This window comes from Nymphaea colorata, chromosome 9, assembly GCF_008831285.2.
Source record: "Nymphaea colorata isolate Beijing-Zhang1983 chromosome 9, ASM883128v2, whole genome shotgun sequence".
Lineage (NCBI taxonomy): Eukaryota > Viridiplantae > Streptophyta > Magnoliopsida > Nymphaeales > Nymphaeaceae > Nymphaea > Nymphaea colorata.
The window spans coordinates 23,551,263-23,620,429 of NC_045146.1; the positions used below are offsets into that span (position 1 = coordinate 23,551,263).

The 69,167-nt window shown below is 40.2% G+C and overlaps 8 protein-coding genes across 12 annotated transcripts in view; 5 read left to right on the top strand and 3 right to left on the bottom strand.

The window, feature by feature from the left end:
- Window positions 1-858: 858 nt before the first annotated feature.
- LOC116260936 (protein SHI RELATED SEQUENCE 1-like) lies at window positions 859-3,104 on the top strand. Of its 2 annotated transcripts, none has more exons than XM_031639476.2 (2): window positions 859-1,836; window positions 2,567-3,104. In XM_031639476.2, exons 1-2 carry the CDS (start codon window positions 1,578-1,580, stop codon window positions 2,851-2,853), a joined length of 546 nt encoding a protein of 181 aa, XP_031495336.1. In that variant the 5' UTR covers window positions 859-1,577; the 3' UTR covers window positions 2,854-3,104. The 2 variants fall into 2 exon arrangements, with proteins under 2 accessions (XP_031495336.1, XP_031495335.1); XM_031639475.2 differs by having other exon boundaries at window positions 864-1,836; window positions 2,552-3,104.
- An 8,723-nt stretch (window positions 3,105-11,827) lies between these two features.
- LOC116260696 (transcription termination factor MTERF15, mitochondrial) lies at window positions 11,828-14,150 on the top strand. Its single transcript, XM_031639132.1, has one exon. The coding sequence runs from the start codon at window positions 11,828-11,830 to the stop codon at window positions 13,445-13,447; it is 1,620 nt and encodes a 539-aa protein (XP_031494992.1). The 3' UTR covers window positions 13,448-14,150.
- A 4,490-nt stretch (window positions 14,151-18,640) lies between these two features.
- Window positions 18,641-20,435, bottom strand: LOC116260825 (fasciclin-like arabinogalactan protein 7). 3 transcript variants are annotated; one of them, XM_031639340.2, is made up of 2 exons: window positions 20,277-20,435; window positions 18,641-19,588 (listed from the first exon to the last, which is right to left on the bottom strand). In XM_031639340.2, exon 2 carries the CDS (start codon window positions 19,576-19,578, stop codon window positions 18,802-18,804), a length of 777 nt encoding a protein of 258 aa, XP_031495200.1. In that variant the 5' UTR covers window positions 19,579-19,588; window positions 20,277-20,435; the 3' UTR covers window positions 18,641-18,801. The 3 variants fall into 3 exon arrangements, with proteins under 3 accessions (XP_031495200.1, XP_031495199.1, XP_031495198.1); XM_031639339.2 differs by having other exon boundaries at window positions 20,204-20,435; XM_031639338.2 differs by lacking the exon at window positions 20,277-20,435 and adding an exon at window positions 19,977-20,187.
- A 6,256-nt stretch (window positions 20,436-26,691) lies between these two features.
- LOC116261578 (uncharacterized) lies at window positions 26,692-29,151 on the bottom strand. The gene is made up of 2 exons (XM_031640407.2): window positions 28,416-29,151; window positions 26,692-27,778 (listed from the first exon to the last, which is right to left on the bottom strand). Exons 1-2 carry the CDS (start codon window positions 29,127-29,129, stop codon window positions 27,014-27,016), a joined length of 1,479 nt encoding a protein of 492 aa, XP_031496267.1. The 5' UTR covers window positions 29,130-29,151; the 3' UTR covers window positions 26,692-27,013.
- A 3,176-nt stretch (window positions 29,152-32,327) lies between these two features.
- Window positions 32,328-38,739, bottom strand: LOC116261178 (protein HIGH CHLOROPHYLL FLUORESCENCE PHENOTYPE 244, chloroplastic). The gene is made up of 8 exons (XM_031639809.2): window positions 38,465-38,739; window positions 37,469-37,704; window positions 36,272-36,370; window positions 35,092-35,286; window positions 34,357-34,449; window positions 34,141-34,236; window positions 33,348-33,488; window positions 32,328-32,683 (listed from the first exon to the last, which is right to left on the bottom strand). The coding sequence occupies exons 1-8, from the start codon at window positions 38,622-38,624 to the stop codon at window positions 32,507-32,509; spliced, it is 1,197 nt and encodes a 398-aa protein (XP_031495669.1). The 5' UTR covers window positions 38,625-38,739; the 3' UTR covers window positions 32,328-32,506.
- Window positions 38,740-41,760: 3,021 nt separating this feature from the next.
- Window positions 41,761-52,489, top strand: LOC116261461 (uncharacterized). 2 transcript variants are annotated; one of them, XM_031640232.2, is made up of 11 exons: window positions 41,761-42,455; window positions 44,036-44,127; window positions 44,426-44,619; window positions 45,476-45,515; window positions 45,899-45,980; window positions 47,207-47,284; window positions 47,412-47,537; window positions 48,364-48,485; window positions 49,545-49,584; window positions 51,923-52,102; window positions 52,214-52,489. In XM_031640232.2, the coding sequence occupies exons 1-11, from the start codon at window positions 42,157-42,159 to the stop codon at window positions 52,389-52,391; spliced, it is 1,431 nt and encodes a 476-aa protein (XP_031496092.1). In that variant the 5' UTR covers window positions 41,761-42,156; the 3' UTR covers window positions 52,392-52,489. The 2 variants fall into 2 exon arrangements, with proteins under 2 accessions (XP_031496092.1, XP_031496093.1); XM_031640233.2 differs by having other exon boundaries at window positions 41,768-42,455; window positions 52,028-52,102.
- A 3,793-nt stretch (window positions 52,490-56,282) lies between these two features.
- Window positions 56,283-65,947, top strand: LOC116261460 (O-fucosyltransferase 16). Its single transcript, XM_031640231.2, has 10 exons — window positions 56,283-56,616; window positions 56,700-56,774; window positions 56,874-56,967; window positions 61,513-61,589; window positions 63,545-63,633; window positions 63,745-63,931; window positions 64,336-64,517; window positions 64,686-64,788; window positions 64,867-65,198; window positions 65,294-65,947. Exons 1-10 carry the CDS (start codon window positions 56,440-56,442, stop codon window positions 65,742-65,744), a joined length of 1,767 nt encoding a protein of 588 aa, XP_031496091.1. The 5' UTR covers window positions 56,283-56,439; the 3' UTR covers window positions 65,745-65,947.
- Window positions 65,948-67,394: 1,447 nt separating this feature from the next.
- LOC116261544 (uncharacterized) overlaps window positions 67,395-69,167 on the top strand; it is a 12,796-nt gene continuing 11,023 nt past the window's right edge. The window contains exon 1 of the mRNA XM_031640361.2: window positions 67,395-67,865. Within this exon, the coding sequence (XP_031496221.1) occupies window positions 67,638-67,865 (228 nt within the window). The 5' untranslated portion in view covers window positions 67,395-67,637. The remainder of the gene's footprint in view (window positions 67,866-69,167) is intronic.

Here is a 69,167-nt window from a genome sequence, read left to right on the forward strand (position 1 = left end):
TACCAAGTGCTTGCCAATGATGAGATTCTTTTTCTTTTAACTACGGAGGAAAAAGTCACGGAAAAACGGGAGCAGGCTGTTTTGTTTGAGCGGAAATCATAAGGTTTGCACGAACAATTAAAGAAGAGAAAAGAGGCAGGAATAAAGATTCAAAAAAAAAAAAAAACAAAGAAGAAAGAAATTGATCAAAAATCGGAAACAAAATGAGACGTGCATAAGAAAATCGAAGGGGAAAAGAAAAAGTTTGGTTTTCCGTCATTTCAACCAAAAGTAGAGCAGTTCGCTAAAAGAAATACCATGTAGCGTGAATCAAGGGCAAAACCATGGAAAATTTTTCAGTACGTGGGGTCAAAAGTACGTTAGGCACTTCGAGCCCAACATGACGATGCTGCCACCGAACACAACCCGAAATTCCCAACGCCAAGACTCACGCCCGAAGGGTATTTGCGTAATCGAACCATGGCAGGGGTAGTAACGCCCTACTGGTGAAAAAAAAAAATTAGTGCGATACCAACGTCAGTACGGTTATCCTTCGCCGATCTCAAAAAAGCACTTAAAATGACGAAACCGGGCGCCGCTTCGTCCCGGAAATTACGAAAACGTCACTGTCCCGAAGGGGGGGGGCGTCGATCCGTTTAGAGATCCCGTTTGCTTGCGGCCTGAAAAACGCAAACGCAAAATAAGGCGAGGCGGTCTTTGTGTTTTGTAATGTATGAATATGATGAGAACAAGAACAACTCAAGTGTGCTTCGAGGGGGAAAGGAAAAAACGCGTTTTCTGTTCATGGTTATCTTTGAGGAAGGGTGTTCTTTTCTTTTTCTTTCTTTTTTATATCACATGAACGTTGGTGGATTTGGAAGGAGCGAGCAAAGAGAGAGAAAGCGGGTTTTCCGGCGACAGGACGAATGAGAAAAAGGTGGTGGGGTGACACGTGGAGAGACTAGGCCCCTCGGATCTCCCATGAGAGAACTATCATGAAACGAGATTCAAGATTGGCAAGAGAGAGAAAGAGTGATACGATCTCACTCCGTCTCAATCAGGGAGGGAAAAGGGAGTGGGTGTATGTAAGACAGTGGAAGAGAGAGGGAGTTTTCCTATCTTTGCTTTTTGTGGAGTTCAGAGAGACTTAAATTGGGAGTGCAGAGAATTGCTCTTTAGATGGGCGGCGCTGCAGGACTGCGAAAAATTCCGTGATTTAATGCTCCCCAAAAAACTCCACAGAGAGGAAGAGAGAGAGAGAGAGAGAGAGACCCATCATAGAATTTAGGGTTCTTTTCCAAACTCCCACCTTGCTCAATTCTCCTGGGTTTTTGAGGGTTCTGGTTGTGGGAGTGGTAGGGTTCTTGGTATGAGTAAAAGATAAAGAGATAACAGAGAATAGACGCAGGGAAAAAGAAAGAGAGAGAGAGAGAGGAGAGGAGAGGAAGAGATGAGGAGGAAAGAGTACTACTATGTAGGGAGAGCAGGCCAACCGAAGAGAGAGGGATGGGGAGAGAATTGAGCTCTCCACCAACGCCTTCTGATCCCTCTTGTCCATGGCAGGGAGCTCCTGAGAGGAAAGAAGACAGGTGGGAATCATGGTGAATACTTGTCAGGACTGCGGGAACCAAGCCAAGAAGGACTGCGCCCACATGCGATGCCGGACGTGCTGCAAGAGCCGAGGCTTCCAATGCCAGACCCACGTCAAAAGTACTTGGGTGCCTGCCGCCAAGCGCAGGGAGAGGCAGCAGCAGCTCGCCGCCGCCGCAGCCGCTGCTCAACAGCATCGCCACCACCACCACCATCAGCAGCGCCAACACCAGCAGCTCATCGATAAGCCACGGAGGCTCACACCAGGTACTCCACAAAAGCTCGGATAGAAAAAAAAATAAAGGGAGGAGCCAAAAATCCTGGGTACCTAGCTTGGATCTATTGCGTGATTCTCACGAATTTGATGGCTTCTCTTTTAGTCCCATCCCAACTTTGGGGTTTTCGTCCTTGTCCAGTTGCATAAGATGGCTTCTCCATTCTCTTCTCCTTCTGCTTCTCTCTCTCAGTTTCTTCCCTTCTAATATGGCTTTTTCTTGAGGCCTTCTGACATGGGTTTTCATTCTTTTTCAGGTTTTCTTTTCCTTTTTTTTTTTTTTTTTCTTACACGGGTTTCCATTTCTTCTTGGGGAGGGCCTAGCTCCATAGTTCATAATATTATTCAACTATTCACTCACATTCTAATATTAGTCTTCCAATGCAGCCCTTTTTTTTCCGATTCTTTTTTTTTTCTGCTTCCTTCACCTGGGGTTTCGTTTTTCCTTCGAGTTTTACGAAATGGTCTTGATTATTTTTTTATATTTTGGCCCATGATTGTCAAAATTGTTTGGCTTGCCTCAGCGTATGATATCTGTTCATCGTTTGCACATCCTCTTTCCTTTCCAGTCCCGATCTATAATATCTTTTGGTTTTCTTTTCCTTCTTTTTCTTGTTGAGCATGGATTGATGCCAAAATTGTTGTGGGTTTTAATATCTGGTGGGTGGTGGGTGACTTTCTCTCTCTTTGTACTTTGGTTACATGAAGGGAGTTTGCCTGCAGAGGTGAGCGCTCCTGCTGTGTTCAGGTGCGTGAGAGTGAGTGCAATGGAGGAGGGGGAGGATCAGTTTGCATATCAGACGGCTGTGAGCATCGGCGGCCATGTCTTCAAGGGTATCCTCTATGATCAAGGTCCAGATGCCGATACGCATTACCATCAGATGGGTTCTATAGAGAACATTGTTAACACCACCACTTCTACGACCGCCGTTATTGATCCTTCATCCCTGTACCCACATCCCCTTAATGTTTTCATGGCAGGTACGCAAGACCCTCACCACAGATTCTGAGATGAACCTGTCTTGGAAATTACCTTTCCTTTATCTTGCATCTGCCATATTCCAAACCCTCAAAATCTCTTATTTCAGAACTCTCTCTCTCTCTCTCGCTCTCGGTGAGAATGTACAACATGTGGTTGTTGGCAAGACAAAACTTGTCTGGAGAAGAGGTAGCGAACGCTTGCTTGCAGAGATTGAGTAGTGCAGTCATTCCCATTTCCAACTCTACAAGTTAAAAGATTATCAATATCGTTCTTTCTTTCTTTCTTTCTTCCTTCCATTCTCATCTTACGTCATTTACTGCAAACTGAACTAACGACTACATTCCAACTAGTCTTTTGCGTTTTTTGATGTCTGCGATTCGCTTGAGTGCTTTTTTCCATTTCCATCTTGTTGAGAATTGGAAGAGTTAATTGCATTGGCAGCAGTTGATGCGGGATATCAACTAATCGCAGGCTCTGTTTGCTCTTTTCGGCACCAAGAAAAAATGATGCATTAATCATGATAAGCACAGCCGTTCTGATTCTGATTCTGTTAAACAAGCGAAATAAAGGAATTAGCTCAAATGGGTTGCCTTAAATGGTTCTGGATTTCTAAGCCCCTAATAATAGTACCTTCTTCGTGGAGTATATATCAAATAATAGCAGTCTGCGTTTGTCTGTATGAGAGAGAGAGCATCTGTGTGTGTGTGTGCACGCACACACTTGCGTTCATGCATGCATGTGAACTTCACGTGTTCATATTTAACCTTTATTATATGCATATTTTTCAACAAGTGAAATGTTTTGTCTCAAAATTTTAGGTATTTTCGAAAAGGTTGTTTTATTTAATAATCTATGCACTTTGTGCTTGTGTGTTTGTCAGGTCGTGTATGTTTTGTCGTGTACAGGGAATGCAAGTAATCTCTATTCATGTACGTTCTTCAACATCAAATTCACATATTTCATCACAGAAGCATTGGCATCAATGTGCAGGCTCACATGTCGCGGCCGCTGACAATGCAAGACCCACATGCATGGATTCAAGACCTTATTGCAAAAGAATAAGCGAGCAAAAGAAAAAGAAGAAACATGACGTACATAACTTATATAATCTAAACAAAGAATATTGACAATTGGTGGAAAACCATAGAACATGTATAGTATGCTATCGACATTCACGTACATTTTGCCCACGCCGTCTTCCACTTCTTCCACCATTAAAACATTGCATACTCTCTCTCTTTCCCAAGAAAAAGAGATTTTTCTATAATTCAATATGCCAATTAAACAAAAGCTACAGACTAATGGAACTTACCTAGTCGGGTCCTCTTCTTACCAATAAAAAAGCCTACTCTCTCTCTCTCTCTCTCTAAAAATGCATAATTTGATTTTCCAATTAGAATATGCATACAGACGAACATAGAAATCTGTGTATGATAATATCTAGATTCCGTTTGATGTTTTCCATTTATGAGCTTAATTATATAAACCCGCAAGCGAACCAAAGAAAACCATGCCCGAGGCACGAAAGTGCTCGATTGGCAGAACTTTTACAGATATCAATGATTGATATCCCTCATTAGCATGACTGTCTATCTCGAGGACAATGCCATGGCTTTCGACTCGCTGGTTTCTTGGTTGTCTAACTTACCAGCGGGAGTTTTGTTTTGTTCTTTTTCCTTCAAACCAAATTTTATTCTTGTTCAACAAGCCATCTCAAATTGCACCTCATGATCCTATCTTCTTTTGATGGCGCTATATATTACCTGTTTCGTTCACAGGCAACAGCCGACTGTTAGATTTCCCGGTAGGTGTATAGATCTTATATAGCATCTACATGTCCATATCACAACTCATGTAAATTGCCCCTTCTTCACATACCAGAATTTTATGTGAACATGGTTGCCGGCCTTGTCTTTTCCTCTTATATATCACTAAGTGCATGGTGCCTTTCACTTGATATCGTTGAGCTTTAATTTCTTTTGTGGGAAGGCGAGGCTTACTGAAGGAGCTTCATGAAACTGAAGCATTTATAAAGCTATATGTTACAGCTCTATCTCCCTTAAGGAGAAGACCAACAATGAACAAGAAAGGAAGGAAAAGAAAACAGGAATTCTTGATGGCATTCTTTCAATTGTAAGTTGATGAGTTGATGCAACCCGAAGGAACAGGATCACGGCTTGTGATATGCAGCTTCCATTTTCTCTCGTTTGTCTATACTGACGGTGAAATGAACGCTCGGTTAGCTTATTATTTCTGAAAGGAACTTAAAATGTTCCAACCTTCTTTCCTTAATGGTCTTTTCTTCCTTAATGATATTGCCATGATCCGGAGCACGGGTTATAGCCTGTTCGTGAGAAATGTTTACGAAAGGAAATTACTTTTTGAATTGTTTTGCTCCCGTCGTCAGATCTGAGTTCCCAAAGAGAAGTCCCGCAGAAAGATTTAGATCAAGGCAATGATATTCTTCTGTCATGCACATACTTTGCCACAATGGACGTACGCATCTATTGTATACGGCATGAAACAAGAGAAGATACTATTTATTTATCCGTGGATCGATAGGCAAAAGATATCCGAGATTCTGAAGGTCGATGTGTCATTCTAAACTCGCCACATTATATATTGAAGACGACAGACTATATGCTGGGTGTACAGAATGCACCTAGAGCTGGTATTTAAACAAGCAAACGTGTAGTTTCTGAACTCTATACATGCTCATCATCAGAACAAGCTTTGGTTAATTAAGCAGCCTGTTAAAAGATACATTTGAACTAATGACCCCCCATTAACTTGGTTACATTCACAAATCGTCCCGATCACTCCTTAGTTAAGAGTCTTAAAAGTTCAGAATTCCCTGATCCAATATGAAAACTCACAAATTATGGCAGTGGGGAGTCTTTACTTCGAAAGGTGCTGAGAAAAACTGGCAGTGTCTGGAAACAATGGGACCAGCGTATAGTGGAGAATTTAATCTTCATGATCACAACCAGTGTGAATTAAGTGAATTAATTTTCCGCGCCAAACTTATAAAAAGGTAGCAAATGATATGCATCGATAAGGAAAGAACTTCATAGAAAAGGAAGCTCATTGTCATGAACCAGGAAAAGGAACATGTTCAAAAGATAGCGAAAGTGAGCCGCTTGCATACATAACTTCCATTAATCTAAATCAAAGAATCGCTTATGATGGCAACGTCTCATATTTCTCTTAAAGTTCGGTGGGGGGATGGTGCAATGAATGAATGTGCAGAAGGAATGAAGTCGTTTGTTTGCATGGTTCAGTTTTCTGAGCATGGACCTTGACACCTAATTCTTAATGGCGCCTGAACTGCGTAGCCGTGACTGGTTGCTTTCACTCTTTTATGTCATTCTATGGCTTCTTCTCTCTTGGGATCCCGCTTTATCTTGAAATAACGACTTCACCATCTATTCCTCGTCGCGTCATTTTCCGGAAAAGACGAGACCCTCTTTGCTTCTCTTCTCATTTATCTGCAGGCATGGTCTAACTGATTAAAATATATATCTATCTAGATTCATGGAAGAAGAGCCTGTGATGCATGCGGACGAAGGATTCACGTTGAGGAGATTGTAAATTTGTTTCTTTCGAGATGAATGCGCAGTACGTCGGTGGCTGTATCTGTACTCGAAGAACTTCCTTTCTTTCCTCTTTTCTTTGCCATTGAAGAGAGAATTAATGCAGAGCATTATGAGATGTTCATGGAGCCACTTACGTGAACAGATCCATGGCAGGTTTCTCACAGAGGGCTTAATTCAGTAGACACAAACAGAACACTCTCTCTGTCCCTGCCTCTCTCTTTCTCTCATTGTAGTTTTGCCTTTAATGTGGTGCATGCCAGAGAAAGAAGCGGTGGATGGACGTGGACACGAGATGCCCTGACAGGGAAAAGAACTGAAGAGTTTCAATGCCATTACCCGGTCGACCCACGTTCAGATTGCTATTCCAGTAGCAGCAGGTTTGTCTGCAACTTGCTTCTGCTGGTGCTGTTCAATGGCCTTTCTGGGCCAGAAATACTTTGAGTTCTAGCTACCAAGGAAAGAGACCACAGGGAAGAGGTGGGCGACCCAAGATTGGGAATGCATACATTATTGATCCTCGATATCCGCCGGATAAAGTTTGCATTTTTTATGAGGCTACCGTCAGGTCAGTTTAACTTTACCGACAGTTATTTCCTCAATATTTATCTAGACAACTATTTATCTAGAGTCAGAAGCAAAGTTGATGTTCATTGCCAAGGTTGCATTTGAACATGATGATCGATGAAAGATCCAATATTTTTGGGTTAAGTAAATTTAGTTCGGTACTTATTTATTAAATAAACAATGACAAAACTGGATTCATCCTCGCAATCTGCTAAGTTAGAAAGCTAGAAATCACGCATTCAATTATTGAAACTAAGAACAAATTTATTAGATCCCCAAGAAAAGTTTTAGAAGAAATCATAGCTACACATGTCTTCCCCATAATGACGAGAGATGTACATCTAACTACCGAATGAAGAGAGGGTCTAGGGAGATGATCACCATCTAATTCACTGAGATCATATATACATATACTTTGCTTATGATATACATGCAGTGTTCAAAAACTAAGCGACAAAACAATCTTGTGAAGCCTGATATATGCATTATGCATATCCCAGTACATGTAGAAAGCCAAAAACTTCGCTAGGGAACGTGAGGCTTGTCTTATATGTAGGTTCATTACCAGCCGATATCTTCGAGTCATGTGACATTAGAGATATTGGCGTACTATACTATTCCAATCCTAACGTACGAATTGTATCACAGGTCGTTCCCATGTAACACTGCGACCATACTGCTGTTCGTGTGCGACGTATATAATTGCACAGTTTTTGTGCAAGAGTACGCTTCGGTTTCAGATCTGACTTAGTTGGATTCTGTATTTTATTTTGTTCCAATTGGATTAGATGTCTGATTCTGGAAAATGTGATCTTCTTGAACTAACTAACTTATACATACATGCCAGTGCCAGGGCTCAGTTTGAACTTCGATCGGCCAGGGAACAGATTTAATTTTATTTCGTCGTTTTTAGTTCTGGTTAGGTCCTTCATCCGGCAAGCGATGTTGTTAAGGAATTTAAATCGTCAAATATTATGTTTGTCATTACGTATTTAGAAGAAGAATGTATTCTGAATCAATAAGCAAATTCAGATATTTTGGTCAACAAGATTAAGAATAATTGTACAGTTAAAACTATTTTGGTATTTTCTACAGTTATTCATTAATTGTACCAGCTGATTCAACTAATTTACTGTGGGGAAAGCTGGAGATCTTTTGTCATCAAGATTTAAGAGGGTGCTTGATAACATCAGATTTGAGATCCTCAAGATTTGACGACTGTGGATTTTAATATCACTACCCGCAATGCAAAGAAGTAAAATAAGGGTCATAAACATGGACCTTATATGTCTGATATAAGATCCTTAGTTTGATGAAGTAAGGATTTTAAGCGTGAACCTTTTGCTATATCAATAAAAACATACCATGTCAGATCCACATCAGATGCATGGATTTCAAATTTGAGACTATCAAAGAAATGTTCATTTCTTAATCTAGGAATACACATAAGCGCGCTTAAGGCAAAATCTAACGTATGTTTTTGCATCAACCAACTTAGATCCTAACAAACATAGTTATTACTTCTGATTCAAAAGGGAGTTAGCCCCAGCAAGGCGCTCCCAGGCCGGACCTACTACGCCATCTTACTGTTAGTCTTACAAGTGCATGCCCTCGTCACAATACCATCAGATCTAGAGATGGAGAGATGCCGACGGCCGGCTTTTCACTTTCTCCTCTTTTTTCTTGTAAACTTTTTCACGCACGGCCGTTCATCACGGTGGTGAACAGGATCCAAGGCCGTTGGATTAATTTTCTGTGCTGAGATTCCTTGGACCTGATCCGGCGCGTGAAAAGGCATCTTTTCAAATAATATACATGTGTATAAAGCTTGACAAGATTGAATGAATATAATTCATAGCGCCTTTTATTAGCATCAATTATGATGCTAGATTCCATAGTAATTCGTATTCAGAGGAAGGGTGGTCCTAACATGGTTGATTCCAGCAGGTTGTAAATTTTTTCTGCAACCTATCTATGCGTAGACCATTAGCTTGTGTCTCATGCTACTTTTAATCTGATAAAAAGTGTTTGCTGCGACGCCCTAGTGCGATTCATGATCTCATATAGGTGGGGATGACTGCAATTGGGTCCAATCTGGAGTGGGCATTTTGTTATTTTTTGGCTGTATTGGATCCGATTTTGACCCAACTTCCAATGCACTTAACTGCCTCGGATCTGAATTATTTTGATCCGTAGTTCTAGACGTGTGCCTTGCCATAAATTCCTTCTGAGCATGGGAGACAAAAACTTCCAGAGAATTGAAGTTGGAGGAATTGTGTCAGCAATTTTAGTAATGAGGGTATTGATGCAGTGTGGCAGATTCTTGATCGAAGAGCCAGAAGTTGCAAGGCACAGGTTTGGAATGCAGAACATAAAATGTTCGTCTTCCCAACCTGGTAGCAAGAACTATATTGATCTAATAGCTAGAACAAAGGAAACAAACGCAGAGTTCGGGCGGTGACTGAAACTCTGCATGCAGCTAGTACCATGAAACCAGCTACGGTCTGTATATGTTTTAGCTCCGGCAGAAAACTAGAGCGAGAGAATTCTCTGTTCATATTTTATTGGTCTGATTCGGGTTTTAGATCTTCTTTTTTTTTTTTTGTGAAATTATGCAGGAAAGCAAAAAATGTTCTGCCTATATCTATCGAGGAAACATCATTATACACATAAATTACGCACACGTTTATAAGTAGCACTATGCACCGATCACCTTCAGTATTGAACTGAGACTTCTTTGACATGCGGAGTCAGAAAAATTCGCTGGAATGACACTTGTTTGAAACTATTTGATGGTGAGGTACTTTTATATATATGTATAAGAATAAATATTTAAGATTTTTATTTAAAAATAAAGAACTTTTAACAGATTGGTCTAAACAACTGACCACACCAATCACAATGTGGCCATGCCACTGGGTCTAGGTCCGATCTCTTTGCATAAGAGAGCATACATTGTTTCCCGTAAAGGGTGGGATGACATCGTAAATCCCATGATTGGTGGGATTGTGGCGCATCGGAGGGTGATAGGTGATTAGACTCCATTTTGAAATCCCGTGACATTAATTTTTGGGTATTAGGCGATTAGACTCTATTTTAAAATCTCATGACATTAATTTTGGGGTAATAGGTGATTAAACTCTATTTTAAAATCCCGTGACATTAATTTTCTGTGCTGCAAGTTGAAGCACAGCGAAACTTTCACTTCGAGGCACCGAAAGGGATGTAGGGATTCCTCCTCCTCACCAGGTCATGAATTCAACGAATGGTAGGGTCACCTTTTTACTAATCTGGCATAATAACTATGACATATAACGAAGAGTAGAGTAGCAGCCACTACATAATTGTGTTCACTACATCCCTACATGTTCTTATACGCTATCGTCATGAGCATCTTAGAATAAGTTCTCGTCTATCAAAAGATGATACAATGTGACGTGTGCGTTGATCTCTGCATTGGCATTGCGAGTCTTAGTAATTCCTCAAGCGATGTTAAAGAATGAAGAGGGCTCGAGTACCTTTATACATATTGAAGTAAGTGTGCGACATAGAAATAGAAACATAGGAACGTGATTCGAACTAGGACTTCCTCTCTTTCCTCATTTGACATCATGAAAGTGTGATTTCATAACCGACGAAGAATAGTTATTCGTGACGTGTGATACGGCTCACGTACTTAACACTTTAAAAGATGTACATATCGAAAGCAATAACCAGTAGATTCAAACAACTGATCCATACATGTTATGCCAAGCGTCGACATGTTACGTGTGATAATATATACATACATGAATAACCAGGTATATACTCGTTCCAAGAAAGAAGATCGATTCAACAAAGAAAAATCACTGGCATAACAAGTAATGTATATAGGAAAAGATGTGAACGCATCTATTTCTCACGCATCATGCATTTATGGCAACATTTGGGCACCAACACTGTATGTATTAGCTCTAGTAGTTTCATACATTAACTAAACATTGTTGAAGATGACATTCAACAACTGAGAATATTCTTCATCTATGTTAAGTTTTCGTTTTTTATTTGTTTGACGAGATAGGTCCTTGGAGAGGTGTTGTCGACGAAAAAACGGCTTGCTGCATTTAGCATTTCTACGAAAGAAAGATGGAGTTGCATCACAAAATCTATGGATTGAGCGGTGAGCGTGATATAGTTTCACCGCCTTCATTCTGAAGCATACCATCTCACATCTCTTCCGTGTTATTAGTGGCCTTTTGAATCATAAAAAAAACTCTCAGCTCAAATAAAGCAAGTCACGGGTTTATTATTGTACACAATAATAAGTGTGACACTTGAGTTATAAGGTATATTATGTGATAACTCAAGTTGCAAAGCAGCCCTCAAACCAAACCTATAGACAAAATAAAAAAAAATAGCTTTGACTTTTGAAAATCGTGCCAGGGATGTCAAAAGATCACATTTGAATTGGATATCTACTTTGTGAATATTCTTGTATTCAAATTTAAATTGAAATTTGACAAATAAAAGTCAACCCAAATTTGAATTCAAAATATGATTTATAATTTAAATCTGATTTTACGTTCATATTCCAATTCAAATTTTAAATCAAATTTGACTGGTTTTGAGAGCATTAGATATATATAATATTTGTTTATAAGTAAATTCAAATCTTATCTACTCAAATCTAAATGTGAGCGAATGTCATTTCTTAAATCTGAATTCAATTAAATATCTTAATTAAATATTAAATTATTTTTTCATATATTTTTTTTGGTTCAAATCGGTATTTATTCAATTCTATTCGACTTCCCTTCCCATTAAAAATCTAAAAAAAAAAAAAAAGGTTTTCGTTTTAGAATAATGGGCTCGGAATCGAGAAAATTTCCCCGTGTCCCACGGACCCAGTTGCTTGCTGGCCCCCAAGCAGTGACTGCGAGCGGGTCTGCCTTGATCCAGCAGCGGCAAGTTCGCCAGGGTGCTGGACCGCTTTCCAGCGCCATGCGAGTCGGAGGGGCTCTGCTGCGCACGCTCCAGCACCGCCTCCGGTCATCGTCTTCCTCCTTCCTCCCGCAACTCCCGCCCCCTTCCTTCCTCCCTCTGTTTCGTACTACCGCTACCTCTGCCAGGCGAACTCCTCACGTGCCGGCAGCCCCTGCTTTCCCGGTCGCGGACCTCCTTGTGAGGTCAGGCTTTCCGGCGGAGTTCCTCGCCGATTTCACGGCAAAGAACCCTTATGTCCTATCTCTCGATCCCTCCGGGTGCGAGAAATGCGTGTCGAAACTGTTCTCGTTTGGCTTGTCCCGCGAATCGCTCGCTTCGGTCCTCTTCTCGAATCCTGGGGTTTTGGAACCGCGGCGTTTGGGCAAGATCGAGGCCGTGTTTGCTGTGGTGGAGGACTTCGACAATTCCTCTGCCATCATGCGGAAGGTTTTGGAGTTCTCAGGAAGACTCTCGATGGAACCTTGCGACGTACGCGAGAACATCGGCTTCCTTCGCTCTTGTGGGATCAGCGAGTTCCTGATTCCGCATCTTCTTGAGGAATCGCCATGGTTGGTTTTCCTGGACCGACGGTTGGAGTTGGAGCCAAGCGCGGGGATTATGAGGGACGTGGGAATGCGAAGCGAGACTATAACCAGGATTTTGATCGATTTCCCTCAATTATTCAAATTGGGGGCAAGGCAGATTGCGTCAAGGGTCAATTATTTGAAGGGTATTGGATTTAGAGCTGAGGAAATTGATTCTATTGTTGGCGATTTTCCAGCGATTCTGAAATTTGGGGTGGAGGATCGGTTGAAGCCTCTAATTTCGGAGATGAGGGATTTGGGTTTTGGTTTTCTCGAGATTAAGAAGGCAGCCATCGAAGATCCACGAATTTTCCAGATTGAAGCTGGGGGAGAATTGAGTAGGTGCGTGAATTTGTTGAAAAAATTGAAATGTAGATTGCCAATCAAGGAGAAGATTCTTGACAATGGCGTGCTGAGAGCTAGCGTTGAGGTGAAATTGAGAATTGATTGCCTTTGCCGAAGTGGGCTGAGCCACAGAGATGCGTTCAAGTTGTTGTGGAGAGAGCCTAGGATTATCATTTATGATTTAGAAGATGTACAGAAAAAGATTAATTTTCTGACGGACGAAATTGGGGACCCGATCAGCCTCCTGGTCGAAGTTCCGGAGTATTTGGGTGTTAATCTTGAGAGGCAGATTATTCCTAGATACAAGGTCGTTCAGTGGCTGAGGTCACATGGTGGGCTTGGCATTGAGGTGGGATTGAAAGATCTAGTGAAGTCTAGCAGGCACAAGTTTTACAATTTCTTTGTCAAACCGTATCCGGAATGCGAAAGGATCTTTGGGAAAATGAACAGGGAGGCGGTTCCGAGGAGCAGGCCGGCGGTTGAACTATCCCAATTGCTTAAGCCTCAAAAGTATAAGGAATGTGAGAAGGACTCTGAAAACATAAAGATGTTTATGAAATCTTTGGTTTAGTTCTCTCTGGAAGATTCTTAAGGGAGTTCGATCAGTTTTCTCACAGTAGCACTTCCACCTTCACATCTGTAGGGCCATGAGATGGTAAGATAATTCAAAGGTAAGATGAGATAGTCATGGGGACTTGAGAGCAAGGAAACGAGAAAAGGCAGAAGAAGAAAAAGGAGGAGCGATGTCAATTTGGAGTTATGGTGGTTGGAGCAAATGTAGTTCACTCATTATGATGTTATGTACAGATAAATATAGTTCCTCCTGGATTGAAGCGATGCTCGATCTAGCTTATCATAATGAGCCGGAGAGCAGTTAACCTATGCTTAATGAAGTCAGCCTTAATCAGCGACATCCTTCTAATTTCAAAGTTGACATTCTCGGATTCGTTGACTGATGCCGAACTGCAGACCTGTCTAATGCTTCCAGTTACATATTCTGAACAGCATGTTTCTTAAATTCTCGACGTGGTTGGGTTCATGACCTTTTATCGAAGCAATTTCTGAAGGAACCAAGTAATGGGGGCTTCTAGTGGAGGTCTGTATGGTGGGGAAGGTCAGAAAGAGCGAGCGAGAGAGAGAGAGAGGCCCCTCTTGAAGGCTCGGGGCTTGTATTTTCAGATGTACTGACTGTTACAAGTGATATGGAGACAGCGAACTCATGAAAGTTGTACACTCCTCTGTTCTAATAGTGGATTTCTTGCTTTTCCTTTGCCTGTGGCTGTTTGCTTTTACTTTTGCCGTTCGTGTTCTGCAGCATGATGTCATTTATGCTACTGGGGTAATAGATTGAGTGTTTCCGTTTTTTGCATTTTCAAGACGATTATCTTTTCACCATATGGAGTTTTGTTCTTCCCATCATCCAAGCTTGGAGTGATTAAGCTTTTAAGTAGCCTCAAGGCAAATTCTTTTCCTTGTTGATCTTCTTAGAAAGTTCAATCCCAATCAAGTGAGTGGTATCTGTAGGACCGTGACCACCTTTATTTTAGTTGCTGCGATGGCATTTGTCTTCTCCTACTTATAATTCATGTCCCTATTTCTGCAGAGAATCCAATGAATCTCCATTATTTGTTCTTCCTAAGGTTGATATCATACTTTCATCTTCTCTTTTACAGCATAAAGGATATTCCTGATGGGTTTTGAATTTGACATCCTCAAATAGTACAATGAGACTATGATTTAGGAATTCCAGTGCCTTGCCTTGTTGGTTCTGAATATATATCGTCATCTAAGTGTTTGTTGGCCACTACGGTGTAGATAATTTCTGAGACAGTGGAATCCACATCAGTAACCTTGTCGGAAGTTGAAACTCCGGAAAAAGTATCGGGGAAGTGGAAAACGTGAAAAGGTGGCTATTTTCCGTGGTTGATACTCCTTGGTTCTTGTTTTCATTGTGATGGTAGCAAATGAGGAAGATGGAGTTATCAACCGCACTTCCCTGCCTACCTCCAAACTGTAGTAGACTTGAGACTTTTTCCCGGTTTTGTATTCCCAATTAGGGATAGGTCCACAAATGCTTATCATTGTTAGCGGCATTCTAAACCTTGACTGGTTTTGCAGAGTTTCTCAGTCTTAGCTAGATATGGCATTTGCATCTCTCCATGTTACCAGCTGGTTTAATACATTTCTAGGTTCTCCTTGGTCATGGAAAAATTTTGAATCCATTGGAAATTGATCTCAAATTAAACCAAATGTCTGTCTTTAGCATTGGTATTATATGTTAACCCATAGTAGTAATGTTTAAATTACTGTTTCTTATGTGGTGTTTTGGCTGTGTTTATTTCTTTTATTGTATCTTTGGTAGCTTCTGTATAATATTCTTTTTCTTGGGAACAGAGAAACCACTCACAGTCGGTCGAAAAAGATCACCCAAAAGAGAAAAAGCACTCACAGGGTGAGTGGCCTTGTTATGTTGGTTTAACTTGTGGTACCTACAATGCTTCCCCAACAGTATCAAACACTGTAGGTTGAAAGCCCTTCTCAGACAAGTATCCCCAAACCCTGTCCTAGAAGAATCCACAGATCAGGGGTTAAAAATTCATGAACAAGGTACCTCTTTGACCGTGCCAACTGCTAGGGTTCTATGCATGATTTCCATAATTGCTGAAATAGGTAAAATTTCTGAAGTTGCTCAAACAGGCATTGATCTCTGAACTGTTGGAAGGAAGGAACACTTTCCTGCCCAATCAGTTGGCTTAGATAGAATAACTCCAAATGGCCCAAGGCAGCATTTGATCAATCTTAAATTCCCGCCCGGGTCCTAGAACCTGTTGCGGCGGCGACTGACCAATCCATTTTATTTCAGATCAGTTGGTTTACTCAGAACTGATGTCCAAAATACAAAAAGGAGAGATGCCAAGTATAAAACCTACCAATGAAGTATGGACATATGATCGTCGTATCGCAACAGAAGCCCATTTAAGCATCTCCCTTGTGTTTGGTTTATGTCATACCCCTTGTGTCCCTTTCCAAAGCCTGCTTTTTATTAAACTGGATGTGTCTGTATTGTTATACAAGTAAAAGAATATCATGTATTGCTGCAGGTAAATCCAATGTGTGTTAAATAAGAGATAAACATAACTCAAGATACCTCATGGTTTTACTGGTTTCTTACCCCACGTGGGTGTGGGTTGATGCAGATAGAGAAGAAAAACTGAACGGGCCAATCTCGCTGCTCTCTTTAGTCGAAGACAGCTAAACACACCGGAGGTCAAGTGAGAACGGGCTCTGATGAAGGGCCAAAGATGACCAAGACCCTCACACCATATGCAGCCTATTAAGACTCAAGAATGCTCATGACCAAGCAAATGTCATCACGGGAAAGAGAAATTTTCACGGCTTAAAGTGCAATGCAAATGCAATTGACATTAAGGAATTGAGCATTATATCGCTGAGAGTGGTGAGCATATGATGTCATTTAGAACGGGCACACGAGGGATGCCAATGGAACTTTTTCCTGCTGTGGATCAGATTGTCTGACCCGTATCGGCAACGAACAAGTTTCATCCTTTGATAATAAATCCCTTAGGGCGTATGCCGACGGTGGTGAGGAGTGTCTTAGACAGACGTTTGCTCGTTCAAACATGGCGCAAGTCGTCCCGCGACACTATTCACAATTTTAACAAAAAAAAGTACAATTCCTCCTTGTTTTCTGCCGTGCGACGAAGGACACAAGGTAGAGGTTCGTGCTCCTGGCGTTCAAACCCAAACACGCCTTGGACATCACAGACGCTCTGTCGGTGAGGCGACAATAGGCGCGACAGGTTGACAAAGCGTGGCCATGTGTCTCCCAAGTTGGGAGTAAAATTTCTTCAGCGAAAACAGAAAAAATTAACCAGTGCAACTTGCGTTTTGTGGCAGAGTAAATTTTTAGAAGACAGTAACCAAAAAAAAGTGCAAATATCTTCCATGGTTGGTCGTCTGGTCTTATTGGTTGATCTGCAAAACTTGTTTTTGAACAAAGCTTCAATTTGGTGAAGTTTTCTTTTCGCTGTGTATTTGAAAAGAACGAAATGATGCACCATTTCGCAGAAAAACGTCCGAAATATTGACATGAACAAGCCAACTCAGAGCCACCAATAAAAGCGTCTATGAGCAACCAAGTTGGCTTTGGACTTTCTCCCGCATTGATTGTCACCGACAACTTCGAGCTTTATTTGAATACCATCGATTTGTTATTGTTTAGCAACATAGTAGATTTCATAATTTTTTTTATTTTACAAACTTATAGGAGACTATTCATTTGATATATTTAGCAAATTGATAGTTGTTCATAAGAGAACAACTTATTGATGTCCAACAATATAGCATGCCGCTTTGTCGGTATTCACAATATGTGCAACCTATGAAGCCAAGCTGCATAATTTTGGATACTAATGATCATCAGTGTAAATGGATTTTGGATACTAATGAACATCAGTGTAGATGGTGAACCTATCTACAGGCTCCTGGAAATGGCTTACATCTGAACTATGTGACTTGAACATATCCTTCATAGATTTTATTAAATCGCATCATACTTCGAAGAGTTTCCACCTCTAATGAGTGACAGATTATACTGGGAACGCCAGAAGGGGTGGATGGCATGCCCAGTTTATTTAGATGCTTGCTATCTGTGAATGGAATCAATTAAAATAAACTGCTATCTTGGAAAACAAGATGTTTGAAACATAAGCTTCAATCTGAGGCAAATATCTGTCTAAGTATGACTAGACAGCATCCATAATTTCGGCCTCACGTCACGAAAAACATTATAGACCTGTGGTTTCCTCACATTAACAATGCATAGAACTGTCGGCACGCCTGTGAATGCAGAAATTTTCGTGTCACATGCGCGTGCTTGCATGTTCATGTTCGCACAGTTAAACAACAGTAGACATTTGGCCTCTGAGGCCATAGATTAGGTAATGGGACCAGATAAATGGTCAAAGGTGATCACTTGATTTATATGCATCAAAACACATTGCCATTAATAGGCAAGGGTGCCAATACTTAACCCAGATACAGTCCTCCGGGTTATTCTCCCAAAAATTTAGGAGATGCAATGAAATTGTTTCCTTTAACAGCACTACCTTAGACAGGATATGGAACCATTTCCAGAAACATTGGCATCAATTCTCGTAGAAGTCCCATGAGACATGTCGAATAAATCGGCAGACATATTACAGGAAAAAAGACCAACTTGCCAAAAGCCTTCGCACTTGGAAAAAGAAATCCAACTATGAGCCCATTAAGTTCTTCAACAGCATGTCCAAGAAGAAATATGGTGGTTCTTCTTCTTACGGGTCGGAATCATGCTTCCTCTAAATTAGATGACAAGAAGAAAAAAAAAATCAAAAAACAAAGATAAAAAGACCATCTCAAACAACTTTCTTTGATCAATTATCCCGTATCCTGACCTTGTTATTCCTTATGAATATCATCTAAAGGGATTTCTTAAGCTATTTCCATTATTAGCTTGACTAATGAAAGCATTTGAAGAACCGAAGCAACTGCTCTTTATCTCGAACAAAGAACAGAAGCATTTTTCAGGATCTGCAGAAAGGGGTATTGACAAGGACGACCAAAGAGACGACTACATTTCTGAGACTTTTCTATGTTGTAGCATCTGGCGAAAATGGAACTCTGCCACAGACAGGACATCAATATGATCGAAATTCACATCTCAAATAGTACAAAGCCGCATTCACAACTACCCAAATCTCCATTAACAAAAAAACCATCCAAAGTACTACTTCTTAAATCAAACCAAAAAATCAATTCATATCACGCAGATCCACAACAGATGAGGGTACATGGATAAAAAGAATCGAGTTCACACCATGAGCTCTATGTATAAAGTTAACCAGGCACAGTACGCTTCCTTTCTTACAACAAAGCAGTAATGCCGCTAATCACCAGAAGGGAAGAAAGCAAGACTCCACCGCCCACAAGCCTAGATGTAGGTGCTGCCGAGGGTGAGGTAGTTGCAGGGGATGAATTTGGAGAACCATTTGTAGAAGACACCGACGACGAAGGGGAGATATCTGATACATTAGTGTCTGGAGCTGGAGCAGGCGCGGGCGCTGGAGGAGGGGCGGCGCCAAAGATTGCCTCAGGCAACAGCACTCCACCAACTTGGTATACAGCAACCGGGTAGGTCGACAGAACGGCGCTGCCAATCTTGGTGGTAGTCCAGCCGCTGTAGACGTGAATGGTGCCAGAGTCATCTGTGAAATTCAGAGTAAATGGTCCTCCTGCAAATGTGGCAACAGGGCTAAGTTTGCTCAGGTTACGGAAGTCGGCCAGGCTATAGAATTTGGGCAGTGAATGAAAAAGAAGCAAGTTTTTAAGCTGATCCTGTGTGAGGTTTGAAAGAGAAGGTTTTTTAAGGGAGGAGAATGCATCATCAGTAGGGACAAAGATTGTAACTCCCTGGTGACTGTCATTTGCTTGGTGTTGCAAGGTCTCAATCACTTTGGTGGATTCAAGATAGCTTAGAAACTGGTGGTATGGACCAGTGACAGTGAGCAGGTCTGTAAGGTTCACAGAAAAGGGAGCAGGGGCAGGAGCAGGGGATGGAGAGGGAGGTTTTGTTGCACCATAGGCCGCTGAACCGGTCATTAGAATCATAATGGCAACCTTCAGAAACATAGCGCCCTCCATCCTCAGATCCCTGAGAGGAGACATCACACAAACAAAAAAAAACAAAGAAAGAAACTAGCCTCGTCAGATCCGAACCCAAATCTGAGTCTACACAGCAGAAAAATTTGTGTTCAACAGTTCTAAGCATGTAAAGTGTAGAAAGCAAAAGAAGAAAACTGTTAGAAAGCAAAAGAAGAAAACTGTACCAGTGTATTACTCGTTGAAACCCTAAACTACCAGATCTATTTCTGCATTCAGCCATTCACATATAGAAGCAAGATTCCTCAATAGAAAACTACATCAAGATGGCTTAGTAAAGCTAAGATACCAAAAAAACGAACCAAGATTCTTCCGAACTGGATGTCCTTTCCCACATTCATAAAACGCTGAGTGTTTCTACAAAGGTATGGGGTTCCTACCTCAACAACTTCGTTTTTTTTGCTCCAACGGCATAATGTCGAAGAATACTACCCAATGCTCGAGGGAGAAAATAAAACACAGCAGTGCTGGGGAAATAAACAAAGAACCAAAAACAAATATCTTCCTGAAAATCCCATTCTTCAGCTACAGTGTTACTCCTAAACATTCATGCGAAATGCATTCACCCAAAAAGTCAACACATCCAAGTGACTACAGTGTTACTCACTCTTTGCTCAGAAACTCGGCAGTAGATGAAAAGAGCAAGTTGCAGCAGTAGTTGCAGAGACAAAGAAACGCACCTTAGAGAGAGAGAGAGAGAGAGATGCAGTCGGTCGATTAGGTCAAGGGTAACATGGAAGGGTTTTATTGAAGATTATATAGAAAAGGTAGGCATGTGATTTAAGAGTATGTGATGCGGAAAAGTTCTGGTGCCAGCCGGTGGGGGTCGGTATGAGGGGGACTTTTGCTTGTGCGAATGACTTTCCAACTCCTTTTCTGTCTTTTATTAAGGAGAAACGAGATCAGATCTGGTCGCTTCATGAATATGTTTTCAATTGAACTTGCATCTTTACTGTCAGTTGCATTCATCCGAGCTTCGATCATTTACGTGCAGGCGGTGGAGACCACCTGAAACACATTATTAAGGCTCATAATAGCTGCCATCTATCGTTCCAAGATGGAAAAAGAAACACTACATATCAAACTCCTGTTACACAACCTCTTGCCTAAATTGTAAACCCAGTTTCAATTTTGCAGCAAGTGATTTGCTTGTTTCAAAATGTAAATCATCTCGCACTAATTATTATTAAGCTCCCCACTGTACCTTTCTCGGCCTTTTAGTCTTGATCGAAACAACGCCCCAAAACTGAACCACTACAACAAATAGCCATTTTTGAGTCTCTGAACTCGTTATAGAAGGATTGTATCTGAGTCTGTATCAAAGCAATGGCTCGAGTTGGGGTTAATTTAGACCCACTCAGTTCATGTAAGTGGGTCCCTGAGGATTGGTGTGAAAAGAGCCTTGCATTTGGTGGCAGATAGAAGGCAGTAATTTGAGTTAGCAATTCAGGTAGGCTATCAAAATCGCCCGTGTTCTCCAATTCTTTAGTAATCGCTTTGGAATTACAAGCTGGCCTGTTCCTTCCAACCAACCTGGTAACCCAATTGAAGAAATGATGATGTTCTTGTCCCCTTCCTCAACTTTGTTCCTTTTCTTCTACATTCTTTCTGTTCATTGTCGGTCGCCATTGCCATCCTTGCATTGCCAACTAAGAGATGTGAAATCTTGCGAACACGTGATGCTGAAACTTTATTCAAGGATTTTTTTTTCTGTTTTAATATATATTTCAAGGATGGTGTGCTCCTTTATATTTGGTGAGAGGTAGCTGTTGTGTCGATTTTTAGCCATTTTCTTCTTCCAGATGGGCGTGAATCCACCCACTTCTCTTCAAGGCGTGCAAGCTCTAAATTAATAACACTGGAAAGCTGCAATATATTGGACTCCTAGCTGAAATGCTATAATTTAAAAAATTTTGGTTTTGTGAAAACCAATTTTGTTGAAATTCGGAGTTTTGTAAAACTTGGTTTGGATGTTTAGATGACGAGTGAAAAACTTGGTTTAAAAGCAGTTTTGCTTGAAAAACATGGGGGCAGGCAGCTTTTTCAAGCCGGTTATGGAAACCAAGTTTTGGCAAAACTGGATTTTAACTAAATCAACTTTTAATGTCATTCAACATTCTTAAAATTGAGTTTGGGGACAAACCCAGGTTTTATCTCCGGAAACTTGGTTTTAGTTTGTCATCCAAACACTCCTTAAAACTCATTCATGTATCTCATCTTATCACTTTTTCTTTTTTCTTTTTTTTTTTTAATACCAATGCAATTCCAGAGAAACCCTGGGCCAAGAGACTTTATCATTGGCTCAACATAATTGCTTAGACTTGTATAAAGGGTTGGCACTCATAAAAATTAAACTAATGACTTGCCTCACAGTCCACCCAACCAGTTACTCCAAACTCTTTGGGACACATTTTTCAAATTCCATTAATGCATCAGGTCCAGCTCTTGTTGCCTCAGGATACATTTGGGAATAAAAAAGATAAAGTCGACTTTATAAATGTAATATAATTTATAATCTCGTATCTAAAATCATGAAAGATCCTGGGAGACTTATAGGTCATGTTTGATTAGATCTTAGGTCGGCAGTGATCTATATCTACGGTTTTGTAGTCCAAAGCCCCCTCCCTTTTTTCCCCAATTGGATCTAAAATCCATGCTTTTTACACTATAGTGTGGATTTGAGATCCACGTTAGGGGTGGATAAAACTGTGGATTTCAGTTGTCATGGATTTTAGTTCTCCTCGGACCTATATTGATAATCAAACGCTTTTAAAAGGAGATTTCTTAAGAGATAGATTATCCTCATTTCTAGTCTTTTTAGAACTAAAACCAAAACTATTGCGGATTGAGGTTGAGATCCATCAAATTGGGTGCCTGAATCAAATGGGAGTGAATTGCATTGTTATTATGGTATCAGATCTGATTCAATACTTATACTTAAGGTCTCACACATTTGGATGTGTATGCATAAAAAAAATGTAGATTGTAGCACTCTAAAAGTTTACTCTCATATTTATTATCATTGTTTTAATTTTTATCCTTTTCGGGATTAGAATAGAAGCTAGTAGAAGAGTGGACAAGGTTATTACGGTGCAAAAGTTATTTATTAACATAACTTATTTTCCAAGGCTCACGGACGGGTTCAATCTTGCGTGCGAGGTCTTTTGATTTTAATGTTGTAAAAATTGGTCTGCATTAATTGGTCAATTACAATGGAATTGGTTGTTGAAAGTTTTTTATTTTAAATTATTTTGATATTTTTTTCATTTATTTTAAAGAAGCATAATAATAATAATAATAATCCAATTCATGACCGGGCCGTTTCTTCAAATATTCCACATTTTTACAACACTGGTTCTATGATTACTTTAGAACCGGTTTAAATCATCTTACTATTTGCTGATGTCGTTCCCATCATTGATTTCTAGAAGTTTTTCCGAATCTGTCGTATTAATACGACAGGCGGAAAGCCAGATTCCCCATACGTAAGAAGCTTGTCTTCTTCTTATCAAGAGCAAACCTCGCGGACCGGGCCATTCGATAGGCTTCCTCTTCCAGCAGCGAACTTCGAGAATGCAGCGGCAGCCACCATCTCCCGAAAATTAGGCAACTTCATAAGAAAGCTCAAAGCTCAAGGTAGAGGATGACAAAAGTTGGCTTGGTTCAGGATACTGCCCTGCATCAACGTCACTCTTCATAAATCCTCCTGACACGAACTGCGGTAGTATTTGAATGTCATACTACAAACTTGGCGTTTTCGAATTAAAAACAAGCTTTTTGAAATGGGTACGTAATATGGCAGATGGATTAATTCTAAGACTCCACTTACAGCAAATCAGGCTGTCCCCAACCCATACTTGAGATTCACATCTGAATCTCGTTTGCACCAATCAATGTAGAATGAGAAGCTTAAATCACGACATGACTACTTTTACACATACTTTGTAATGCTATTGACAATCACAAAGGAGCTATCAGTATGATCACCATAAACGTAGGGTTGCAAGAGAAAGCCCCTCAAACTTTCTTTTTATTATCATTAAGAAACTATCTTTATCTCCTGCTACATATGATGTTCCCTTAGGTTACTTTGAAATGGAAAGCCTTAAAGTGATCCACCTAACCAAATATGAAAACTGTTTGTGTGTTTTAGAAAGAGCGAGAGAGGATAAACAGTCTCATAACATTTCACTAAGACCTCCCAACAAGCTGTTAGGAAGGCAGAGAATGTCAAAGGGTAGAACTAGCAAGAGATTTAAGTGATAGATAATGTACCGAAAATTACCACAGCAGGTTCAAGCCCCTTGATAAGAGAAGCAACACTGCAAGAGATTCATTTGCCAAGTCGCCTAGTCTCCACCTTCGTGCAGTCCCAAAATAAGTGTTCAACTGTCTCTTCTTCATTGAGGCATAGTTCTCAGCGGCTTGGAAATTAGAAGCCCGACCTCTTTAATGCGTCTCGTGCTTGGATCTTTCTCTGCGTAAGCCAAGCCAGCATTATTATAGTTTCTTTAATTTGGCCAAAACGAGAGAGAGACCAAAAGTTGTAGACCAATTCCACATCCAAGGACAATGAAGGAGTGCCTCAATGTGGCAAGCCCATTATATTAAAAGCTCCCCAAATAAAATTTATCTTAAAAACTCATTCTATTGTTGGTGCTTGCTAGTTGGTGAGAGACAATTAAACTCGTTCTGTTGTAAGCAAAATCCTGTGCGTTCTTGTTGGCATGAGACAATATTAATTCCTAATGCTCATGGAATTTTTTCCTTCTTGAACGCAAATTTATTGGTAGAGCATCACATTCCAAGACTCCTTTCTCTTTGTTCGATGGCAACGTATATATATATATATATATCATAACTTAAAACATGGTCCTTGTTCTTGGAAACCAAGCCAACTTTTTTTCGTGACTGGGCACCAAAACATAGGCAATGACTAGCTTTTCAATTTCCCTGGAAAACGTTCATGTGTTTGTCATGGAAGTAACCCATTTAGTGCCAGTCTGTGGTCTTAATCCGGTTCGAATTTTTCAACCCATTTTCGCGTTTAATCTAGTCTTCTTCTTTGCAGATTGTATCATCTCATATGCTGCATTGGATTTTGATCATATTTCATTATGGTTTATATAATGTGTGAATTTATTAACCCAGCCTTAAACCTTAACCCTTTCTAGCTTTGGAACGATGTACGTATTTTTACCGTAGCCAGGACACCTCAAGTTCAGCACGCATAATTTTTTGCCATGTTTTCTCGAACGTCGGACTAGCTTCATTTTGTTATGTTCTATCAGGCACTTAAAATTTAATTTAATATCCTTAACTATAATTTCCCCATAATAGTTTAAAAGTTGAATGATGCGTTAATGTCTACCCCGAATAAGCACAAATTAGGTCCCGTTCAAAAGAAAATCTCATAAACACTAATTTCTAATTAATGCAAACTATTCGTGTTAATACAAAGCACATGCACGAGAAAAACTTGACATAAATGCTAATTTATTCATTCAAAAAACAGCTTTGCTCTCATCGTTAAGTATAGATAATTGCTGCAATGACAGATCGGGGAGTGGTCTCGGAAGGCCGGATTAAAAGCGAGGAACCGATCAGCTATAGATGTTCATAAGGTCTGTGTTTGATCAAATTCCGTTTTGGCCCGTTTCATTGTTGAGATCGGATGGCATAATACAGAATCTTTGATTTCTTTCAATCATCCGAGTTGTGAGATCCAAAGGGGTTGGTTTTAGTGGGATATGTAACACAATCTTTAATACGAGACTAAACATTTGAAACTTTACAGGATAAGCCAGATAGCAGTAAGACAAACCCAAAGATTTAAGGCAAGTCATGAGTTCAAACCTGGCTCTAGCTCCGCCATGCTTACCTGGGTCAAGATTCTTACGTCTTAGAGTCCAAGGAGACTTCGTCTCAGAGTTTTTCACCATTGAGAATGCTAGCATAGGCGTAGCAAGTTAAACCAGCGAAGTTCTCTGCAATCAAAAAAGAAAAAGAGAATCCACAGCTGCCGATTTGTATCAGGAAATCCTTTACACATCTGGGTGTGGGTGTGTGTGCATGCATGCGTGTGTGTAAGAGAGAGAGGGAGAGGGAGAGGGAGAGAGAGATTTATTATGATGAATTACAAAGTTAGGAGAATCATGCTATTTCCACTTGGTGCTAATCATGCAGTGGTGGCCAAAGCAGCATGCAGCGGGATCATGTGATCTGTGATCATGGCCAAAGCACTTCCCAGCGCTTTCCAACATTCCCATGGGGTGAAATTCAAATTATTCATGTGAGCAATGTACAGTACTACAAACTCATAGAGCCCACAGTTTGGGTTTTGGAGTTCACTCACTAGTCACCACCTTTTCTTCCCTCGACCACATTTTCGGCCTACTCCTCCGAAGCTTTTAGAGTTTTGATCATGATTCATGTCATGGGGGCATACCACAATATCCCCAAAAAGAGGCCTTATATATACTTGTTGCTACTTGCTTATCCAAAGGAAAAGAAAGCATGTAGCTCCATGTTCTAACACGCCGATGGAAGGCGTTGGATTGTGATGGACTAAGCTGATAAGGTTTGTTACAAAACTTTGAGGCGAAGCATTGGGTTTGACTCGAGCTTGCTCAAAAAAACTTGGCTTGAACTCCACTCGACTTGTAGCCGTAGGTAAAAGAAGCCGCCGATATTTTATAAGATTTGGTCTTTCCGGTGGCAGGGCCGGTGAAGCCTACCCGGAGAAATTTAGTCTGTATATGCTTTCAGGGTTGCGGGAGAAGTTTGGCAGGACCACTCGATCTTCTTTGTTGACATTTACGATAAAGGAGCTTAGCTTTTGTTGGAATGAGAAAGACTGCCTAATTTTATTAAAGAAAAAGGTTTTCTTCACCATGCCATGAAGAGCTTTTTCTGGATACTGTCCCCCCAAGTCGTCCGACTCCTACTTCTCGATCGGAGTCCAAGTAAAGAGGTCGCGCCCTTGCCGTTCAAGGGAAGAGAACGGTGAACGGTATTCGATCGCTTTCACCATCATCTTTTAAAAAGCGTAAAAGAAAGAGAGGCCAAGCCCTCAAAAATAATTGCAAAAAAACATAAAATAAGAAAGAGGAAGGATCACCGAGCAAGCGCCCTCGCCTCAAAACAGCAAGTAACGATTTTCCTCCCTCTTCATTCGTTTCTAAAATTTCAGGCCTCCATGTAGTTTTTCTATTTATTACACCAAAAGAAAAACCAAATGCAGGTGAAGATACACAGTTGCCCTTCAATATAAGTTACTTTTGCAGTTTTGTCCCTTCCGAGATTCAGGGTAATACGAATTATACAAAAAAAAAAATCGACCAGGTAAAAAGAAAAATAATAGTTACTGCGGAAAGGGGTAAAAAAAGAATGGCAGGTAACGGATCTAACCGCCCGATCAGAGCCCTCGTCTGCAGATATCCGACGGTGAGGGCGCGTCCCAAGAAGCCGTCCGCTTCCGCATCGACTCGAAGTTCTCAACGCACTGGGAGACGTTCATCGCGGCGATCCGACGTCTCCAAGCAGCCAGCCTCTTCCCGGCGGCCCGGTCGAACTCCCGCTCCCAGCCCTTCCCCCACGGCCCACTGGCGTCGCACAGAGCCGCCGAGCCGCGCGACCCGTCCGTCCAGCTCCACCCTCTGTCCAGGTTCCCGAGCACGTCCGCCGCGCACGCCCCCCTGCAGACGGCCTTGCACGGCCTGCACTTGGCCCCGCTCAGCGGCCCCTCGCTGCTCACAGCCGCCACCGGGACGCCGTAGCGCACCGGCGGGAAAGCGTACTGGCGGTCGCTCAGGACGCAGAAGGGCACGCGCCGCTCCACGAACCGGACCTTGCGCGTCTTCAGCTGCGCTTTGAACGCCGACTCGGAGTTGAGCTGCTGGTACCCCGCCTTGTAGAGTTCCGGGATCAACGAGAGGCGGGACAGGGCAGCCCGAGACGTGTTCAGGTCGCCCACCCCGTAGCGGTCGTTGAGGCCCCCGTACCGCGACCCGCTGGGCACCACGTACTTCCCCGGGACGAAGTTATTCGGGGAGATGGGCGCGGACCAGAAGCCGTCGACTCGGGTACGAACGATCCAGTCGTACTTGAACCCGTTCTCCTCCTGGTGCTTCTCGATCATAGTCAGGCAGCCCTCCACGAGGTTGAAGTACTGAAGCAGACCCTGCGAAACCGAGACGAGACGTCTAGGTCAGACCGGATCCCAAACCGGTGTGAACAGAACCTTTATAAGGCTATATAACCAACACACCGACTCAAAACCGAGACCCCATCCAAGTCAAGAGCCACCCTTTCGTCGGTTTCCAAAAGTTGGGTGGGGAGGGACGGAAGGGGATGGCCTTTTCCAGAGGAGAAAATGACTAGAAAGCCCTCAAATCATTTATGCTTTTTCCTTATTCCGATCAAAATTGAAGGTCGTTTTGGTCATTGCAGAACACGATAACGTCAGCACGAAAAAGCACGCCAGGCTGCCCTCCTGAATACTGAAACGCGCTGAAGAATGGGGGCAGTTTCGTAAATGAGGAGCCTTGCTCCTTTCACCCTGCAGAAACGGCCACGTCACCCCCCCCACCCCGGTTGGCGCCTCGATTTCTCGTTCCGACTCTGGCGACTTGAGACTCCGAGTCGACACAGAGTCGGGGGGAAAAGGAGGGAAGGTTGACGCCCACGCTAGCGAGTAGCGACGGGCAAAGCTACCGCAGACGCAGCACGAATGACGAAAATGCCCCGGGTCTGGAAAGGACGAAAACGGAACGGAACGGAGCGGGCAGAGAGCGAGAGAGGGGTTTGTGATGTTATACCTGCAGGCCTTTGGGGGAGTTGCTGGAGGTGAGGACGTGCTTCTGGAAGTGGTCCTCGGGTATGGGTTTCGGGTCGAAGATCTTTACTGCAGCGATCCGAGGGGCGGCCTTGAGGAGGGACAGCTTGTACGCGTCCTTGTCGAGCGGGCTGTGCAGGAACAGGTCCGAGTTGTTGAAGGCGCCTACGACCCGCTCCAGAAGCGACGGCCCCGTCAGCTCGAACCGTCTCGCCCCGCCCACCAGGCAGATCGCAACCCGAGACGCGTCGATCCTCCGCCTCTTCGCCCCCTCCGCCTCCGCGCTCCTCTTCTTAGGATTCACGGCGGAGGGCGCCCGCGAGACCGGGAAGGAGTAGAAGGAGAGGGATCTGAGAGGGGATAAGGGAGGGGCGTAGAAGTGGAGGACGGAGAGGATGAGGATGAGGGAGAGGGGCACGAGGATGAGGATGACGGCCCGGTAGTTGATGTCGACGGCCGTCCATCTCCACACGGCGAGGGCCGACGTGGGGGAGGTCGAGCTCGTCGACTGCTGCTGCTGCTGCTGCTTCATGGGTATCCCTTCCTTCTCCTCCTTCTGATCGCCTTCCTCCGGGCTCCCCCTTCCATCCAAGAGTTGCCTTCCGGTTTTCTTCTCTCCGAAGGCTAAGGACGCCGGCGACGACAGCCTCGCTCGTGAATTTAGGGGGACGGGGGGGGAGGAGATAGTGGAGCCCATTAATATGGGTCGATAACGGATCGCCGTCGGGCGGATTCTCATTTATCCAGAAGACTGGATTGCCCCTACTCCCGCCGTCAGGTTTGAAGTTTGAACAAGGGGGGGGGGGTTCAACCACGGCGGTGGGTCCGAGCCAAGATGGGTAGGCCGGGGCCTTGGCTAGGTCGATTTGGGCGCGCCTGGCCTGAGCAAATTCGTCAAACCGTCAAGAGTTCGATGCGTGAAGTGGGTACTTTGACTGTTATTTTCTTTTCTTGTTGCTTAAAGAAAAATAGTAATAATAGTAAAGGGGTTTATGCAACCGTTGCATGTTGTATGCCTGTGGTTATCACGACTATGGGTACCAACTCAGCCAATTTCATTCATGTCTTAAATTTCAGATACATTACGTCTCATTGACTACAATAGTGTTAATAAAACTTTGCATCCATAAAAATAATTTATGTGAAGTCTGATTAGGTGTATTCAGCTGACCGCGCCCACAAAGAGTGTTTTTTATTATTTTAAGAAACACATATATATATATATATAGTTCTGCCAATTTTTTCTCCGTATTTAAGTTGAGATCAAAAGATGAGACATGCATGTCCAGCTAAGATTAGGTAAATTTTTTAATTTTTTTATCCCAAAATGTATGGAGCTATAGGATTTGCAAATGGATCAGATTTGGGCCGCATCTTTTGTCCCACAAATCTGAGCCTGCATTTGGATCGAAAGAAAATAATCTGTTCAAGTTAGAATCATGCAGTATTGGTGCGAACAGCTAGCAAGGGTTTAGATCCTAGTTTCGGATCAAGATCTGTAAAAGCAATACCAAGATCAAGTAGAGCTTCCCAGTTTTACTGCACATATATATATATATATAGAGAGGATGTAACCAATATATTTTATATTAAAAGAAGCAATAATGAGGGGATTAATTATCGAAGCTTTAGATGACTTCTCATTGTTTTTGGACTTCTGACTTATTGGTTGCTTATTTTTTTAGGGAATTGAATATCAATGTTTGCAGGGCGGTAACTGAGGGAGGAAAGAAAAGAGAAGCGATCTGTTGGATTCCTTATTTGTTCAACACGTTTGGTTGAACGTCTTGGAAGATGGAGACGAGTTCGGTGCTGAAAAATGGACGGCGTACCTGCAGAAAGCAACTCTTGAAGCGTCGTCATCCCATGGGCCGCGTGTCCGCGTCTTTTGCTGCAATGTGAAAGCCGCCTCACATTTTGTAGTAGGTAAAAACGACGAGCAGCTTTCAGCTTTTCGACCAAACAATTTGATCGGGCATTTTCTCCTTGTTTGCTCGCGAATCTGCCCGTCAGCCGTAAAATTATTTAATTGAGTGTTAGCCCCAGCCGGCAGAAGATTCGATCGACAGAATCGCAGAGTCTGGAGATTGGTTGAGGCTCTTCAACTTGATCTTTTTACATTTTTTTTCTTACAATATTGTTCGTTTCATGTATTGGGAGATAATATATTTATGTTATGAATTATTATTGGACAATAAAATCCGGGAATCACAAGCGAAGTCTTTAATGTTCAACTACAAGATTAATTATCCCAATGTGCATCAACTACCACAATGCTTCTACTGATCTACTCTACCTTTGGCACATGAACGTAATGCCTAGAGGAATTGATATGCCCATTCGGATTAAAATTTCCAAAATATTGAAACGTTTTCACCAAACTGAGAATCTTGTGACTATGGCAAGCTTCACCTAGCTTGGAAGTCGCCATGAATGTTTATTGGCATATCTTGATAAAGAGGTTTACCTAAAATTTTGCCCGTTTGTATAGCTCTAAAGCCATGTCCAGAAACCTAGTTTCAGCATCAATTTAGTTTGTGAAAAATGATTTGGGTGGTAAAATAAGATTTTGATATGACACTACCAAGAATGGGTGTGACTAAAAGGCTCTTGATGAAAAAGTGAGAGAAGAAAAAACAACTTTTTCTGTCATTTCTTAATGGAAACAAGGATCAGCATCACCAAACACTCGTGTTGGTCCCTTATTGCCCACAAGCTTTTGTCGCTATGCGGTTGAAGATCATTACCGAGTGGTTGAGATGGTTTGAGTACGCTAACAGGTGAGACATTTTCTGATATCTGTGATTCCTGTTGCAGTTTGATTTGTTGGATCTGAATCTAATTAGTAATTGAGCTTACAATTCCCAAGTGATCGGTTATGCGAATCTGAACGCATATCAAAGTTCCAATTAAGTTTTATTTAGTGTCGATCCAAAATCGAATGAGACTCCTGGTCCGAATAGGCAGTATTCAATTAGTGGAATCAGGTAACAGCTACATCCAATCTGAACAAGTTCCACTTTCTTCTTGTTTTTAATAAAGTAGGGTGACCCCCCAGCCCGATTTCTTCGGCATCCAATTTTCTAAAATCCCAAATCATACTAATCAAATTTAAATTCAGTATAAAATTACAGATAGACAAGTAAAATTATGTGTGAAGAGGTTCATGGTGACGGAGGTAGGATCAATCATCCTGCTCACCCAATTTCGCGTTTCTGAAATCTAAGCCGACGTCCAAGCAACATCCATTCAAACGCCACATGTCGAACGTGTTCAGACCTCTACTCTGGGACTTTTTTCTCAGAAGAAATCGAAGAAGACTTTTTATCACAATTTTTTTCTTTTTCTCCAGGCTTCTCAAGGTTCAGGAAACAGTTGTCTAGGTGCCTTCTTTTCTGGACAACTCTCTCTATTTTGACAAATTTCCCGGACAATATCCTTCTTGTGGAAAGGTTAGTTTTGAACCATAGGCAGGAAGCTCGACAGAAATTGCAGAGCCTTTGCATCTATGCGTGTGTATAGCATTGCAAAGGGAGCAGATTCGTAAAAGCAAAACGCATTAGAGATCAGATCGAAGTCAGTTCTAGTACACTAGAAATTAGCAAAATTCTCCAACCAGATCCAGGCCACTAGAACTTGTAGTGCGTATGTGCTTTTCTCTGTGATGTGTGTCTTTGAATGTAGGAACGGGAGTCATGGAGAAGAAAATCACCCATTTTTTCATGACCAGCAAGTGCTGCCGTCGACCAAGTCATGCATCACAGCATCAGGATGATCCCAACATTTGAGCAACCACTCTTCATTATATAGCAGAACGCCACTCATTGCCTTACGGCAAAAGGACTTCTTTGTTCAACCCATGCCGTCGGTTCAACTTGAGATGCACAAGCCAATCTACTAGTAACGAACACAGAACCCTTCACGATTAAGACAGGTTGCTGCTGTAATATTCAAGCGTTAGTACAAGAAAACTACGCGAGGAAACGGAAGCTCATTTTCTTACTCTGACTAGTTACATGGTTACAATGGTACTCAGCAACTCCATGAACTCTACATATATCTCGTGTATCCCTCTCAAAAGTAAATGTCTGTTTGCTTTGATTGTGCTTTGAGATCTTTTAATTTTTTCAATATGTTAGTGAAGTACTCCTGCAGATATCTCTCTAGAGTGATGATGTCCTTTGCATCCACGCCAAGCAGACTATATGTCTCGTTCATTTGAGCAGTGAAAACTGTGTTACTTGAAAGAACCTGAAAGGTGAAAACATGATGAACAATAAATTTGAGATGCCATAGTCATGCTAAAATTTTTCATGAGAAGATTGCTTCTCGGTATTGTCATCGCACCAACATGATTTTCAGTTCATATTCACGGTACTTAACAGAGAATTTGACCGTCTCCAGCAACATTGGCCCCCAACTCCCACATTCCATGGTGCATGTTCCTGGCGACTGCTAGTGGGAGCTAAAACCTTCCTAAAACAGTTTTTTACACTGAAAAAGATGCCACCATCTCTTTAAATATTACATGAGAAACATGACACAAGATTTACTCCTGTAAGCTTCCAGCAGGAATCAGGGTAGTGACAAGACCAATATGTCACATCTTAGAAGCACCATATGGACAATGCTAGGATCGCCACGGTCTGATCCACAATGCAGCCAACAATGAATTCGAGGGGAAAACATGCAATACTCTTATGCAGACTTGCAGCCACACCTATAGACATGTTTCTTTGTGTCAAGATGTGTCCAAACCTACGGTTATGTGTCTGTGCATACGTGTGACTAACAAGATTGGTAGGTGAAGATGCCAACAAGCCAGACATGAATCAATGCCACACAAGAAGATCGAAGATTTTTCTTTACTGCTTTGTGTCTCATAAGGTAAGAAGAACTACGTGTTGAACATCACCTCAGAGAATGCAAGTCTGTCAGCAACATCATTTGTCCACTGGAAAAACCGAGTGATTTGTCGAGTAAGCTTCAGAATGGAAACAGGAACAGTTGTCACATTGGCATCTTGTCCAGCAAGTCTCTCACATAGAGTTACCACCTACAAGTCATTTACTTCCGCAACATAAATAACTCACAAGTACATATTATATTATTATCAAATCAAATATAATAGTTACCACCTACAGATTAATGCTTTGCAGTATAAACAATTTTCAAGCATATACTATTATACTTCAAACTAAGTACAGTACTCCAGTGTGCCTTGGCATATGAAAAGGTGGGGATCCCCCAATATACATTCAGTAAATATGCATGCTACAAAGTGGCACTTGATACTTAAAGCCATGGATGCTTTGCAGTAATGGAACCCAAATAACTTGCAAGTTGCAGGCACTCAGGCGGCACAAGAATAAAGGATCTCTACTCAAATTGCAAATTCCAATAATCATAAATTGTATACCATATTCATAACTTTGTAACACCTCCAAGCCAAAATAGTATGGAGAACCAATTTTGTACACACCCAAATAGAAATTTCCTCAAGAACATGTGGTGACTAGACAAGTTCAGTAGTGGATTATCATTTCATGGTTACAGAACTAAATTAGATAAGCAGGATAAATTGAAGAATGAAAGAATATATCAACTATGGATCCATCAGGACAGAACCATTCAATGCACTATAACCATGGATGGATTGAATATCTCAACAGTTCTTGTGCAGCAAAATGGAATATAAGTATGTACACCTCCTGGGTTGTCCATGCACGTGGACCAGCAAACGTCAAAACCTTCCCATCAAGTTTTGGATTTCGCAAAGCTATAAAGGTTAGTCGAGCTATATCCTGAAAGAACAGAATTCCCTTTTCAGATATACAAATCAACACAAGTATTCTAATCAGAAAAATACCGAAGGTAGAAAAATGCACACATGCTGATGCCACGATCTTAAAAAAACAATGGACCTGTGTATCCATGTAAGCAATTCTTGTGGGTGCATCAGTTCCCCAAACAGATTTCTGTTCTAATATTGGTACTGCATACTGTCCAATTAAACCCTGTAGAACATGGAATTGGTTAGAAGTAGTAAACAATATGATCTTGAACAGGATGGATAATTGAATGCTTCTCCTAACAACTCAAGGCATGTCCCTACTTTGCTGATACAGAAGCATATTGCAGCCAACCCAAATTTCACCAAAATTTTTTATAAACGATGACATTGAAAGAGGTATTGCACGAGATGGATAAAAACCAAAAATGAGCAGGATGTGATGCAGATTGATGAAAGATGATATATAATGTGTGAACTCAGTCATTGTAGAACAGCTCAGTTCATAATGCTTTGTAGGGCTTACCACTTTGAAATACAAATTCTTGATGAAATCATCATTACCAACAATGGAAGAACTAACAATGTGATGCAAAATAGATACGTGTCAGAAATGGAAATAGCGCAATAACTACGTTGACAAGCCTTAGTAAATGTTTTTAAATTTTTTTGCAACACAGCTCAAATTTCCAAGTTATAGCATTTTCATATGCAACATGGTGTAGTGTTTTTCCATGACATTTTGAAGGTTTATCTTGGGAGGCATAATTTTCAAATATTGATTATATCAAAAGTCACAAGCCATGAACTTTGTATAACTGAAGAGGTAAAACAAGATTTTCCAAGGCATCTTTAACATAACAACTACCTGCATGAATCCACATAATCGGATTGTAATATGATTTAGACCCGAGTCTTGAAGATATCTCTCTGTGCATCGCTTGATCTCCATTAAAGGAACTTCTGGGTGCATGTCACAATTGTGAATTGAAAAGAAAACATACTTTTGAATTCCCATAGCCTTTGCACACTGGATAAGAGAAACTTTTCCTTCCCAGTCCACCTAAGTGCAACAAAGAGAACTCACAATAGTTAATTTTCTATCTCATGAAATTCAAAAAAGAAAAAAAAAAATCTTTTGCCTATGAAAACAGTGACTGAATTATACATTATCACAACAAAAAGCATATAGACATGGACATACATGCTTATGTACATATATATAATTACACACACACACATTATACGTATAATTAAGACAACGTATATTTCATCAGCCAAGGGAAGAGCTGTTCTTTACTGGGGGTATTTTGTCATTATATGTCAAAAATTAATGTTTTTTGTCAGTAGGTAGCTTTTTGAGAATTTATCTTCAAAGTTGAGCACCTATTTATTAACTTTTAAAGTTGAGTGAAAGTTGAGTGGTGATTTGTTATTTACTCAAACATTAGGTGCCTTTTTTTAAATAAAAAAATGAAAATAATCAAATGTATGATAACTCTATAGATTGTCTTCATTAGTAAAGTACGGTTCCTTCACTGTCTTGAATTCGGGATTGCAAGTCTTCGGCAAAAGATTCAACAGAAAAACTGCATAAATTCTTGTTCAGGCTATGTCAAAGTTGAATTGATCAGGTAAGCAACCATAAATGTCAGAAGACTCAGAACCACACTAGACAAAAGACACATTACACAAAATCCCCCTGCAAGATTGAAATCTGAGGCTCTTAATATCATACATTGTCTCCAATATGCCTCAGCAATGGACAAGCAAATAGACTGTTTCAACTCAGATATCTAGAATGAAGCTTACTTTCAAGATACAGCAAAGACCAATACATGTTGCTTGTCACAATAAAACCATGGAGAGCCGAAACTTTTAACTAACCACTCTAAAGGTACTCTACCGGCAACAAGTTCACATGAACAGTGAACACAAAACCCACAGGCATTCACAAACAACATAAAAATTTTAAGCTTTTATGGCAATGTATATTCCTACCTGAGCAAATAACTAAAGCTGAGCCAAACATTATGAAACATACGTACAGTTTGAATTGGTTCTTCAGGTCTGCCCGTGGCACAATCTATTATAGTGTGGACACCTACTAGTGTAGCTGGTATGGTATCTGGCTTGCTTAAGTCACCCTGCGTGTTGGTCCCCATGCAACTAAGTAAGTAGATAGAAAAAGAAAGCTTAACAAATAAAATTCACATGAAAACATCTTGTCCTAAGGAAACTATTACCTGTGGCATCAAAGTAAGGAAGAGCTTACATGCATAATCTTCCTTTATGATATAAGAAAATAAAACAGTTGACCCATTAGGGAGAAAAAAAAAAGAGAGAAAGAAAGGAACATAACTGACTTTTCTCTTGTCCTGCCATTTGTGATGATATTCTATTTTACATTCATTACATTCCCCAGCCAGCAATTCTTGTGCAACTGAATGTACACATTCTACACACACACACACATGCATATATATATAAACCACAAATGAAATAGTGATGCCATTGATTGACATATTTATAATGGATATAAACGTCATTGTCACCCTTCCCAATAATATGGCACCAGAAACATAACAGCATCAGCTGGAATATCATATCACATATCTAGTCAAGCTTTACTATCACCAGAATATGAGTCTCTGTAAGTGCTAATTACAGCAATTTTGTAGGATCCATGCACTTATGGTTTTTATGAACATTATGCATCAGATAGATCAGACAAACTTATGAAACTGTGCTGAAGTTCTGTTGGTGCTGCAGCTGGCCATTGAACATAATATTGCAGGAGTAGGACAAAAACAAGAATAACTGCAACTTTAAACGTTGCATCCATAAACTCAACCTTTGTTTTTTTTGGGTGACAAGGGTGAGCCCCAACCACCAATTTATTCTGAGAGGATTGCAGCTGCTTAGAAACTTCCCAGTTTCTATCAACCTCAAGGTGCTTGGAGCTTAACTTTCTCTGTCATATGATTGCGTGGGGATGGGAGGGTGGGGGGAATCTACAGTAGACTAAAGTTGTATTAGAATGTCATGTTGCAAAGCAGGTCTGAACTTTAATTCTAAAATACCTCTGCTTCATATGAAGGAATTCAATGTCAAGAAAATGCTTCTCTCATCAGATAAAAGCAGGAATAAAAATCAACACCAAGCTGCTGTCAACAACACGAGAGAACTGATTTGCAAAACTAGCAGTCCTCAGAGAACGAAGGGTTTGGCAAGGAAAATCTTACATTCACTATCGTTGCACCCCAATCTCGAAGGAAGTCAGCAGGAGTTGGCCGAGGTCTTACAAGACATCTGACATCATAGCCCTCGTCTAGTGCCCTCCTAACAACCTGACGTCCCAAAGTTCCAGTGGCCCCAACAACAAGTAGGCTTGTTGCTCTTACAGGAGTCCCAGATGCCATGGCACTTGGTGCAGTTGTCTGAGCATTACATGTTATAGAGGCAGGTCTAACAGGCCTACCTAACCAAAAGAAAATCTGGGATAGTCAATTTAACGACTGCTAGTCTATAAATGTACAAAGGACGACCATAAAAAGTTCCAGACATACAAGATATGCAATCATCAATCAAACAAGCCACAATGCTTCAGGTCAGCATATACAAGAAATCAGCGTACTTCCAAATCAGAGCATTGATATAGAAGCAGAGGAGATCAGCACATCAAACGCCCTCTGGCTCTTGAGTTACAATTCATATGGAATCCGTATGAAGAGTGAATTAGATCATTTAGGTCATGCATATATAAATTACACATAGGAGATAAAAGCAATTGAAAGTTTACAATGGAACTGAGCAAGAATAGATCATTGACCTTTCACAATCATAAAATTCATGAACCACATAAAGGCAAAACAAATTTTAGTTACACGGCATGTCAAATCTTATCGACTCTTCTTATGCACTTAAAACACTTTCTAGCCGTTCACATGGCATCTGGCAAACATATGTTAATCTCGTCCTACGCATCTGCACAGGTAAACTCGCAAACCAAACAATGAGGCTCTTAGCACTAGTGTCATGATTCAGCAATTGGGCATTGAACAACGTATACAACAGAGCATGGCACAATATTAAGTTAGGTCGGCCGGGAGACGAGGCACGGCCATCTGCCATTTTCTCTTGCTTCATCGACAGTCAGTTACGACAAAAGCAAACAAAGAAAGGTCCCCTATAGGTGGTGCCACCGCCAGATTTTAAGAAACAAGAGTTAGTGGGCGTACCTGCGCATCCCGAATTGGAGATGAGGGACTTGAATAGGGCAGATACATTGGAATCAACTTGTCGAATGGAGCGCCCCCAGAAGACGGAAGTGCCGCGCCGGCGGGAGAGAGAGCGGGCAGTCGACAACTGAGGGAGAGGAACACTGCAACTCGACGCCATTAGAGACACAGAGAGAGTGAGAGAGATAGAGAGAGAGAGAGAGAGCGCGCGAGAGATCAAAATCAAGTTTGCTTTTGTGAGCAATCGTCCAACCACGTCGCCCGTTTTCCTTCCCCCAACGGATCAGTTGATTACGTCCACGCTTCGCACTGCCGCTGGATGCCTACATAATCGGGTCAGATTCGGGTGGGGTCAAAATGTTATCAAAAACCGATTCATTTGGATTTGGACTTGGAAGTCAAATTAGATTAGTTGAAAGAGATTCGGATCTAACTAATTTTAAAAAAAATGGATTTTACCAATTTCGAATCTGACCCCACTTGGATCCAATATTTGTCACTGAATCGAACTAATAGCGTTTGGATTTGCTCTATATCCAACCCGAATGGGAACGACGAATGCTATGGAACTCATGTAGGCTACTCTAAAAGAAAGTTGATGTGTTTGCCTTTTCTTTTTAACTATTTTCTCATATATGACGTAAAACGACTTATTTTGCAACAAGATGCCGGACTCAATATTTCTGTACCTAAGCATTTGTTAAGGGTGTGTTTGATTGCCTGGTTAAATAAGTCTAGGGATGTTTTGATTAAGAAAAACATGGAGTGCCGTACTATATTCACACAAACACATGTCTTTTAGCCAACATAACAAAAGTGTGTTCCCGTATCAAGGAACAATGATGTGTGGTTACTGAATGTGTTTACATCATCTTATTTACTACGAAAGTGGTTAATTATGATTGCTACATGTATTTCAAGACACTGAGAATAAATGGTTAAAATATAGCACTGAAATGAACTTAGCGCATTAGAAGAGGAAATATAAGCTACATTGGAAACGATTCAAGATTATACAAGGAATCATTTATTTTCTTAATCAACTTGGGTTGATCGATTTTAAATCCCGCTTTTCACAATATATGTATGATGAAAGAGGCTATACGACAACTTTTTAAGTTTTTAAAAAGTCATAGATAATATTATTTTTTTATTAAGATAATAGCGATGAAGGAAAGTGGGCATTCTGTGGGAAGACACGTGTCACTCACGTGAACGGCCCACAAGTACGAGCGCACGTCCTTCTGGGCCCCGTTGTTGGAAAGCATCGCCTGGCTGACGTGGCAACTGAACCAACCACAAGCCCACAAGCGTAGTCATCAGCCACGTCGGACGCCACTCCCACTCCCTCCCCGCCTTTTTCCGCCTTATCCGCATCTCGTAGCCCACCTGCCTTGCCACGTCATCCTCAACCCGATTGCTCCCTTTCCCTCCCGCCACGTGCCCCCTCTTTCTTGGAGCTGACTCGGATCGACCACCGCCCTCACTTGCGGTCCTCAACCCCGCCACGTGGTCGATCCTTGTCCTCTCATCTCCACGATGAACGGACCTGGAAGCCCCCCCGTTGATGCAGGATAACGCTCCGCCGCGTGTTTGTATTTGTCCTCCTAATTATCGTCGCTAATTCTTTTTGGTTAACCCTTTCGGAAAAAGACTCCGTCGACCAAAGGGGTCGTTCTTTGTTTAGTCTGCTTTCAAATAATCCTCGACATCATGAGATTTTCTGTGATCAGACTGTTTATCCCGACCTCGTTGGGACTCGATGTTTCGGATCTGGATCTATAAGGACTAAAAACTAACCACCCATTTATACTTTTATGTATTTCCTATGAGATGTGGAGCGGTTCAATACAACAAGAATAGTGTTGGGATCGGACGAGAGTAGGAAATCCACCTCCATTAATGGTAACCGTGTTTGTCTTTGTTATTTCTATTTGAATGCTGTATGTATGTTTTGTTTGGCACATCGACGTGCCTTTGTTGGTGTTGTTAGGTCTACAGTGGCGCACTCATGCTCCCTCCTCGTCTCTTGGTCACCACAAAGCGTTCGGGACGCGATGGGCTTGCTAACATAAAGAGTTGCCTGTTTACAATCAATTATGATGCCTAGGAGTTCATGTCTCTCGTTGCATACATACAAGCATGCATGCATGCATTCTAAATTTAAGATATAGTGTCTACATATATATGAGGATATCCTTATCTCAAAAGTTGGATAAGACAACTACAAATGATCATGACCACATTTTTCTTTAATAATATTCAGGATTTTTTGTTCAATGAGGCCTTTAATTGTTCCTTATATGTGGTAAAGAAATAATGCACAACATGTTGGTGCGAGAGAGGCACTCGCCAAAAGGATGATTGCTGCTGCATCTAATAAATGAGACGTACAAGGATTGTGACTCTCAAAGTAACATGATTTTGAACAAGTGGGAGTTGTTGTTTTTTTTTTGTTATTGTTATTTTTATGCTTTTTGTAATTGATTACAATGCTTAATATCTCAATATGCGCTTTTAGTCAGTTACAATTTATATAAAAAAGTTACAACCAAGACATATAAAGCCAAAGTTTATAACAAATATCGAACATTTGATGACCTTAATTTTGATTATAAAGTGGAAATTTTAGAAACAAAATTCCACTTCAATTTGGAATTAGTTCCATAGTTAAAAATGATGTATTTGACGAAATAATAATTAAAATTGTAGAAGTAATGAATTAAAACCATCATGACATGCATGTCTTTAAGGATGAACAGAATAAAAATTCTATATTCATACTTCAGCCTCATAGGCAAAATCATAATTCTAAAATTTTGATTCAAGAATGAATCTATAATTCATAATCTAAGTTCTTTGTTCTATAGAACTCTATAATTCCGGCCTCGTCAGGCGCCCTATTAAAGAACACTAGTGACTGCCTCATATCGCAAGCGATTTTAGTTTGCATTAAGAAAAAACTATAAATTAGAACAACTAAGTGTGATACTTAATAACTGCATAAATCTCCAAATTCCTTCACGACCATATTAATACAACACTTAATTTATTATGAATTTGGTACTGTAAATATATATACATATATTCCCATCGTCTGAAATTTTAAATATTAAATCAAATTAAGATTAGTTTATCGGTATTAGTTTTTCAAGAAATCACATCAAAAAATGAAAAGGCTGCAAGAGAACGATACTGAGAAGCGACTTTAACAAAGGTTAATATGACAGACACATCTAGGTGTCTCTATTATCCTAAGAGCAGGCCATGGAAACTCTGAAACAAACAAAAACAAAATCAGGGAGGAGATTGTGAGAAATTTTACTATTGTGCACATTTGAAAGCTTGGCATATAATAATCCAGGGAAGGCGCTGTCCCGGCAGCGCCTCCATCACGTGCAGGGCCTTCCCCTGTATCTGCGTTCCGTCGCCGTCGATCTTCCCAGCCAACGGACACTTGCTCACTCAGCATCCTTCTACTCTCCTTTTCCTTTTCCCCGCCATCCGTAAACAGTGGGAGGGAAGAAGGCAGCACCGTTGCGGACGGCTCCCTTCTTCGTCCTCTCCTCAACCATCAGATCGGCATTGTCTCCGACGCCTTTATCTGCCGGATACCTAGGGTTTGTCGGTTTTAGTATTTGCCGCATTTAAATGGCGTCGCTAATGGACAGGTAGAGAACTGAGCGGGGGAAATGGAGGCGAGCCGCTGGGGGGCGTTTTATGCGCCTTACGTCGGTCTGAGGCTGAAACCGTTCGGACCGCCGACGGCGTGTTCGTTTGGCCGACGGTTCGTCTGCGTCTCCCTCGACTCGAACCGCTCCGGCTTGGCCGACACCAGCCGGAATAGGAAGGTGAAGCCCGGGAGCGGGGAGGGGGCGGAGGAAGCCGTCGATCGGGGGCTCGAGCGCGGCCCGTGGGAGGGGCCGGCGAAGAAGCGGCCGCGGGAGGCTCGCGTTCGCGCTCTGCAATCTCGGCCCTTCACCGCTGCGAGGTGCTTTGTTTCTATTTGCCTCCTTTTTTTTTTCTCCTACGGTGCTTTGTTTGTCAAGACATTGCATTGTATGTATGGTGTTTCTCGCGAGTTTTCTGGATGCCTGGTAGTTTTTCATTTTTCCTTCTTTACAACTCGATCTTGGTGCAAGGAATTCGACGTTTCGAATTCTTTCCATGGACAGGAAAGGATTCGAAAAGAGTAGCAAGGGAAATGCGGCTTATGTTTGAGTTGAAAAGTTAATATCTTGTCTGCTTTCATCTAAGAATTTAGTGGGTGAACTTGATAAACTCTGCCATCTACGATATGGAAAATGTTGTTCGTATGGTAGGTTCTAAATGCTAGAGTTGGTGCCTGGAAGGATGGTTGGACAGTGAAACAACGGGGTCCTAGCCGAGGTCCTCTGGCTGAAGTGGATTTTCTGGCTATTCGCCGACCAATTAAGAAACAGTGCAGATTGTATGAGAATGCTTAAACATGACAAAATCTATTTGCTTGGGTGTCGAGCACAGCATGGTACATGGCAAAATCTTAAGTATTCAGGTGCGGCGTTCGAGTAGTATCGATTTAGATTGACTGAGTCAAAAACCTTTATTGAATTTAGTGTTCTTGTCTGTGGAAAAAGGAATCGGACGCTATTTCAAAAAGCTTTCGATTGTTGTTTTTTACGGTTGCGTCCGTTGAAATCTGTACTACCTGGCATGACAAGGAACGATCGGTTTCGGATAATTGTAGCTTTTGCTTTATTCAAGTTTTAAACAGTAAAATTCTGGTGTCTGCAAATGTTTTGTGCCCCTCTGTTTCTTCTGCTCTCATTCGTTGGCTTGTTTTACTCTATCTCTTGTTTGATCCTGTCAGATCACTTGCTGCTTCATTCCCTAGATCCAGTTTGAGGTAGGAGAGTGGATTGTTTATTAAGTGAATAATACACGGTTCACTTAAGCCATTAGGATCAAATTTCTTCACTTAAACCATTAGGATCAAATTTCTTTGGCAGGGTTTGTGAACTTCAGAATATACGTCTTCTACCTTGTTATATACTTCAGTTGAAGTATGTTACTTCTAGCACGCTTTTCAGGTCTCTTTGTCACAGGTATGCGATATGAAGTGGTCAACTTCCATTTGAGAACTAAAGGTGTAAAACATGTGAAAGGATACATTATTATAGTTGACTTGAATCAGATAATGAGTGTAGGCATTTCTGATATTGCTGATTAGATCGCAAATGGATGAGAAAGACTCACAAAGTCTGTTGATCCATGCTTCAGGAGTCCCTAGAGCGACTTCAAATAGGCACTGGTACGTGGATATGTTAGGAGAACCCTATATTACTTGGAAAGCATGTACAAATACACATAGACATGTACATGTATATGAATCACCGTTTATCATGCATCTTCCAGCTTGTCCTCTTTCCTGGATAAAGTTTCCCCTATGTTTTTGACCTTTTAATTGTTAAAGTTTTTTCTGATATATTAGTTTCCATGTCCTTTGGAAGTTTTGACCATATTTATCTACTAAATTTGTGAAACTTTTGCATTTATATATATAGCTGTTAAATGCTCTTTCTTTACTTGCAGACCTAGGGATGCCTCCGTGCAAGATCAGTTCTTTCCTCGCTGTAGTCCAAAAAACTTTCCTCCACAATCTCGTGATACTCCACCCAAGAGGGGTTCGGTTCTACACTGAAGTAGCATATTTAGATTCTTGAATGTTGCAAGAGTTCTCCAAATAAAATTTTCAAAATATTATTTTGAGAGTTTGTCATTGACTTTCTGTAATTAGTTTTTGACATTTCCTCTGGTTTATTCTATACGTTAACATGTCTCACTTTTTTTCCTTCATGCTTCGTTATGTTACCCTGTACCATGTCTATGTAGAACAAACTATATTTCTTAGTTTATCTATCTTGTGTATTGGTCTTTTTGACTCATCTTTGCTTTTTAACTGATCTAGTAAGCTTGACGCAGATACTGGCATTGCTAGTGAAAAAGACTGGGGGATCAATTTGCTAAACGAAAATGTAAATGAGTCTGGCACAAATAAAGATGGCAGTACATGGTACCGTGAAAGTGGGGAGGATCTTGGTGAAAATGGATATAGGTGTCGTTGGGCCATCATGGGTGGTCGCAGCCAGGATGGTTCTTCAGAATGGAGAGAAACGGTAAATTGAGCTTTACTTAATTTTTCTTGTGTGGCCATCTGGTGGATCTGGGAGATATTTCTGGAATCATGGGAATATATAATTTTGAAATTCTAAAGCTTCACATTTGTAACTTTTTTTTTTTTACATACATCTCGATCGACATGATTATCTTGGGGTTAGATGAATTTGAATTATAGATAATTTGGCAAAAGTCCACATGGTAAATTGTGCTTATATTCTCATTGGTAATGAGTGAGACTTAGGATCATGGTTATACTAATAAATTATTTGAGGTGAAAATTACTCCCAGAGGAATCCTCTAAAATGAATTGGTCATTTGGCTCTGATCTTTCTTCAAAGGAATATTGAAGGGGAGAAAAAACTAAAAAACAATGAAAAAAATGACAAAAGAAAAGGAAATTTCATTCTATGTTTGATGCTTATGTTGAAGAGTTGGTTTCTCTTAGTTTTACCCATTGTCATAGTAAACACGTTTTATTCTAAAAAGCATGAAAAAAAAACACTAAAAACAGAGCAACAGAAACAAGGGAAAAAATGCATTTTTTCAATGCAAAAATGAAAAACACGTTTTATATATTTTTTTTCCATTTTTTTGCGTTTTTATGCATTCTTTACATTTTTTAGTTACCGGATTTTTATTTTCACATGTTATTTTTAAGATTTTCATTTTTTAATTTTTAAAAACTTGTTGATATTTTTCCAATATTTTCTCGAGAAAAACAACTCTGCCGTATTATACCTGAAAAACCCTCACTGTTTAATACCCCAAAACGATATTTGTGACAAACTTTTAGCTGTACTTCTTAAGTATTGAGTACCTTTAGTTAATGCACTTTTGTCGTTTCATTTTCAGTGGTGGGAGAAAGCTGACTGGACTGGGTACAAAGAACTAGGTAAAAACACTTTTGATGAATAGAAATTTCTTACCTACTGCATCTTGATATCTGAAAAAGTTTGATCTATTTCATCTGTTCAACTTTTTGTCACTATTTCTTCTGTCTGCTGAACCCACTAGCCATGAGCCTGTCTTCCAACCTTTCCTTGTCTTATTTATTTTGTCCTAGGAAATTATTCCTTCTTGAGCTGTTGAGTGATAAATGTGTATCAGAGATATTGATGTCACCTTCTCAAAGTAATTGTTATCTCCAAAACCCTCCTTTTTGGTGTACTATTTGAAATGAACTTCATGGTTGGACTGCAATTGTTTGTCATGGTTCAATTCTTTCATCTATATTGACTTTCTTTTTTCTTTGTGAGCAATTTTGTATTTTTTCAGGAGTGGAGAAATCTGGAAAGAATGCAGAAGGTGATTCATGGTGGGAAACTTGGAAAGAAGTTCTTTATCAAGATGAGTGGAGGTAGATCTGCATCACATTTTTTGTCGTAATGTGGTTCATTCTGAGAATCATAATAATTAAATGTTGTGTAAATGGTGGAAGTATCTGGTCTCTCAATGAAATTTTGTTCTGCCTGTTAAAGTTTTGTATGTTGTCCTTTTTAGCTGAAAATTATTGTCAAAATCTTTTGACTGTCTGTCTCGCTGTCTTTATTGTACAATCATGTTTTTTTCTGATAATGGAACTGCTATTCCAAGTATCCCCTGGTCCCATTATTTATTAACTCAACAAACAGTGTGCTTTATTTTTCTTCAACCAATAATTTTGCCTTGTTCATGGCTAGAAGTCTCCCAGATATCTTTGGGACTGTAGGAAGAATACCATTGTTTATAGACATTGACTACCACAACAAAGTAATCTAGGTGAATGTGATACAGAGATTGTTTTGAATTTTGTCTATTTTATCATGAAGCCTCACTCATAGGATTTATGTCCCTCAATTCAGGGACGCTGGAGACTGTCAACAAATGAGAAAAGGAAAAAAAAGGTATAGATTTAGGATATGAAAATTCGTTACATACTGCCACTATTAGTGGCTTCCGGAACTAACTTATTCTTCTGAGCTTTGAGGAGATCAGGTAGATTTGGACCTCAGATACGTGTCAGTTTTTTTTTTAAATCGAAGTCCTGTGAAATGGTTTCAATTGGATTTCCCAGAGTTTGCTACTTTCTTTTTACCATGTAAGAGGCTCCGTCAATATCTGGCTGGGTGTCTTGATTATCCTATGGGCTCCTGTTGTCTCTCTGACAAATTCCTCTCTCAAGTTTTTCCTGTCCTTTCTATAAATAAGACCCGTAGGGTTTTCCTAAATCATGATTGGCAATGATGTTGAATCGTTGATACATAGAAATTGCATCCTGGTGCTGAAAGTTTCATAGGACATGAATATGTTGTCCAAATTTATTTGAAGTGACACTTCCTTAAGTGTAGACTACTGGCTTAAGACTTGTCATGGATGCATATCCAAAAATGGTAATATTAGTTAGCCGATTGTCTTTGCTTCTTTAATTCATATCTTTATTTTGTTATGTTTTGACATGGGAGCTATTCTTCCTTGGAAGTTGGAACATATATAAGAATATAGCCATTGCTGTTGTCTCCAAATCTTATGAACTGTTATGGTTATTAGAAGGGTTGTCAACTTAAATTTCGTTGTATTGAGGTGGTCTATTGCTTTTGTTTTCAGTAACCTGGCACGGATAGAGAGAAGTGCTCAGAAACAAGCAAAATCAGGAAACGGCGATGCTGGTTGGTATGAGAAATGGTGAGGGCTGGAGATAATGAACTCCAAACTTATCAGAGCTTTCCATGTGCACATTTGTTTTCTGTATCCACATCCCACATTCATAAAATGTGATACTGTTCTTCTTGCCTTTTTCTGACTTTATTAGGTGGGAGAAGTACGATGCAAAAGGTTGGACTGAGAAAGGTGCTCACAAGTATGGTAGATTGAATGATCAGTCATGGTGGGAAAAATGGGGAGAGCAGTATGACGGGACAGGATCTGTATTAAAATGGTTTTCTTCATTTCCTTTTGACCTTCAAGACATTGAAGTGGTCTATATCTTTTCATTTTTTCCCATTTTCTAGATCTTTTGCCTTGGTTGGCAAGTACAAAGTATTTTCTCAGTATAGTGGAAAGAACATGCTTTCACAAAGTTAAGGATTAATGAACTTACATCTGAAAACACAGTAATGTATGAAGACATGCATCCCATTCTGCAAACAGTATGGGCCAATTGCATCTTATGCCCCTTACATGCTATGTAGTTAAAAGCTTGTAGGCAGATCTAGGCGGCAGACTCCACAAAAAGGTTTAGCCTATCCTATTGACAGAAAAGGAGTGGCAGGGAAGAAGAAAAAGAGGAAAAGGGGCAGACTGGGTCACTGGGGGTCTTGAGACTCCTCCACCTCAATCTATATGCTATAAGATAAAAGCAACCAATTAAAATATTAAAAGGGAAGACCTTTTTTGTTTGGCTGCTTGGGTGCCTCAGACTAGGCATCTAGGCTGCTTCCTAGCATCTAGGTGTGCCTTTTACCACAAAGGTCACATATATCGATATGCTCTCATTCTATTGTTTTTCATATGAATTTGTTCTAATAACACTTTTGTGGTTTTTTTCAGTTCAAGTTGGTATTCCAATGTGATTTTTTTAATGTTACATTAACAGTTATTTGCTTATTTGTTGAAATCTCGTTGTGAAACATTAAGACTTCCAGTCTCCATATTGTTTAATTTGAACATTATCTTGTCAGTTGAATGTCTTGTCCTAGTTATTACTGTAGTTGGAGAAATTTTGTTTATTCTGCCTTCTTTTTTTCTTGGTTCTATGTTCTCAGGACCGATAAATGGGCAGAGACTGAACTTGGCACCAAATGGGGAGACAAGTGGGAAGATAAATTTTTTGCTGGCATTGGTGCAAGGCAAGGAGAGACATGGCATGTGTCACCTAGTGGTGATCGTAAGTTTGTTAATTTGTTCATTAGCTTGGTGTTTAGTTTATGCCTCTAGCATATATTGTTTTTAATGCGGCAATATGGAGATTGGTTCGTGAATTTATGGTCAACAAATTCTTTTCCTCCCTGTAATCAGGGTTCATTGGTTGACTTGAAGGGTCACTCATGCTTGTTAGCCGCAAATAAATGTCTCAGCTAAATGAATGCAGACTCTCAGTAAGATTTGTTTCAGTGGAATAAAAAAATCGCTAGGCCTCACTCTGGATTTGGTTTGTTTACACTTTAATGGATGTGGGCAGGATGTTTCTCTCCTTTTTTTCGGTTTGAGTCCACAGGATGCCTGGGTGTAAATTTTTGCTGGCATTGGTGCAAAGCAAGGAGAGACATGGCATGTCTCACCTAGTGGTGATCGTAAGTTTGTTAATTTGTTCATTAGCTTAGTGTTTAGTTTATGCCTCTAGCATATATTGTTTTAAGTGCGGCAATATGAAGGTTGGTGCGTGAATTTATGGTCAACATTTTTTTTCCTCCCTGTAATTAGGGTTCACTGGTTGACTCGAAGGGTCACTCATGCTTGTTAGCCACAAGTAAATGTCTCAGCTAAATGAGTGCAGACTCTCAGTAAGATTTGTTTTAGTGAAATAAAAAAATCGCTAGGCCTCACCCTGGATTTGGTTTGTTTACACTTTAATGAATGTCGGCAGGATGTTTCTCTCTTTTTCTTTCAGTTTGAGTCCACAGGATGCCTGGGTGTTGGTTCCAATGCTAATACAGGTGCCCAATTTCCAAAAAAACCTAGCTTGGTATATAAAAGCAGATAGCCAGATAACTAACTAAATCTATATATCTATACACATGGAGAGAGAGAGAGAGAGAGAGAGAGAGAGAGAGCAACACATGTTATACCTTGTTGAGATTTATGCTTATGTGCAGTTGGAGAAATGTCTCCATGATTTGTGCTGAATTGTGCATAACAACTTTCACGTGGAAGAAAAAGGTTTTGCAATTTTAGCATCAGGTAAATCAGTTTATCACTTAAGACACTGATAGCTGCTCATTTTTAGGATGGTCGAGGACGTGGGGAGAAGAACACTTTGGAACTGGGTATGTGCTCATAGTTTTATATTTCTGAGGAAAAAGTTAAACACCTGTCTCGTCATTGTAACACTTTGAAAATATCTTCTTTCTTCAGGTGGAATTATCTGGATTTTTTATTTACTTTCATGTTACATGCTCTGGTTTCTTACCTAACAGTTAAAATATGTTGTGTGTTTATAATTATCTTATAGTAAGTGTATTTTGCTCTTTCCTTTTTTTAAGATGATTAATAACCTAAAGATTAAGAGAATAAGAACGTTACATGGGGAAAGTTTCTCTTGTACTTTTGACATCCAAAAGCATTAGAAGACCCATATTAACATGTAATGTTGGTTCATAGTGAATGAGCTTGAAAGATTAACACACACACACACACACACACACACACAGAGAGAGAGAGAGAGAGAGAGAGAGAGAGCCCTTCCCAAGTCCTTTGAGAAACACTTCTCTCCCTAAATGGTGTTTCTTCTAAGGCTGGTAAACAAGTTGAAACAAGCGAAGCTGATGGATGCTTGTATATTAGTTTTTTCCATTAAAAAAGCTAAGGGCCTTCTAGTTAAGAAGAAGAACAAGAAAAAGTATCCGGGGTAAGGGAAAATTTCTTCTCTTGGAGGGGGAGTGCTTCCGAGGCTTTTTTCTATCCGCTATACCCCTTTTCAAGGTTTGATTACACTATACAATGAGGAAGCCTAAAAATTTTGGTTTAGACCCCCTCACCTTGCAGAGAAGCCTTCCTCCATGTAATTCGTCTGCTAATTCCTCTATTAGCAGAATTAGGTATTTATTTTTCATCACGACTCTGTTTAATGGTTAATGACATGCAAATTGCAAAACCTCCATCTCCTGTCTTTCTTTGTTGATAAGCAACATCCAAGATGAGAGGGGATGGCTACTAGGTTAGATGATGCCTTCTTCCTGCATTTCAGCCACCAGCTTCTCAATCTCCCTTTTCTTGACCTATGCACATAGATATGTTGTAAGTTGTAACTGAGACAGGATTAGCACTGAGTTCCAAGAAGATTTGATGGTCCAGGTCCCTCCTTATTTTCAGGGCTGCCGAGCTGGGTTCTTGCAGCTGAGTTTCCTAACTGCATTCACTTATGCGGGCCTCCCTTCCTTGTCAAAGCATGTGGACATCACTACAGAGTCTCAAAATCACGTTCTGTGAGGATCTCAACTAGCATACTCTAGCACTATGTTGGCCTCTTTCGTTGGCAGCATATGTAGGTCAATGTCAAGACCTTCTTCCCCTTGAAATCCTACTTACTCCCGAGTACAGTTCTTCCTGGCTCATTGTTTTGCCATACCTTACACCCACATCAAACAACATTTGACTTCTACCGGTACCCCAACATTTTCAAGGTTCCTTCCACGAGGAAGTTATGCTGCGTGTACATTAGGGTCAAATCAGATGTGTATATTATTGGAATACTTGTTGGATACTCAAATTATGAGAAAATTCTCTCTCTCTATCTCTCTCCTGTGGAAAAGGAGGAAGAATGCATTTTCCATAAGGGAGAATATCAATAAACATGTAATTTGAAGTATTTTTCATGATTGGTTGTTAGAGTCGAAGCTGAAAACACAAAGTGATAACTTCAAAGTCTCAGACGATTCATGAAGGGTAAGAAGCACTGCCATTTACCGAAAATTATTCAGGTGAAATATGTAAAATCATGTGAAGCTGTGTTCTGCTGAGGAAAAAAAAAGCTATGGAAAGGGAAGTTCACTATGCTAATTATGTTTTTCCAGAAAATATCTTGATCACTGAAAAGAACATATACAGCATTTATTCATGAAATAAAATATTTGATGTTGTTAGCCTCTCTAACCAGAAAAGGTTAAAAACACCAGAAAGTAAAAATGGCATGAAATGTCTGGCAGATTTATTGCAGTTTTTTATTTTCTAAAGAAACCAGGTTACTTGGGTCTCCAAGTTGGATATGTTCTCCCTTAATATTTTTCTCAGAACGAGATCAGTCACACACCAAGATCCTTTATGGTATACTTGTTCAGTCACAATTGTAACCTGTGTGGAACCCAAATTTCCAGATCGTGCATAGCTTTTTGCATCGTTAAACTAGTAGCTGCATGTCTGGTGTTAGCTGTCAGGGTAACTCTCTTGCACATGTTCATGTTTTGTGCCTGTGACTGGTGAGCAAATAATCAGTACTTGGAGTTTTATATACGTAGAATCATATTGATTAATATGTTAGTTAAATTTCTGTTGGAAAGATTATGACTTATGAGCTTGAAATTTGAATATCTTTGTTCTACCTGGAAACTGCCATACCAAAATCTGTTGCATTGAATTCATTATTTATTCTTTTGCACCCTCATGCAGTGGGAACAGAATATGCAATGCTACCAAGTTACTAACTCATTCTTGTTCAAATTGTCAACGTTACAAATACTATTTACTGTTGCTGCATTGTCCATTTTCTCCCAGGAAAGTGCATAAATATGGTCGGAGTACGACTGGGGAAAGTTGGGACATTGTGGTGGAGGAGGAAACCTATTATGAGTAAGATATACAAGTGGCATACATGTTCAAGCACTAACTATTACTTACTGTTGGTAGTATTTTGTCCTGAAAGCCTCTAATGCATGTTACTGTACGGGCATCTGTTTGAAGGGCTGAACCACATTACGGATGGGCTGACGCAGTGGGGAACTCAACACAGCTGTTGTCTATCCAGCCTCAGGAAAGGCCTCCCGGTGTCTATCCACTCATTGATTTCGGATCATCCACCGCAGCAACTGAGCCACCAAAACAGCCACCTGGATCACCGCCAGCTTCAGACGAAGATTAGTAGTATATATTTCTTTTGTTATTTTTGGAAGATAATACTGAAGGAGTTTTTCAATTGTAGGACACTTTCATTTCATTTAATTGCTCTTAATTCATTCATTCTTTGTGCAGTAAATCTCTTCGCTTTTTTTGGCATGTACGTGCTAGTACCTTTTCATCCAAAGAATTGAAACTTGCATCTTTTTATTTGCTTAGAACACTGGGTCTCCTTTCCTTTATCCGACGTTGCTGTCTGCTTTTCAGATATATGTTGGCCAGGAGGCCTCATGTCAAAGACTCAAAGAGTTAAACCGGATTCTTATTTCTCAGAACAGCCCGAGATGCGTTTATATCAGTAACGATCGGACTGGGGTAGGGTAGATTTGGATACGAATAAAAACAGGTAGCTTCCACTTGCCTACTAAACAACACTAGAAAAAAAAATCTACGAACTTTTATATCTTTATTGAGCGGAGATTACTTTCGTACCTATTGGGTTTTCTGTGAGAACCTCTAAAGAGCTCCGTGAGTTTTGGTGGTTGGTGCATTTCAGTACCATTCTGTGCAATGAGATTGTCAGCTGGTCCGTTGCATCGGAAGATTAACGGTCTACACTATAGATCAGAAGTACTCGTTTTTATTATCTAGCCGGCCATCCGGCGTCAGCTTTCTGATTTCAGAGATCCGTCGTCATCCATGTGGTTTTAGCCACTGGTCGCAATGTACTGCCCACCCAATAAGACTGGGCTTGGTCCACCGCTCTGGCCTCTGTTCTCCACTAGCAAAAGTAAACAGGAGAGGGAGAGATGCAGGACAACTTGAAAGGTGGACAAAGAAATATGATCAAATACAACAAATGAAAATGATTAAAGAGAACTTGCCGTGTCAGAATCAGTTCCAAACGTGTCCACATGAAAAGCTTTTTTTTTTTTTCACTTTTTCAAAAATCTAAACATGAACCGACACCTTCACGCGACCAATGTCCCCTAAAGTTATTTTTGCGTCAAATATTCTCTTAAAAACGAAAGGCCGCAGTTTGTTTGCCGATAATTCTTCACAATGAAGTAGCTTTAGAAGTAAAGCCAACAGATTGCGACTTGTCTGGCTGGTTGGTAAGAGTTCGGTCGTTGGTTGGTAAGAGTTCGGTCGTCATTGTACGGGTGCTATTCTTTTGGTGTGACATTTTATTTGACAGGTGTATTAAGAGTCTATATCTAGGTCCTGAAGCAGTTCTGAATGTCTCGAATGACTTTCACTAATATGATCTTGACTTGTTTGGGCTCCCCATAGGGATTCAGCAATATTTATGAGATAGAGCAATATGGTGAAGTAAATAAGTGCCTTGCCTGCTTAATTATGTACGGTTCACCAAATGAGAGTACACTTGGAAGTGATGTTGAAGCAAGCTTCCCTTTTTGAGCATACTCTCAGCCTCTCACATGATGGGTTGTGTGGCTGCTTTGGTTGATGAGAGATATCTTCACATGAGAAGTGGCCCAGTGGGCGTTAAAGGTTCGCTGTCACTCCACCTATAGAAAAATGCATGAACAATTAATTTCTTTCTTATGATAGATTTGGTAAGTTTAAACTGCCGCCAAGATGGCAAACTAGGCTTGTTTGAATCACGTTTAGGGACCGCACGTATTTTTCCCCTCTTCTTTTCTATCGACTAGTTTGATAATGACATTTTCGAAGCATGAGTTCATTAGTTACCAATCTAACAGGAGGCCAATTGCTTGGCCTTTTCTTCCTTTTTATTCCATCAACGTGGGCATGAAGTGCCAATGTTATTTTTTCTAATAAGTCTGTAGCTTCTGTCAAAATTTTGTCCCTTTGTCCTTTGCTTCCCACTCGAGAAAAGAGCCTGTTTGGTTTATTCTTGCGTATAAAATAAGAAAGAAGCGATTACAATGTCATGTAGTGTTTCTTTCTGAATGCTGAGTTTGCAGCACTAGCGAGGTAATCGATGCCACGAACATGTGAGGCCGTTGAGGTTCTGCGATCTACAAAGAAGGGAGATAAGATGTGGCTTCTAATGGAAGAAGATGCCCGAGTTTCTTTCCCACGCATGTTCATTAGATTCAAATTAACAAATTCATGCGTTTGTCGCCTTCCTCCCTGCAACTAAACTGAGTGGCTGTCATGTTGCACGTTTTGAGGGGTTTTGCCTTGTGGGTAGTCGAGAAAAAAGACAAAAGAGAGTCGAGAGAAAAGAATAAAATTAGTTCTGCGTATCCAAATAATTTTTTCTCTAAAAACAATTCCCACTTAGATAGAAAGAGTTTGGCCTAGTGGGAGGGTCTGTAGCTGTCATGTGGCCAGTCGTGGTGCGAACTTTTAAGGGGCATTTTTCTTTGCGCAAACCATTCTACAGATGTTCAACTTGTGCTCTAGAAGATATACACGCAGGTTTGGCTGGCGCTGCTCCCAAGGCTCAAGAGATTTTTAATCTATGTTGAATTTCAAACCAATCCATTAAACTCTTCTAACATTAACTCTGGCAAAGGCATGACCCCAAGACATCAAAAGCAACTCTGAATCTTAAGAAATGAGAGAAGGGGTAAGCTTTGGCTTTCACATACTGTAGGGTTAACCTTCCACTCACCCAAAAACTTCCAAAAGACAGTGAAAATTAGAAAGTTTGGCAAAACAGGGTGAGTTCTTGAAGCGGATTTTGCACTAAGAAGGTGGTGATTAAAAGGCTATATTTTCTCTTTGTACAAAATAGGATAACCAGATGTTGCGAAAGGTTTGCATACTTTAGCTGCACTTTCTTAGTTATCTGTCACCTCCGTCGCTTCCTGCATCCAGAACATGATATTTTGGAAGGCAAGTATATCTTGGAAGTTTGTTTCAATAGGGCAGGCAACCTTCAATGTCGAACTAATGACCCAGTGACTTAGTTGGCATGAATCTATTGGCCTGCTAACTCTTTGGAACGGTCCTTTAGATTTGAATATTGCTTACTTTTTCAGTAACATTTAATTGACCGCTCGCTCCAAATAGGAGGAAGTGTAACGTTTTTTCGAAGTTACAATGAAGACTCACATAACAAAAAAGTATAATTTTTAAAAATAATTTGCTTGTATGCATGTATATTCATACAAGATCGTTTATATGATGCGATTAAGATGATAACGACATGACCACAAAAAATAAACAGTCACCATTTTTCAGCTTGTCACGATTTCAAGATATTTTAAGCTATTAGAATCCTCGAAATGTCAACAGAGTTGTTGCCGGATTGCAGAAAATTGAAGACCGGGCAGGTTGGGGAGTTTGAACCAGCTTACCAGCCCAACTCTGTACAGGCAATTCTGTAAATGTGGAACATAACTGCAGCGCTGAAAGGTCAGCCTTATCCGTTATAGATGTGCAAGGGGATTTGAACATCCTAAATATAGCTCCTCGAAGGCTCGAACTACCATTTTCAAAGCATGTGGGCGAGTAAACCTAAAACTGTGCACACTTTACATAATGCATTTAAAACCCGTTTAGAACAGATTAAGGTTTATAACCATTTAAAACGCATTAAAGTTTTCTTCTGTTAGATAGAACTGGCGTTACAGAGATAGTCACTGCAACAATTTGCATGAAATTTTGCTGCTATTACACAAACTCTGAATGAATGACCAAGGGTATTTTGGAACTTAAACAGAGAAGGGACAAAGAAGACGGATGCATACGTTTTTAATATGTATAATACGCTAACAAAATACAATAAGATACAGTAGAGAGAGTCTCTCCTTGTAATAAATTCCATCTTCCCGAGAGGACTTGTCCAGCACTTAGTCATCTCACGCCCATTCACTTTTCATATATATAATACGCCAATAAAATACAATAGATACGGTAGAGAGAGAGAAAGCGAGAGAGAATCTCTCCATTAATAAATTCCGTCTTCCCGAGAGGGCCTTGTCCAGCACATAGTCATCCCTCACGCCCCTCCTTTGGGCCTATGTACCATCTCTCCAGAAGCTGAGTTCTGTAGAAACTTGAAACGGGGAGAGCGGGCTTGGGGGGGAGGGGGAGATGAGACTCGGTAGATCTTGGAGCTGCCGCCATTGAAGATGGCGCTCTTCTCGTCGCAGAGAAGACGCTCGCCGTCGACGTCGTCATGGCGGATTACGCTCCCTTCGCCACTCGTCTGGCTCTCCTTTCTCATCCTTTTTGTCCTATTCTCTCTCCTATGTTTCTCCCTCATCGATCTCGATGTTTTCTTACGACCCCCACATCCTGTTAGTAAGGTATTTTCACCACCCATCTTTTTTCTTCTTGTTCTTCTCTTCCGCTTCCATCCCATGATTCTTGTTCTGTTGCTGGTGGGAAGGTCCGGAGAAAAATAGAGCTAGAACCCAAGATTCCAAGCATATTGGACCGTGAGGAAACAGTCTTCCGTGTTCCTGTAAGAACTATGGTCCCTATCTTTATTGTTCCGTTGGATTTGCTATGGCGGTAGTCGTTCTAAGGCTAGATTTTGGGTTTGTCGGTGGCTCTAATGCAGAATGGTGGACGCTCGAACACGTCGAATAGGCTCTGGAGATCAAAGAGAGCAAGTCTCTTCTATGGTTGTAGCAATTCCAGCAATAAGTTCGCAAGTATGATTTCATTTTATATTCGTAACTGTGTTTTGTCCTTTCATATCTTCTCGTCTCCTTCACCATACCCTTCACATTAGATGCTTTTGCTTTATGGTTCTAGATCCGGTAATTTTGATTTTCTAGATCTCCAAAGTTTTCCCATACACAGCATGAATACTAATCTCAACCAGGCAAAGGTGGTAGGTCATGCATTTATGGCACGACGAAGAAGGAGATGGAACATGGACTTAATGATGCTGAAATGTGTTATTAGAAAAAATGGAGTTGATCTTGGAGAATTTAAATCGAAAAAGTTTGTGTGTGGAACTTATGTCCTAGACATTGTGGGGACAAATCGTTGAGAATCTGCTCCATGCAATTCAAGAGGCACTTAACATTGTGCTGTTTGCTGTCCTAGTGAACAAATGATTAGCTGCACACTGCAGTTGGAAGGCGAAGGATGGTTTGGCCAATATTGGACTCCCAGAGATGAAAGGAGCGTCTGAGAAAGTAAACTAGGAGAATGGGGAACATTACGGTGTCAGAAGCTAGATGGAGGAAATGTAAAGCATGTGGGCAGTGCCATCTAAGGCCTTTGGAGTTCAAATAGGTTTGCCAACAACATTCCATGACAAAATGGCATAGAGTGTAGGTCAATAGAATAGTTTCTTCAGGAAAAGGAAAGGATGCAGGGGGTGTTGATGTGCACATATTCGTTTATATTTTTATTTTCACTTATAGGTTTGCAGTCTCCTCAAGGAACAGCAGCATCCTGAAAGTAGAACTTGGTTTGAAATTTATGTTATCTGAGACATTGAATTCTGATATTGATTTATCTTAGTCAAAGACTGAGGTCAATTCATCCTGGGAGTAGAGATGGGTACCAAGAAATTTATTTATTTATTTTTACCAAGTAACATGTGGGAATTAACATTATTGATCAATGACAAGTGCATAAATAGTTAATGGTAAGTGCACATTTAAGAGGTCCGTAGGCACTGTCGGGGAAATGGTAGCTGCATAGAGTTTATGGCTTTATGCATTTGAAAACATGTGTGCTGCCGATTCCTGTATTTTACACCTACCCGTGTTAATTACTAAATCCAGTTCTCAACGCAAGTACAAAGGCAAGCAATCTTCCAGAATACTCAAACCACCTTATTAATGCCCCTCCCAAGCAGCAATCACTGATGTTGATTGACCAATCTTGTTCACAGAAAACATCTTACCGTACATCTTTTCTCATCACTATGCACAGGAAAGAATTACAAAACATAGTGTATACAGGTAGTGATAAAACAAGGGCAACCAAAGGCTGGACAAGAAGTTCCTGGCTAACAGATTAGGACGTGGATCATCTCCATGCTGTCTGATTGGTATCAGCACGAGGGGTTAACAGCAGGGAAATAACATTCTCTTTTAGGTTGGGGTGAACTAAATTTGCATCTGGGCAGCAAATAGAGAAAAGTAAGAAACAAGGTTGAATACCTTCCGCTGGTCCTGTCTTTCCTTTTGTTTAAAGCTACCAACCTTGCTTACTACCAAAAATGACCACTTTCTAGAAGTGACTTCTATGTACTGCAAGCAACTCTCCAGAGTTCTCGCTAATTTTAAGAAGTTCTAGATTTGAATCTGAGGATCCTGGAAATAAAAGAGTTTGTGTTGTCTTTCAACTGCAAACACAAATCTGTGTTCACTTCCTAGTCGTAAGGCTACTTTTGCCACCACAACTAGAGGACCTATGTCTGGCCGTGGATCGGGCTTGATTCATGATCTCATTATGCACAAATTTCCTGTTTTTGCTTCTCATAACCTCTGATATTTGGCTATATAGTCAAAATTGTGCTTAGGAACTGACTAGCAACCTAAATGGCTAGGCACATCACATAGGTGCCTCGAACAACGAAACTTATTAATGCTAAAAATCTAATTCCTTTGTTTGTTTGAGGTGAAGGAATTTCAGAACCTTCATTTCCCCCTCTTTTTCTCTTTTTCCTTCTTCCTTCTTTCTTCTTTTCCCCACATTTTCTGTGGAATATGACTAACTAGGCTCCTGCCTAGGCTTTTTTCGGGTCTTCTCCATTGTCTTTCCTAGCATTTAAATTGCATAGATATTTAGAAACTGGACTATGGAAGAGGACCAGATGGCATTCTTCATCCCTTTCACCATCCATTCATGGAGATCTTGCATGACACTACTCCTAATGGGCGAAATTCTCCAAACCCCTGTAGGTAGTATTCAGCCCCAGCATTTCTTGACCCATCTAAATTTGAAGCTGCCTTTTTCTGAACCGTATAAGCTCCTCGTGAGAATCTCCTCTGAGGTTTCCTTTTACAGTGAACTAGCTCATTAAAATTTTCAAGTCATTTGCTGCATCAGAACTCTCAAAAGATAGGTGATTTTGCACATCACAATTAGATCTATAAAGCATGCATCAGTTAGCCAATGAAACTCACAACATCTTTAGTCCATCCATTGTGAATACGTGCACTTTCATGCAATTCATGAACACCATCACAGCCTTGGTTGATAGAGCTGCTGCATATCCTCTTTCCTGATTCCTCTTTACTTAGACAATTATGAATTTATTGCCCATCCATAAACCTGTCTATTACCAGATAGAGCCTTTTCACAGCCAGAAAATTCATTGTCTGTTGTGGTGGAGATGGATGGCGATAAGAATTCTCAGCCTGTTCCACTAAATTAGATGTTAAATTTAGAATATGTTTTCCTGGAAATAAGTTCTTGAGTATTGAGACCATTCATGTATTGGATATTAAAGTCTAAAAAGCTGATGAGCTTTGGTGTAAAGATTTCAATTTGGACAGAATTCATTGCACAGATGTCTAAATCTTTCATCAGTATTTTCTTGCATATCTCTGCAGCCCTTTGCAACATACTGAGTCTGGTTATTGCTATTTGCTACCAAGGTCTATAAATGGTTCTTCAAATACTAGGGTTAATGAATGTCATGGAGAGAGCAAGCAACACATAGAGGTGAAATTAGATGTGCTGTAAACAGTTTTTTGTGCTTAAGAGTCAAGGTGATGAATCTGAATGATCCTTACGGAAAGGGAGATCAAGGAACTTCCATGCAAAACTGATATGGTGGTTGCTGAGAGAAGTAATAGGCTTATTTGTTTGTCAGAGGAGATGAATGTTAGCAACATGATCTAGGCTAAGAGATGCCAAAATTCCTAGTTTGTTTCTTTATATTTGCTCAGACCCTAACTTTGCTGCTTGTGTAAGATGTAGTTTGTTCACTGGCTTGTTTAAGTTACTGTGATGAACTTGTTCCGATATGGCCAACCATTAGACTGAGACACCTCACCAAATATACCTCCATCTTCTGCTATTTCAAAGAATCAAGTGGCCTTAACTTCACTACCCAAACCAAGTACCCATCAAGGTACTGAAAAACCCAGAGTCACAATGTACCTACATGGTTTGGCGGATCCCAACAAGCCCTCTAGCAGTTTCGTTCGACAAAAGGCTAAGGAACCAAGAACCCCCTCATAAGTCCCTCAAAGATTCCTTACTGTAATAGATGGTATCACCTTATCAGTCTTCATCCAATTTAGAGGCTGCATAGTGCTGGAGCAAGAGGCTGTGTTACATCTGTATGAGATTGACTATGCAGGGAAATTTTCTTATGTGTACTAACACACATCCACTTACATACTTTTCAAGTTAAGACTTAGAACTTTAATTGGCAGTGGTTCTGTTCAGGCGTACCTGATAAGTACTGAACTTCATTTGAGACAGGCTGTAAAAGTGTAAGACATATAGATATAGGCATAGGGGAGACGTGTACAAAACTATACATGTTTTCTGACATATTCTTTGGTCATGGAAGCACCCATACGCAGTTGAGGTCAGTATCTCAGCGCCCTAGAATACCAAAAGAATGGTGAATATAGAAATCTTATAGCACCATTATTGGATCGGCATCTGGGTTTTATCTACCAAGTCAGGTGCTTGACTTCACCGTATGATCTTTGCAGGCTGCCCCTTGCTTTGCCTCTTTTTTTTTCCACTGTGATCATAAGGATTTTTTTCAATTAATTCAAATGAATCCTATGCAAACTGCCTTTCTTTTTCTACGTAATTGTTCCCAAAAAGTTTCTTGAATTAATTTTAACAAATGCACATATTAGTGTTTTGACAGTTTCGTTTGATTACCTCTTCTGGAAAACTGAAGATTTTATTCCATTTTGTTATCCTCATAAATGCAGATGTTTTCTTTTGTATAACAATATGTTTTATTGTTAAGCAGTGCTCTAAGAAGCTATTTAGGTAAGAGATTCTTGATGTGCTCTTGTTCTTGCTATAACCTTGGAATTAATAAAATATTGACTGAAAGGGATTGAATTTTGTTATGCCTTTTAAATTACCCTTTTTTGCCCCTCATTGTATGTTAGCTGCTAATGCGTTGGATAATTACTTAGCAACATTCAGTTATTTTTTTTGGCTTTATCATTTTTGTAGTCATTTCACTTGTGCACATTTCTTCATGTTTGGCGTTCTTATTTGTCATGTGAAATTGCATGTTGGACATGCAGGAGCTGAAGTCAATACCCAACCAAACAGATATTTAATGATTGCAACCAGTGGAGGGTTAAATCAGCAGAGAACTGGTGTATGTTTTCTTGCCAATTTTTCTATTGTGCTTGACCTTACACTGATTCCTAGTTTGAACATTTCTAATTATGTGGAGATTTTCAAATTCCAAACATGGTTGCAAACTTTGGGAGTTAAATAGTGGCTTGCATGAGTTGTCTCATATCAAATGAGTCAGAAAAACAAATTAACTTGTTTAAAGTGAGATAGGCAAGGTATTGTCTTGGCCCAAGTCATATGAATTTTTCGGGGACTTGTCTTCATTCCTTTCCTTTTTTCATAATAATGAAACACTCATGTGCTTTTTGAATGTTTTAGCTTATCAAGTATATTGTTTACCTTTTTATGAAATTAAATAGAAACAGTGATTTACGTTGGTCAGCAGGTTAGACTATAGCGAATCTGGTATTGGAGTCCCAAATATGTAAATTATGGTTTCAAATGCTTACTATCTTGAATTTTGATGATAGTTTCACTGACATTTACGCAAAAAAGTACATTGCATTATGTAATGTAACATAACCATGAGGAACAATACTTACTTTCTGGGGTGTAACCGTGCCATGTTGAGTGTACTTAAGATATGCTTCTGTATCATAAGTTACATGCAATGCTAAGTGTTTCTTGTTCTACAAAATGACAAAAAAATCCTTTTTGTTTTTGGAACCTAAAGTTACATGACTTTCTTAAGGCTGAATATTAAGTTCATCATGAAAGACATACTCACACAATTAAAGTAATTCAAAAAATTTCATGTGTTCATGATTTTCTATGTAAGAGTTTATGTTTGTCCTGTTTAAGCTTTATGGCCATTAAGTTATTTCAACTTTCAAGACTCCAAGAAGGAAGTCATACAAAATGAGAACTTATTTATTTTGATTCCCATTTAAGTACGAGAGTAATTTAAATAGTCAATTTTAATTATTTCTAATAAATTATGCATGTAAAGTGCTTGCTATTTTGTTATTTTTATGCAATTCCTGTTTCTTCACAGGTTTTTCTCCTATTTTCTTGGGATCTTGTTTTCTTTTCGTATTTGTTCTGTTTTTAATTTTTCTGTTAAAAATTTGAAGACCTTGCCATCTCTACAACGAAATGCATTAACATATATGACAAATAAATTTCACTATGAAGTATGAACTGAGGAGATGGAGTGCCAATGCTTTTGTTTTTCAACCTGTAAGGAGATTATAAAAAAATTGAGCTGTGTACTTTGTTCATATGTGTGGGGTATATGTCAAGGTGGAGACATTCTTAAAATAGTTTCTGCGCATGTTCAGCAATACATACATACATACACACACAATACATACATATATACATATGTACATATATATATACACACACACACAGACATACACAGGCATATATGCAAAAACTTATCTTTTGTCTTCATTCATGTGTTCAGACTTCAGAGTGACCTAAGGAGTAATGCCCTATCTCCTTTCGGGGCTCGATTTCGTGAGTCCATACTTCTACTACGTTCAGATGGTTCATAGCCTTACTGTAACAATTATTCCATATTATCACTGCTGTGGGGAAAAGGCATCAAAGCTTATGATAACTCACTTCACTTTGGCTTTATTCATGAGCAACTTTGAATCATCATATTGATCGTTTGTTTGAGGATCGCAACTTCAAGTGCTTAAGGACTAAGGTCACGTCGCATCAGAGCAAGAACAGCTTAAGCATCAAACCAAAACTAATGCTATTCAAGATGTTATTAATCTCTATTTCCTGGAGCTACATCCAGTCTTATGTCCTCACGTGCTAATTGCCTATGAACTGTTTAAAGTTGCTGTGGACATTGGTATATAATAAGTGAAATAAGGTGCCAACATGAACTGATTGCTATTGTTTCACTTCATAAATGGAATTTGAAATATCTATCTGCAATACAATAGTGCTGGTCCACTGTGACAATACTATCAGCATCCGTTGATGTTAAGTCATACTAAAGATATTAATCTGCAGATAACTGATGCTGTTGTTGCTGCTCGAATTCTTAATGCTACTCTTGTGGTTCCTAAGCTGGACCAAAAGTCATTCTGGAAGGATGCTAGGTTTGTCTTCACCTTTATTGTCTATGGAGTCTGGATTAGCTAATTTGCCACTGTTTCAATTTGAGGAATAAAGGAATAAACTAATACCTGTTATTCCTTTCAATTTTTCAGCAATTTCAGCGACATATTTGATGTTGATTGGTTTATATCTTACCTTGCAAAAGATGTTACAATCATCAAACAGCTCCCCAAGAAAATCAGAAGGTCCAAGGGGAATCCATATACAATGCGTGTTCCGAGAAAATGCACACCGCGATGTTATCAGAGCCGTGTGTTGCCTGTGCTTCTGAAAAAACATGTAAACTTTCTTCTTAATTATTTACTTTAGATTGCTGATGCTGTGTCCACTTGTAATTCAATCATTCCTCCACTAATATGATAACACTGATATGAAGGGTTTTTGGTCTTTATCTGTGCACATTCTCCCTTGCAGTCATTTTACAATGCTTGTTTTTCAATCATTTTTAGAAGGTTTTTGTTTGCAGGAAGATCCCTTTTTCTTTTATATCATTGTGAATTCTGATGACTTTAGAGCCTCGTGTCAAACTTGCTTAATTGTTCATTTTGTACATTTTGGTTTATTATGGTTACTAGTGGCTGCAGTTAGTTATTGCTAATGCAAACACCTTCCCCCACCCAAAAAAAAGCAAAGGGTTCTTTTTGGACATTGCATGCTGACTTTTGCTTTTTTGCTTAATACAGGTAGTTGAGCTCACCAAGTTTGATTTCAGGCTTGCAAATAAATTAGATACGGATCTGCAAAAGTTGAGATGTAGAGCCAATTACCATGGATTGCGGTTCCCAAAGTCCATAACCTGGATGGGGCAGAGACTAGTCCACAGAATGAAGGAGAAAAGTGGCCATTTTGTTGCTCTTCATCTCAGGTAAATATCTAGTCATGTGAAGTTTTCAACTTTTGTTGGTTGTCAAGGACAGGGAGGTCTTCCAATGCGATGTCTGTAACTAATTTTCTGGTAGAAGATATGGTTGATGATAGTGTTCCTAAAAAACACTTGATTAATGTCCTAAATTGTAACCCATGAAAATGACAGGTTTGAGCCAGACATGCTTGCATTTTCAGGATGCGACTATGGTGGCGGTGAAAAAGAAAAAAGAGAACTTGGTGCAATACGCAAAAGGTGGAAAACTTTACATGTAAGCTCACAAACTTGATGTGATAAATAGTGTGAGGAGCTTCTCTTGTTTTAAGTTGTTTGAGATGTACATTTGCAGAAGAACAACCCTGAGAAGGAAAGACGGCATGGAAAGTGTCCTTTGACTCCCGAAGAAGTGGGTCTGATGCTGAGGGCATTGGGTTTTGGCAGGGATGTATTTCTCTATGTGGCATCCGGGGAAGTATATGGTGGAGAAGAGACATTAGCCCCACTTAAAAAGCTCTTTCCAAATTTTTACTCAAAGGAATCTTTAGCCACGAAAGAGGAATTGGCACCTTTCTCTTCATTTTCATCTCGAATGGCTGCACTTGATTACATTGTCTGCGATGAAAGTGATGTGTTTGTGACAAATAACAATGGCAACATGGCGAAGATGCTGGCTGGACGAAGGTATGGTTGTGATGGTGAAGATAATTGCAGTGTTGTAATTGCTTTATCTTTTGGTTCATCACCTCTTATTTCTTTTGTTGGTTCTGATGTTTTAGGAGGTATTTTGGACACAAACGCACGATAAGACCAAATGGGAAAAAGCTGTATTCTCTGTTCCTCAACCGTGCAAACATGAGTTGGGAAGCATTTGCATCTAAGGTCCGGACAAGCCAGAAAGGATTCATGGGAGAACCAAAAGAGATGAGACCCGGAAGGGGTGAATTTCATGAGAATCCTTCAACTTGTATCTGTGAACTTACAGAAGCCGAGGCTAGGGACAAAAAGAGTCTTGCAAATAAGCCTAGTCGAAAGATTGGACAGGGGGAGAGCAGCAAAGAAGCTGAACCTGTTGAAGATGATTCAAGTGATCTTGAACCTGACCTTTCTGAATCGGACTATGTGGAGGATGGATTGCTTTCTCAACGGCAGTTGAACGAAACTGATGCCGATTATAGTCCATTTTTCCAGTCAGAAGAGACTGAGTTGGAGGATATGCTGTCGGATTAGCAAATGATACTCTCCCCCTCCAGGGCTTTTTTGTAGTTATTGATTCTTTCATCATTTATTTTTCGTATTTTGGGGTTCTTTATTACAGCTTTATTACTGTTTCAGGGGGTATTTTTCCTGTAAGTAGGCTTCTGGAACAGTTGTATAGTTTATTTCTTTTTAAGAAAGTCCCCGAGGAAATGAAAATATAGTTTCAGCTGCTACCAAGTCCATGTATTGGTAGGAAGCTTGCACACGAGCCTGCACGCCCAATAATTCTACATAAAATTATAGTGCAAAAAATCTATCTGGTCTTGATACCAGATACTTGCAACGATTCCAATTCCACGTCGACCTTCCTGTCTTCTCCTCAGCCTTCGATTAGCATAAACCTCATGGTGAATGAGAAAGACGGATTCCTCTTCAACGTCCGTCTACGATCAATCCGGGGAGTCTTTTTGCAGGCTTAAGTTTACTTATTTTTGTAGCAAATGGGCTAAAACCAGGTGCAATTCATGGAGCGTGTTGGGTAATTTAGGAGTGACTGAGACTGAGAGGCTAAGTGGGTGTTTGAGAAGAACATTCGTGTTGTCCGAACACATGTTTATGGAATGCATGTTTCAAAGACATCGTGTTCTTGTGTTTAGAAATCATCGTATCATTCTTGATGCCGTTCTTCAATAATCAAACACTAAATATAATCACAATATGTTTCCTGGAATAAAGTATACTGTTCTTCGTACATGTGTTAGTATGTTGTTTAAAAACGCAATGTTATTGCTATCAAATGCTCCCTGTGTTAGTGACAAATTTAATTTTAATAACTAATTTGAAATATTAACAAGGGAAATGTCGGAATAATGTAATCTTGTGGATAGTTTTTTTGTTTTTCTTCATGCTGCAACTTAGCCGCGTGACGCAAGCCAAGGACTAGGAATAGTTAAAATTTAGCACTTTGTTCTCGAGACTGTCAAGACAATAATAATATCATAACTGCTTATAACCTATGTCACAAGTACACTTCACCTTATGCTGTTTATTGCCCATTTAGATTATTTGAAAAAAAAAATGACACTGATAGGGGCAATGTCATGCCTTTTTGATCGTGTCCTTTGCATGTGAATTAAAGCCAACTAGCGGTCAAGGCCCGTCTTTAAGTTAATTTTCGGGTATTAAAATGATAAAAATATGCTTTTCATTGTCTGGGAATTAAACTATTCTCCTTATAACATTGCATGTAACAATAGGATTTTACAATTTACAAAATTTCAGAAATCGTAGACATAGATTTTTGATTTTTATGAAAACTTAGATATTAGTTTTTTGAATTTTATGAAAACTTAGTTCTAAAAAAGTATTAAATTAAAAAAGTCTAAAAGCTTTCAAAATTTTAAAAATAGATGCAAACTTAATATAGTCATTCTTTGCGGAGGAAAGATGCAGATGGTTAGACGTGGTGTTGAAAATAGGGGGGGGATAAGATTTTGAGATTTTAGTTATTTTAATTATATCCAATTTGACTTTAGGCTCTGTAAATCCGAACCATTTTTTTCTCTGCATGAGATTTCCAGCAAAGTTCAGAAAAAATCATCTCGTGCCTCCTCAGGGAGCGTATGTGTCTCAAAACCAAACATGATTGCTTGGCCGAGCGATCGGCCATACCCAGGGCTCATGATGGTTCCTTGGTGGTGGCATGGTTTACTCGGTGCACGCAATCCTTTCACCTCACTCTCTCTCCCTCTCTTATGCTATCTTCTTGGGAACCAAGGAGGGGCGGCTCTTGGGCATTTTAACCTGACGTCCATGGCCGTTGCATCTTGGGGGTTAGCGTCTATCGTTCCTGAAGATCTCCTGCTGTGTTAACTACCACCAATTTGCAAGAGGCATCATTCTTGCTGCTGGGCTATTCACTAAATGGCTCACTTCGCCCAGCACTTCATCTTCAGGCCTCTGACTGTTAATCGCCATCCCTGCTTCTGGTCTTCATCTTCTTCTTCCGAATTTGTTTGCTTCCGTAGGTTGAAATACTGGAGGGGTTTGGGAATACCACAGAAGGACGGTAGGATACGGTTGGTGGCCCGGGCGGAAGCTACTCCTAATGAGTCGTCACCAAAAGATACCAATCCTCCCAATGGGAACATGGTACTTTCTCTCTCTCTCTCTCTCTCTCTCTCTCTCTCTCTCTCTCTCTCTCTGTGTGTGTCGCATTCATGGTTAAAAGATGGGCTTTGTAGTGGACGCAGCCTCAAGTTCGCTTGATTCTTATGTGATTGTTTGCTGAACGATTAGTGGTTAGATGGGTGTGAGTCATAAACTACGTTTGCTGAACGATTCTTGGACTATCTATCAGCCAGGTATGGTTTTTGGGAGGTGCCATGGTAAAAGATGTCTAGATTAATTTTCTCTTTGTACTTTCTTTTCTTTTTCTCTTTTTATGTCATTGCGAGGAGAAAATTCCAAACATCTCTGAGAAGTTATGGATGTGGAGGTAGGAACAGTTTGTTGAATGAATTGGTATTCATTTCTATATGTCAGGTATCGATTGGACCTGAAGGAAGCTTGAAGACGATTCTCGGAAGAATGGACGTTAGGCGCTGCATTGTGTGTGTATGAGACCAAGATAAAAAAAAAAACTTGACATTCTTTGAGCGAAATGCAAGTCGGGTTACAGGCGTTTAGTCAAAAGCACTACATAGGGCCTCTGCAGCAGGTGAACAGAGAGGTCTGTAAAAGGCTTGTAGGTGCATAGGTAGACAAGTTAACTTAGTTGGGTCCTGAAAAAGGATGAAAAGTTCAGATTAGCTTAAAAATTTAAAATAACCAAAGACGCATAATAAGTTGTTGATTATGTGAATCCTGATGTTAAGCAACGAGGCTCAACATTCCCGCAAAAATAAGCAAGACAAGTTCCGCTTGTTAGAGCAGCACGGATTTTGCGCAGTCGTTTGGTCGTGCGCACCTGAGTGGAACTTGAGGCTGACTTACTCAAAGAGGTTTTTTTTTGCTATGATTTCTATCTTATTACAAAATGGGAGTTTGACAAATTGGCAACTATCCTCTTACAATTTGGGAGTTTATATTGGAAGAGAGGACATCTCACTGGCTCATTGGCATGAGAGGTGGTTGTTGTTGGGACACGTAGGTAAGAGTCTATATGGAAACCTAACAAGCTTGAAACGTAACCTTGTCCCTCTATATTGAAGGTTGTGAGTTTTTCTTTCATACTTTAATTGTTTGTATAATCTTTCTGATTGTTCACATCCACAATATAAATTGCTGAAAAATTATTCTGTTTGATTTCTTCTTGCACTTGTACTTTTACAGTTTACACTCGTTCCTTTTCATTGTGTTTAGCTTGTCATCATAAGACAGATTCTCTGCACCTGCACACTGGATATTCCCACATAATATGCTCCACTTGTTTGATATTTAGAGACCTAAAGT

What these genes read in the sequence shown, in the direction of transcription:
- LOC116260936 (XM_031639475.2), top strand. Translation starts at nt 1,578, where the DNA reads ATGGTGAATACTTGTCAGGACTGCGGGAACCAAGCCAAGAAGGACTGC. An exon ending in GCCACGGAGGCTCACACCAG is followed by an intron (nt 1,837 to 2,551) that starts GTACTCCACAAA and finishes GGTTACATGAAG; the next exon opens with GGAGTTTGCCTGCAGAGGTG.
- LOC116261461 (XM_031640232.2), top strand. Translation starts at nt 42,157, where the DNA reads ATGGAGGCGAGCCGCTGGGGGGCGTTTTATGCGCCTTACGTCGGTCTG. An exon ending in TGTGTCACCTAGTGGTGATC is followed by an intron (nt 48,486 to 49,544) that starts GTAAGTTTGTTA and finishes GCTCATTTTTAG; the next exon opens with GATGGTCGAGGACGTGGGGA. An exon ending in GAAGAACACTTTGGAACTGG is followed by an intron (nt 49,585 to 51,922) that starts GTATGTGCTCAT and finishes ACCCTCATGCAG; the next exon opens with TGGGAACAGAATATGCAATG.
- LOC116261460 (XM_031640231.2), top strand. Translation starts at nt 56,440, where the DNA reads ATGGCGCTCTTCTCGTCGCAGAGAAGACGCTCGCCGTCGACGTCGTCA. An exon ending in CTGTGCTTCTGAAAAAACAT is followed by an intron (nt 63,932 to 64,335) that starts GTAAACTTTCTT and finishes TGCTTAATACAG; the next exon opens with GTAGTTGAGCTCACCAAGTT. An exon ending in TTTGTTGCTCTTCATCTCAG is followed by an intron (nt 64,518 to 64,685) that starts GTAAATATCTAG and finishes TGAAAATGACAG; the next exon opens with GTTTGAGCCAGACATGCTTG.
- LOC116260825 (XM_031639338.2), bottom strand. Translation starts at nt 20,143, where the DNA reads ATGTTTAGGAGTAACACTGTAGCTGAAGAATGGGATTTTCAGGAAGAT. An exon ending in AAAAAAACGAAGTTGTTGAG is followed by an intron (nt 19,589 to 19,976) that starts GTAGGAACCCCA and finishes GTCTCCTCTCAG; the next exon opens with GGATCTGAGGATGGAGGGCG.
- LOC116261178 (XM_031639809.2), bottom strand. Translation starts at nt 38,624, where the DNA reads ATGGCGTCGAGTTGCAGTGTTCCTCTCCCTCAGTTGTCGACTGCCCGC. An exon ending in GATTATGTGGATTCATGCAG is followed by an intron (nt 34,450 to 35,091) that starts GTAGTTGTTATG and finishes CATGTTCTACAG; the next exon opens with GGTTTAATTGGACAGTATGC. An exon ending in ACAGACTTGCATTCTCTGAG is followed by an intron (nt 32,684 to 33,347) that starts GTGATGTTCAAC and finishes TTCACCTTTCAG; the next exon opens with GTTCTTTCAAGTAACACAGT.
- LOC116260696 (XM_031639132.1), top strand. Translation starts at nt 11,828, where the DNA reads ATGGGCTCGGAATCGAGAAAATTTCCCCGTGTCCCACGGACCCAGTTG.
- LOC116261578 (XM_031640407.2), bottom strand. Translation starts at nt 29,129, where the DNA reads ATGGGCTCCACTATCTCCTCCCCCCCCGTCCCCCTAAATTCACGAGCG. An exon ending in ACTCCCCCAAAGGCCTGCAG is followed by an intron (nt 27,779 to 28,415) that starts GTATAACATCAC and finishes TCGGTTTCGCAG; the next exon opens with GGTCTGCTTCAGTACTTCAA.